At 42.3% G+C, this 72,089-nt stretch overlaps 1 protein-coding gene across 1 annotated transcript; it reads right to left on the reverse strand.

Moving 5' to 3' along the window:
* Window positions 1–4,609: 4,609 nt before the first annotated feature.
* On the reverse strand, window positions 4,610–37,879 carry LOC311020314 (leucine-rich repeat and fibronectin type III domain-containing protein 1-like protein). Its single transcript, XM_084020290.1, has 9 exons — window positions 37,606–37,879; window positions 35,309–35,509; window positions 32,932–33,098; window positions 28,237–28,477; window positions 24,083–24,295; window positions 23,232–23,542; window positions 5,983–6,166; window positions 4,945–5,158; window positions 4,610–4,854 (listed from the first exon to the last, which is right to left on the reverse strand). The coding sequence occupies exons 1-9, from the start codon at window positions 37,864–37,866 to the stop codon at window positions 4,730–4,732; spliced, it is 1,917 nt and encodes a 638-aa protein (XP_083876416.1). The 5' UTR covers window positions 37,867–37,879; the 3' UTR covers window positions 4,610–4,729.
* Between the last annotated feature and the right edge of the window lie 34,210 nt (window positions 37,880–72,089).

Raw genomic sequence — 72,089 nt, forward strand, 5'->3', positions numbered from 1 at the left:
CAGTTTCCCAGCATCCTCCAGCAGCAGACCGTAGGTGTACTGGGTACCTCCCAGTGTGAACGTGCAAATGCATGAATGTGAATGACGCCGTCTTTCTACTTTCCCCGGATACACGGGTAAAAATAAAAGTCACCGCATGGTGTGACCACCAGGTGTCACTGTGACTCCTCTGCTGGCCTCAGTGGAAGCTCTGTGGCAGTCGCTAACAGTTTAGTCATTGTGCCATCCTGCTGCTCGGTGGGAGACCCGGATAATAAAAGCACAGTGAATCAGGCCCTGATGCCTCGTGGCTTTACAGAGCGCACCGTGGTGCTATCTGCCTATGTCTGTCTTTGTCTCTCCACCCTCTCTCTCCCTCTCTGTGGTCATCGCGTAGGTGGGATTAACGTGTATTTTTCTGTGTGGATTGTCTTTGTTGTCTGGTGGAAGATGTAGCTCTCCAAAATGTCAACTTTGTTGAAAACCAACCGTGGTTCAGCTGAATGACGACATGATATATTATATTTCTGATGTAAATATCATTGTTACTATGAATTCAAATGTCATTTGCGGGCCTGGACGCAAACTCTGGTCGGTCACACAAAAGATGCTTCACATCCATTCATCACTGTTCTCCACACTTTTTCTGCCTTGCTTGTAGATAAAATATTCGCTAGATCAACATTTGACCTGCAGGTGGCGCTACGTGAAAAGTCAAAGGTATCATCCTCTGGAGACAATGAATGCGTCCCTTTACGAGTGAGATACTTCCGTTTGAACTTAAAGAAATAGTTCACCCCAGAACAATCTATGTATAGCCTGCTCACCTCTCCAGGCTCTATCATCGCAGGCATTAAAGAGTGGAGCGCCCGGGAATTCAAAGCATATCAGTGCAAAGAGACGAAAGAGTGCAAAAAAGCCTATAAAATGTCCACAAACGTTCTGAAAATTGCAGCACATTGTTATCCAAGTGTCTTTTATCCGATCACGATCTGAACTTACTCAATATACTTTAACAGTTTGAAATGCAACAAAACTAAAAAAAAAACACTTGGTCTGGTTTGGTAATAGACATGAATTGGCTTATAATGACACAAAAATGCAGCAAAAGTACTCAAAAATCCTGTGTTTTTGACTCACTCACGACTCTCACCTCCTCCCTACATGGACTTCGACAGACTTGTTTGAATGCAATTTGCGGTGCGTCAAGAGAAAACATAATCCTTAAAAAATATGTTTACCTCAAAATGTAATTCAAAATGTAGTTTTGTTGTGTGGGAACGTAATTATGAGGACACCAGGCTGCAGTGCTAAACAACGAAACAAAGCAATTCCATATTATCTTCCTGTGAAGAACTTTTTTTTTATGTGTCAACACCTGTTTACTGGCTGTCAATTCAAAGCAAGATCACGTAAACACACATACAACACATCGTGTCCTTCGTTCACTATGAATAGATAGAACATTTTCTGGGACCATAGAGAGCCTCGGGAGGTGAATCCTATATACACATATATACATTTATGTTGCTTTCGGGTGAGCTATTGCTTTAACTGGTGGACTGACATGCCAATACAACTTTGTGTGTGTGCGTGTGTGTGCGTGTAGATATTAAACCTACAACAAATGGTCTCAGGGCCAGCAGGGATTCTGAGATTGCTTCCATCAGAAAAAAACGAAATTGTGATTCTGCATGAGTGTGTGTGTGTGTGTGTGTGTGTGTGTGTGTATGTGAGCAAACATGCATGACAAACTGAGTGTTTTTAGATGAGAGGTGTGTTATTACAGGAAGGAAAGGAGATGAGTAGATAAAAAGAGGAGGTAATATTCTAGAGGAATAGTGTGATCGTGGATGGATGACTGGAGGAAGAAAACAAAGGGGGGAGATGGAGACAAAGGAGGTAAGGAGGAAGGAATTCTTAAATCTTATAATTAAATGAGGGATCGTGGAGGAGGGATAAAAGAGAACAGGGGCAGAGAATGAGTGGAGAGTGAAATTAAAAAGAGAGAAGGGGAGAGAAAGGGGAAAAAGTGAGGATGGTGGAGGACAGAAAACGGCAGAAGGAGAATGAAATACTGAGTCTCTTTTCCCAGTAAGTTACTGGGATAACCTTTCTGGTGCAGCAAGGGATTTTCACTATTCAAACATGCACTTCATTCAGGAGCATTTCCGTATCGAGTCTTTGCACACGTGCCATGCCAATCAATAGATGGTGCAAGGGACATTCCTGCAGATGACGCTAATGCAACGTGGCGGAAGATTTTTCTTGGTCTCAGTTACGTATCCATGACATTTGTCCACAAGAAAGAAAAAAAGACAATGCATGAACATCCATTGTCAATATTATCTGAATAATAATAGGCAGAGCTGGCAACAAACACAGTGATGCTGCAGAGGAAGATCTTGTCTGATCACTGTGAGCCAGAACTAACATTCTGATTATAATGTGTTCTGCGTGCACTTAGACCTGCATGAAACCAGATCAAACCAGAACCAGATCAAACGTCCAGATACAGTATTCCACATGGAAAGACATTCAAGTGTTCTTTTTTGTTTTTTTTTAAAGCAGCTAAACTCCAAATACTGACACACAGAAGAATACATGAACCGGGTTGATGCAGAATCTCATGAGCTCATACAGAAAAGAGCTGGATGTGTCAGCTCACACAGGACATGTGAAACAATGGCACAAATGACCTCTCCTGCCTGTTTAGTTAAACAGGGAAAGCAGCCGACAGCGGGAGCGTCACCCTCCGTCCACTGAACTACACAGAATTCACAGAGATAAAGAGCAAAGAAGCAGCTCATAATCTGTGTGAAGGGGGAGAAAATCCTCCGGAGCTTTGATAGATATCTCGCGATAAACATCACAATTTCAGAGTGAAATTGGTAACAGAAATATCACAAGATGAAGAGAAACGCGCTGGCGGAGGATAACAGACAAACAAAACGACCTTGAACTCAGATATGAATGGAAGGAAGAAGAGAAGGAAGGCATCAAAACAAACAACTAATTAAAATGAAACAAATGACTAAAGGGAGGGAGAGAGACATTGCGAGGGAAAGAACACGTTTGTATTTGGGAGGAAGAGGCAACAGGAGAAAGGAATAATGGGTATGTATATGGTGCTTGTTGTCTTCGTCAAATACACTCCAAGCACAGCCACGTGGGGGTTTATCTTGAGAAGAAATAACCCCGTAAACACTTATTATGTGAAGGGATTATTCCAATAGATGACATCCCCTCATGTTAGCTGATAAACATCTGGCATATCTGAATTTTGGCCGGACTATGAATTAATTCACACTGTCAGTAACTAGGCTGGAGAAAATTGAATCTGGGGCTTTATTCCCAAAGTTACCTCAGCAGTGAGCTTAGCTTACTTGCTCAGCCGTGTATGTAATATATAATAGTAGAATAATGCACATAGAATAATGATGATGATGTTTAATGCAGCAGTCTGTAAGGCAAGGGAAGGCAAGTGAGCATAAAACATATCTGGTGATCCGTTTTCCAGTCTGATCTAAATTGTTTTGTCTCCAGTGTTTAACAATGAAGAATGGGTGAAAAGTGTTGTTGTAATATTCATTTCTGCAAGCGACTGTGTTGCAAAACAAACAACGTGAGTCACATGGGTTATTAGTCCATCAAGTTAACAGCACACACACTTTATCCCTATACCTAACTAAGTGGGTTTGTTGCCTAAACCTTACTTCCTGGGAAGAAGGAAGTTTATTTTGGACCTCTGGACCTGCTATAGATATGAGTCAGAGCCTGACAAATATTCACAGACTAATGTTTAGTTGCTCGATGTCTGTATGATGAGGACTCATTCCTCTGAGGTGTTCCAACTCTCAAAATATCTCCAGGAAACTCTGTGACCCACGACCATCTGTGATGATGAGTGTGTAGTGATATGAGGCAGCAGTGATCATTATGTGTACATGTAATGTATTAAACAGCTCAAACACACATTATATATATATGTCCGTAAGAACACGAAACAACTGGTGATGTTATCTGATTAATGCACACGCGTGTGTGTGTTTGTGTCTGTGTGCCCATAGTGTGATGTATTAGTGAGAGTCAATACCAGCATTGCGTAGCTGCGACACCCAGGTGTGTGAGACCAGGTGTGTGAGACCAGGTGTGTGAGACCATGTGTGCACGCGTGTGTTCATTAAGGCGTGTTTGTAATGGAGGCGCGTTCAGCTGGTGCTCAGCCATGCAGGCTGGATGAACTCTGTCAACCCGGTTTACTAAAGCAGCCCATCCTCACTGTCACCTCCTCTGTCAGCGGCCTTCTGCCTCCTCAGATTTCAATTTCAAACAAACTTCAAATGATACTCTCTCTCCCTGCCTCTCCTCCCGTCTCTCTGGCTGCACTTCTGTGCACCATCTTTAACTGAAGTCATTCCTTGTGGCAGTGGCAGTGTGAGTTATGTGTCTGTGAGCACACCAGAGGCCCCATCAACGGTCCAGACCCCTAGACCTAATCCTGCATATGTTTGGTGTAGAGTTACATCACAAAGTGAATGCGTCTGCCTGATGGAAATAAACAGGGAGAGGAATCCAGTCTGATTACAGCAGCTACTCACCAATGACAGGAGTGTCTCCTCGGCGTAGAGTGGAGTGTGGCTCCAGGCACCAGCAACAAAACAAATTAAAAAAAGGGGGAAGGATGTGGAGTATTGGTTTGGGCTTAGAGATTGGTGAGTTGTGGGTTTGATCGACAGTTTCTTGTGTGTTATTGGGAGATGGCGTCATCGTCATGGGCGGGATTTAAGTCTACTATAGTTGTCCCTCGAAGAGAAGCTGCTCCCATCCCCTCCATCGATGATGACGGTTGGGAGTTTTTATTAGCACCTCCACCTAGGAGAAAAAGAGGTACCGATATTTAGGAGCAGATGACAAAGACGAGTCACATATTCTCTCTTCCTCGTCCATCTCTCTGCCATTTACCCTGCCCTGCGGACGAGGAGGACGGAGGCAGGACGTTGGCTCCGCCTCCGCCTCCTCCGTTGGTCTGGGAGCAGACGTTGGCATGGCGTGCAGCGGCTTTCTGTTTGTAGTGGTTGCTGTGCAGCTTGTACTTCATCAGGAGGATGAAGATGAAGACAAGGACGGAGGCCACGATGATCCCCCCGATGATGATGATCATGGTGCCTCCCAGGAACTGGACAAAAGGTCAGAAACATGCAGAGAATGAGCCTGGTGGGCAGATGCTTTCATTGTGTCTGACATCTCCTCGAGTTGAAACATCAGAAACAAACATGGTTTGCCTGAAAGCGTTACAGCTGGCAAATTACTTGCGTTTGGAATTTTATTCTTGACCTGTAGGGAACAAACTGACATCAACCTTAACAACGAGGCTTTGAAGCCTTCAGAATAGATATACAAATCTACAAGTCCATAAACACTAAATGAGGAAGACTGTGTTATGCAATTGAAGGTTCCATCACAGATACGAAATGGATCTTGAGGTGACATTGTTATAACTAACATTTCTTACATTGCATTTCTAAAGGAATTGACTGCCAATTTTATTTGTCATCTATGAAATCACAACATTTCAAGTGCTTTCATTGAGCTGATCTCATGATGTTCAGCTCACATTTGTCGTGGATGGAAAATTAATAACTAATGTCATTTGGTAACTAAACAGGAAAAAAAGTTTCCATTATTTACTAAAGTTTGTATGGAAAGTATATAGCTGCTCCTTTGAAAATAGAAATTAAAGATTTGGATGGAATGAAAAGCAACAACCACAATGACTGTAAACTGAATACATCAAACATCAGTAAATATCAATTTATTACGGAAACATTTATTTTCCATATATGCAGAATTATACACGTGCTTGTTAGCTCCGAGCACAGAGAAACCGAGTGTAAGGCCCTTTAGAATTGGAATTAGATTAATGAACATTGTCTCCATATTCAAGATAATATTAACCAGATTACATCGTAACTTTGCGTGAAATAAATGTAACGCACTAACCTGGTCTCGTATCGAGTGACAGCGTCCGTATTCCGTCTCCGTGGTGAAGGACACGCAGCCCACCAGCTTGGTGCCAGTCAGGGCGGTGATGCCGTCATCGTAGACGGCCAAAACACACAGCTCGTAGTCCCGCGATGACGCCAGGTCACTCAGCAGGAAGTACTTATGGTTGGCTGGGATCATCCTGAATGAGAGGAAGACAGACAAAGGTATTTGATTCAATGTTGTCCTAAATGAATGATTATTTACAGAACAGAGGTTGTGAAGACTTACGACAAAGGCTGGAGTAGAGAAGCATCACTCATAATTAAAGAGCGTGGAGTTAAGTTCATCATCCATAAACACAAACCAAGCCATCCAAACACAGCGTGTTCACTGGGCTGAAATGTACTATGTATTTAGTGAAGCATGATGCCCCACAGTCCCCTTTAATGGTGCTCATGTTAGTGAGATACATTGAGAGAGACAGTCCAGACTTCAGATTGTTTCCTCTAATTGGAGTCTTTTAGCCCGCACCAAGATTTCTCTGTCAGTTGGGGCGACATTATGTAACAAAACTAATGTTAGGTTTAGGGAACAGAGCAGCTTAGTTAGGTTTAGGAAAACAGTCACAAACATGTGTTGTTGTTGGACCCATCCACCCACCATAGACGGATACAAGCAATTTCTTCCTCATGCAAAAAGTTTAAGAATACCAAAACTCATTTTAAAAATCTATTTCTCACACTATTGTGTGTATTTATTGTTGTGTTAAATGGGTTGCTCAGTCCATTGTTATCAAAGTTATCAGAAAATCCCACAACTTTTCACTGTTATTGGCTGTAGAGAGTTGCATCTGGCTGCCCTGGCGGTCTCAGAGCCAAGCCCCAATTACTCAGCAAGGCAGGAAAGTTCAACTTGGAACCTTGACAACAGCAAAAACAATTTGGTGTTTCGCCAACTTGTTCAATGTATCAATTTCAGTCTTTGGTGCAAGTCCACGTAAAATCATAGGCCTTTATAGACCAGAGGAAAACACTGGCAACACAATAAAAGATACACTTCAATAGAGAAAATTAACTTACATGCGCACTGACACATGCAGTCATGTGTCGAGGTAAACATGTTACCTCAAACTGAAACAAAACAAAAGTAAAAACATCATGGATTGGCTTAATATGACCATGACACTGAAAGGAAAGAAAAACACAACAGAAGAACCGGATTAATGCAGGACACACACCGTGTGTGTGTGTGTGAAAGCCCCGTCTCTGAGCCGTCCACCACCTCACCATTACGACTCACTTGAAACTTATTTGTGATACATAACCAAAAGGAAAACATAACCCACGACTCAGTTTTTACTGTGTGGGATTGTAGATTGTTTTTGTACTTAAAATCCAGGGCTCTCTGTGTAGAAAGGGTTGTTACATTGGTTGGTTTTTATTTTAAAACGACCTCATGTTTAATGGATCCTACCAGTTATCCAGAGTGTGCAGTTGGATTTTATTTTGACATTTTGGTGTGTCACTCAAGTTTCATTTTTTTTCTCTCCACTACTTCAACTGTTATCGTTTGCTCCCTGTATTTTATAATGTTTTTATGATGATTTCATGTTGGTATATTTTATCATTCCATTGTGCAAAATGATGATCTGCCCCTTATCGTTCTGTCTCGGTCCGTCTCTAAGGGAGCAAGTCCTGACAGTCCTCCTAGATTACTGGATTGATGTTGCAGGTCTGCTGATTGTAATGACTTATGTTGCAGTTGTCCCGGACGCAAACAGAAACCCGATGCAATTGTTCTGGCAATGAGAAGAGCAGAGGACGTTTCTGGTAATGCAGAAGATTGAAGCTGTAGTAGAAATTTGAAGTGGAGAGAATATACACACAGAGGGAAGAAAGGCGGAGGAGACGAGGAGAGGGAATGGAGAACAATGATGGAACTTTCCAACTTGAAAATCAAAGGGTACAAAGGTAGAGTGAGTTTAAAGACAGAGGGGAAGCAAGGAAGAAAAAGACGAAGTATGCAGAAAGAGAGGACAGACAAAGAAGAAGAAGACGCTGGGGAGAAATGATACAAAAGGGGTGACAGGGTGAGACAGAAGAGAGAAAAAATGGAGAAGGTGGGGGAGTGAAAACAAAGAAGTGGAGGACGCAGGGAGACAAAGACACAACAGACTCCATATCCCCGTCAGGCTCATCACCTGACACCATAACGCTGCATCATATCTGTTATTATATCGCATCAACTCGCTGACTTAGTGTTGCAGCAACTTTACGTTTCTTTCCTGAATATTTTCAGCAATGATGCTGAGCTGTGAATAGGACTGTATACAATCACTATGTAGCTGATTCTCACTTCCTTGATCTGGAAGTTGATTTATAAACATAATCTCTCACCCAAGTTATATGATATATTTTATTAAAAATATAAATTGATTTTAATCAGTTCATTACACCTCATTTATTGAACCTTGTACACACATTTGATGGTATGAAAATGGTAAAAAGTTTGAATTCTGACTACAGTTATGACAAATCTTGCATAGTGTAATACTCTATATAATATGTCTACAACAACATCTGACCACGACTAGAATAAAACAATTAGCAGTCAGTGTTTGTCAGACGGCCACGGAAGAGGGAATCTTTTACTGCAACCAGTGGTTTTTATTTATGCTGGATATTATATTGTACAATTGGTCAAATATTTGCTCAAATTCAGCCACAGGATTGTCATGTGCAGCAGATTTCCACTTTCACAGTAGGACAAAATGAAATGAGTAAATATTGCAGTGGAGCTCTTCTTTGTTGCTGGTAAATGTAGAGAAGGGAAGCCTAAAGGTTAATCTGGTGACATTCTGATATTATCTGATCTGTTTCTTATCACCAGATTTTATAAAATGAAGAAAACAACAACGAATGTATCTACTGTGTGTATCACAGCCTGATACCTCCCCTGCCCTTGCCATAGAGCTCCATTAAAAAACACATCAACCAGCCTCTCTGTTGCACTGGGGGACATGTTCCTTCATTACCATGAATGTAGACGGTCTCTAACCGCTTTGCTCAACTGCAGGCTGGAGATAATCTCCCTGCTTATGTGGCTCAAACTGAGTGGAAACAATTATAGAGTTTAAAACGCGACACAGCAGAACCGATCAAATTGTTTAGGTTCAGCTCTTCATAAGGGGGCGTTGAAGTCATGTGCTTTTAAGCACAGGCACAGTTGTGTCGTTGCTACGGCTGCTCTGCTGACATGCTAACAGACACACACAGACGGCTTATGCCGCTGCTGTTCATAGTTAAACAAATTAAACTCATTTTAATTAATAATTAAACGAGATCTCCCACAAGTAAACTGCTCCAGAATGTAAGAAAAATACTTTAACTGTGCCGCCCTTAAGATGATCGAGAGCCTCCCTTGATTCCTGAACTAATTTGAGTACCGATAGAGATGGAGGAAGGATGAGGGAACAGCTTGTAAAGAGAACGGAGAAAAATAAAGAACAAAGACAGATTATTCTGGGCTGCAGAGAGAAAAAGGAGATGTTATCGATGGAATGATAATTGAGCGGAGAAACATGGGAGCTGTGAACTAGGCCACCTACTGAAACACCAGTATTACTGCTAACGCTGGACCCACGCCTCCACACGTCACACACACACGCGCGCGCGCACACGCGTGCGCGCGCGCGCACACACACACACACACACACACACACACACACACACACACACACACACACACACACAATAATGATAGTCTGGAGCAGGAAAAGGGCAATAACTGATTCACGAATTGAAGGTTTTTTCATGTACTGGAAAATTGCTTTCTGAAGAAAAACATCTCAAACTACCTAAATAACAAATACCCAAAATGTAATTTCAAGTCTTTTGTGCATTTATGACTGTCTCCAAGTGTCAAAGTAGAGTGCAGTTTCATGGGGTCTTTGAGAGTTTAGATTATTATCAGGACTTAATCATAGATATTTTCAGGAAAAGTTGCCCCCATTATGTGTATGGAAAACGGTGATGTAAGTCCCAACGTGACTGGAGGTGACGTTGGTCACCATCAGAGCCCAGATATATCAATAAAGATAGTTAGTAAAACGTCCTATTGGCATCAAAGAATCAGTCAATGTCTAGTAAGAAGTTCTGACAGGGATTTTAACATCTATTTTGACTACATTTTGAGCTTTTCAACCTCATTTTGTTCTTAGTTTTGGTCTCATAACACATTTCCTGTCTGGTTCCGTTTCAGTGTTTCCAGCATTTGCAGCTGGTTTCATCAAACAAGCTCTGATCAAGCTGCTGTCCACTACCTGCTGAGCAGCAAACAGCAGCCATTAGAAACTCGCGGGTGAACACAGTGGAACATTTAGCAGCGACAGAGACAGATATTTCCCTCGGGAGTAGGTGGAGAACAAACATCCCCATCACCCGACAAGAGCATTGATATACAGAACCCTGAATTACATCTTTTGTTAAGTGATTTGCACAATATATGCACATGGCAACTACTGTCATATATGGTTTGCTAAACATTTGGTGATGGTAAATAATCCATAAATAATTTTAGGCAACTATACCATCCACCAATCATCCACCACCCCGACCTCCTTGTGAGGTCATGCAATAGGGACTTGATTCCTGGTCTAAACCAGAGTTTCAATACAGTGAACATTGGACTTGCATTAATCAGGAAGACAATGACAAAAAATGATACCAAAGAATATTTAGTTTGCATAGAAAAGCTATGCAGTGGTCAACAAAAAACAAATAGCAGTAAAATGTGTGCATCAAATATTACAGAGGGGGACGGAAATGTCTTTAAATTTGGTGATGAGTGCACTACGACTTACTCAAAACACAAGTTTAAGACTTGAGACTTTCTTGTGACTTGGTCTCAAAGACCATTAACTAATGAATGATCATGCCATTGTGTGGAGACATTATTGTTCTGTTGTTAAACTTCTGTGTTTTTCATCATCGGATTAGTCAATGTTAAATAATCCGTAAATGCATACAGATTTAGAGATCGTTTTACACATTAACAACTCTGATCATGAAAACTTGGATTCTGAATACGCATACTCTACATGTTCTCCTGCAGGTGCACGTGTCCTTTATGTGTGTGTGTGTGTACCTGTGGATCTCTCTATGTCCTCTATGTGGGTGTGTGTGTTTCCTATATATGATACAGGTGTCATCCACTGCAGGGCAGTACCTATTTATTAACAGTGAAGTGGAGGTGACGAGACAAGGAATGGAATTATAAAGCCTAGCCTGACCTGCTGGACATATACGTGTGTGTGTGTGTGTGTGAGTGTGTGTGTGTGTACGTACTAAAGAGGGACACCCAGTCTACTATAAAGGTCTGGTCTATAAGAGCAGCAGCGTTCTGGTCCCACTAATGGTTATATGAAGGCTTCAGGCTCTCTCTCTAACACACACACACACACACACACACACACACACACACACACACACACACACACACACACACACACACACACACACACTAAATGTATCTAATGTTGCCTGTGGCCTTGTCGTTGCTGCAGGTAACTCATGTCTCAGCCTGAGGCTTCAAGACAGAACTTTATACAACAATACATCAGCACTGTCAGGGTTGGCTGTACAATTCCACGTGTAGCTCAATGGGTAGAGGAAGGCAAATTATGGCTTCAGAAGAAACAGCTTGGAATTGGTGATGGTCGCAAAACAAAGGATGTACCGGTATGAAAGTTCAGACAGCAATGATTGTGATTGGCAGCTAAACTTCTTTCTAATATCAATCATTCCTTAGAACCGTTTGGGACTAGCCTCTCTGTACAGCCATGCACTTAATTCTGTTGTGTTACACATTTTACCAACCTATAGAATAATCAAACATCCTATGTCTAAATCTGGCCTTTGAGGGGATGTGGAAGCAGGCAGACTTATGATGAAATCCAATGATATGAATAGAAGCAGCTGAAGCGTACGGACAGTGAAGGTTATTTTCTACATTCTATATTCCCCTCGCTTCAGGCACGGAACAAGTTACAGTCCTGCACATCGGAAACAGGAAAGATCCAAGTCAAAATGTGTCCGCATGGCAGTGTGTGTCATTTGTGGTTGTGAATAATGCAATGATCATAATGATAGGAAACATGTTGAATGCCATACAGGATTTAGAGGGAAGCGTGAGATCAAGTGTTGGCTCTCTGTCTGTTCATGGCAGCTCTGTGAATAATACAGAGGCCACAGTCGTAGAAACAGAGCCACTCGGGATTCCATACGAGGCAGGACACTTAATCCAACCCACCACTCAGGATACGATTCATATCCACCACTCCATGTCCACGATCTATATGTAGAGACGGCCGTAAGCTTCCATTATTTAATGTCCATGGTCCTGATCTGAGAGGAGTATAGTTTAACCTCGCTCTGCAACGCAAGCATACTATATATATATATTTTATTTAGAGGAAAGGTCACAGGTTTGATTCCTGCATTGGCTGCACATACGTCCTTTTAAACTGTCATCAAAATGCCGACCATTTATTTTCCATTAGCAGCTTTTAGATTCTATTCATCTGCGTATGGTCTTGAAATCGACTAGCAGACTGTTGAGAATGACGGTGTAATCCATCACAGTGAACAACACTTTCTTTTTGTTTTTACCTGAAGAACTAGAAAATGCCTTGAATGAAAGAAGAATGAAAATTGGTTGAATGGGAATCAGTAAACAAGATATTCTTAATGCAGAAATGTTGAAATCACTTCTTCTTTGCACTAAATTACGTCCAGGTTTCAATAAAATGTTGGGATTGTATTGATTCAATCAAGAAATGGCAGCCCCGTCTCCAAAAATGACGTTCCTAATCCATGAAAAAAACATACTTTTCTTGCAGACAGGGTTGGAAATCATGGCACACAGATGAACATCTTAAATATTACGTGGCATCCAAAAAGCAAAACATGCAGACGTCCTGAAAATGTCCAGTGATTTTCCAATACCAGAACCATAGAGGCATGATGGGAACATGCAAAGAATGGTGCCCAAATACAAAACCCAGGGGGCGAGAGCCGGCCAACAAGCCGAGTGTGTAATTGACAGCAGTGAGTCAGAGCTATACAATTAGTAGTAAACCTGAGGGAAGCACGGGCAGGCTGTAAGCCATCTGAACACACTGAGCCGATAATCCAATCACCCAACACCATGAACCGGTTTAATGACCGAATATGCTTTTACGGAACATGAAACTTGATTCCGGTCAGTTATTGTGAAATCAATCAGAACAACAGCACAGAACATATCTTTTATTCAAGTTTTGTCCTGTTCCTGAAAAGGTGACTTTATGGAGATTCTACAGGACAGTAAAGGTATTAAACTTGGATGAGTCGCTTCACGCCATAGACACAAGGTCAGGGTGAGAGTTTCCCAGCATATCCTCAGTCTCATCGCCTCTCATCCTCTGAATATGAAGAAGGGAGGAAGGAGAGTGAGGAAAAACAAACAAGACAAGATAAATGGAAAGGAGATGGCGAGTAGGAGGGGGAGGCAGATGACGAGGAGGACTAGTACAAGAAGAATGAGCAAGCGTTCAGATGAAGAGACGATAAAAACACATGCAACCTGTCCAGGCTCACGTTCAATACAAGAGCTTATTCTCAACAATATCTGTTTGGTATGAAAGCAAGAGCAGCTAAAGGAAGAGAAAACGAATGTCAGACGAGATAATAAGCAGCAACAACTCTCCTTCAAGACCGATGTTTAAACGGACGTGCAGGATGAGGGAAATAGTTGCATAAAAATGTATGAAAAATGTGGCCTTCTAAGCACATAAATAAATTTGGTCTATGTTGGTTGTAATGTACTGAGCTTTTGGCATCTCTGCTGCTAAGAATCTTTTAATCAGCACAGTACGAGGTGAACTGATTGCTTTCGGTGCTCACTGCATCGAAAAATCAACCACATCCTCAGTCCACAGCGGTGACCGTCATCTGTTTTCCCTCCTACGGCTTTCTACTGAAGCAAAAGTCGAAACCTTGCTATTGAATTGTTTTAATAGTCTGAGGAGCATGAATAAACATGTAATTAAATAAGAGGTGGAAGCAGAAGCTTTGCATTCAAATAGCTCAAAATCTCAGCCTATTGAAGAAATATGTGCACGGCAAGATACGGTCTAATTTGATTTGGTTGTAATGTGGGTGAACTCATCTTTTAAGCCTTGCAGGTCACGTGGTGACAGTCTTAGTAAAGACTCGACGGGGCCCTGTTAGGAAAAACTGGATTGTCGAAAATAACTTTAATGCATGTCTTGCAAACCATATTTTCCTGCACAGCAAAGATGAAGACTTGAATGAGAGAGTATAGCTCAAAGTTTACAGATTTGATTTCAGCTCAACTTTAAATGTCTAGGACTTGAATAGGACTTGCTTGAAATTTGAATGGAAATGGAAACAGAGCGAGAGAGGGAGAGTGACGGTACATAAAATGCAGTGAAAGTGAGTCGGGCAGATAAAAAAATCGACAGCTGGCAGACATGGACACACTGAGTGGGAATGAATGGATGACTTGAAGAGAGACGCTTATTCGACTCGTCATTATAAGACTGAAGTCTGCAGATGTAGATCAAATGTGACCTTTTGTACATTGTACATGCTAACTCACAGGATACAAGTCATAATCCATCTTTCTGGTGAAAAGGACAAATAAAATGCCTACCGTGAGCATAAAACATGCTTGTTAACAACTTCTCTCTAGTCGTAGAGTAACGCAAGGCAAAAATCTGCTTCATGTTTGGGTGCAACGGCATGAGAGAGTTCTCTTTGTGGGGAGCCGGGCAAATCCTGGGACACGCTCACTCTGAATCCTTAGTGTGCCCTGGAAAGCGTTGCAGTTCCGGTGGCCCTCAGTGAGCTCTTGCTGGTCCTTGAAAATCTGGGGGAGACGTGTAAACCTCGCACCCGGACGTATCAATATCTGCAGCAAGACTTCAAGGTGAACGGCTGATAAGGGAAGTTCAAGTTCAGCTGCTCCAAGGACTACCCCAAACCATCCGATCGGTAGTAGCGATGGGAGGTGTGCACAAAGGCCAGGGACTTAATCAATGTGAGCTTACGACCCATGCTCACTGGGAATGCCTATCTCTCTGGGAGTGCAGAACTTTAATTTAATGAGCATTTCCTTGGTGCATGCTACAGTTTCATCAGTAAGTTTCATCAAAACTACGTCACACGTTTGTTTTACTAATTCCACTAACAAAAAAACAGGACTTCCTTGATAATGTGCTACCGCAGTGTCTCTATTGAGTGTTAATTCTCATCTCACGGACCTTTTTCTCTTACTTGTCCATGATTTTTATGTTCATTTAAATATATTTACTTGTTTTTATACATATATATTCAAAAATGTAAATAATTTTCTCTTTCTCTTCTTGGTTTGCACTAAATATTAAATAATAAACATTAAATGTAACATAAGCATTACAGTAGTCTCACCGTACAGCTGTGCCAGTGGGAATCGTTTATAGAGGTATAGCTGGCATAAACTAAAAGTTTCAAGCTAAAATACAATGTTTATCTATCAAATCAAGTTTGGAATAGCATAAACTGTTGACTGACAGCAATTCTTAGAGCCACTAAAAATAGTTCCTAATGTCTTTTGCTGACACAAAAAAAGCATGTGTATTATGTTTTATTTAGCACAAGTGTAAGATGTGACCTTCAGCAGTGACACTGAGAGTTCTGAGTCTGAGCGAGAGAGAAAACCTTCTGATTTGATCGCAGCCTAAAAGCCTGGCTGTCATCTTCTGTACTGGAGGTTTGCTAACTGGAGACCCGGTGGGACAAAGAGAGAAGAGAGGGAGGGAAAAAGATGAGGAAGGGCTGGAGGGATGAGGTGTATACACACAGAGATGATATGATGGAGCAATGGAAGAGAAAGGGAAGGCAGGTGACTTTCTACAAGGTCTGTGCACCAATGGAAAAAATGGAGGATGAGGGAAAAAAGAGAGGTGTAGAAAAAGAGGAAAGCTGATGCCTCATCATCGCAGCAGAATATGATCAGCTGTCATTTTCTGGACCCTTGCTCCCCTTTCCCTCCCTCCCTCCTCCCTGACTTTTCATCCACCCATCTGTGCATAAGCTGAGTCAAAGAAGCCTCTTCTCTTATTCACAGCACCGCATCAAGCCGCCCCTCCTCCATCACTGCCTCCCTTCCTTTTTCTACTCTTCCATTCTGCCTCTCTTTCTTCTTTAATCTCTCCTTCGAGAGCCAAGCGGGATGGTAATTAGAAAGCACACACATGCACATGTACACACACACACACACACACACACACACACACACACACACACTCACACCGTGCTTTATAAAGCCTTGCATGCAGACACATATTCCTGGTCCGGACAGAAGAAGAAAGAGGAGCAGAAGAGAATATTAAAGGAAGGGGAATCAATAGATTCATTTCCGGGTGCTGACAGAGGTTGATCTCTCCATGCACCCATAATCCTTAGTGTGTGTGTGCGAGTGTGTGAGAGAAAAGGAAAGTAAGAGAGAGAGAGAGAGAGAGAGAGAGAGAGAGAGAGAGAGAGAGAGAGAGAGAGAGAGAGAGAGAGAGAGAGAGAGAGAGAGGGTGAAGGGTAAAGCTAGTGAGGTTATTTTTGCCTTGGGGCAGGACTGAGAAGACAGAAGGCATATTGTAAAAATACAACTTCCTCTGCTCCTCCCCTCCCTGCTGCTGCCTCCTCTACAGCTACAGAGCAATGAGGAAATGTCGATCTGTTATCTTGACTCTGCGGTCCACGACTTTTCTGCCAGCGCAGCACGTTTGACTGAAATCCTGAGAGTGCAAGGAAACTGAGATGAAAAGAAAATGAGGAGGAGGTGGTGGGATGGAAACACACATTCTGACTATAACTGTGTCTTTCTCGCCATCGTTCTCCCATACTCCTTTGCCTTAAACGTGTTTCTGGCTCCTTCTTGCTCCCCCTCACCGACCGCGAAATGCACATTTTTCTGGAAGATGATTGGTCGTCTTCAGCCCCCTGCTGTAGTGGAGCCCACACTGCCACTAACTGCACTCTGAACAAAATTACATTTTCAGTCAGAAGTCAGAAGATCAGTTCCTGCGAACATTTACAGTTACGGTCTTGTGCGGTTAGTTTTAGTTGACAGAAGGATTCTGCCTTTGGCCAGATTGTGGTTTGTAAAGTAAACAAACTGCGCTTGTCTTTCCCTCACCTGAACCAGCTGCTCTAACAGCCACACAAAATAACATAGATCATGCTTATATAGGAAAACTATTGAAATACCATGTAAGTGAATGTTTGGAAGATTTGTTCAGTATGAACATTTTGCACAAGAGCTGGAAAGCTAAATTATGTTTCATTAATTGCGTTTGTTCACTTATTATTTTACTAAAAGCTCGTCAACATTGTAATACAGCAGCCTCGTTCTCACCCTCCCTCCCCCGAGCCTTGCCTCGGCTCGTCCAGATGCTCTCCACAAAGTTTTTATGTTCTTACGGCTATTGAAGAGTGATGCAAAATGCTGTATGATTATGAATCACCCGGAGAACCTCATATGGAGAGGACAGAAAAGAGTACTGGCAGCTGTTGAGAAGTGACGCTGCGGGAGAACAAGAAACATTATGCCAAAGAGTAAAATGTTGAAGTGGTGATTCTGCATACTGGTGAGTACCCGCCTCCGAACACTAACCGACTTCAATCTGAAGAGATTTTATCAGAGACATCCTTTCCTTCTCTCCTCATAAAGAGTCTATTGTCCATGTTGAACCAATGGCCTTGATTGTCCGAGAAGAAGTACTACAATTTCAGTACTTATATGAGTACTTAATAATATAACAATAACTTTGAAAACATTAAACTTTGTGTTTTCCTGATACAAACAATCAACTGTTTAACCTGCTGTCAGTTACACAGTTAAAATAAATATTAAAGATACAAAAGCTCAGAGGAGCAGCTTGTCACTGAAAGGAGAATAGTGCTGGTCCACCTTAAAGGTCTGCTCAGAGTTTCTTTATTTTTTTTTATCCTGGAGCCAGTTGCTAATGTTGGGGCTAACTGCTACATTCACAGCTGTTACGCCATCACACACTCTGGTCTCTCTGTCACGCTAACATTACGTCGTTTATTGATAGTTCCATCTTTGTTTTTGTGTTAATGAGTTAAAATAATGAATGCATTAACTCAATAAATTAATTGCGCTAATGCGTACATTTTGTGTACATATATATATATATATATATATATATATATATATATATATTAGTGGTTGGCATAGATACATTTTTTTTATCTAGATTAATCTCACTGTAATATTGGAATTGATCTAGATTAAAATGGCTCATTTGAATTCTGCCGAAGGCATTCATAATATGTGTGTGCGACCTAATTAATGACTAACTAACTAATTCCGCATTGCACAAGGTGCAAACAACCTCAGTCTTGTCGACGTTTCCATTGGGAAGCTTCTTAAAAATACATTTTCCCTGAAGCAAACCTTCATAGCTGCATCCATGTCAGCACGTCACGTTTGATGTGGTAATTTCACAGTAGGCATACACAGGTTCCAAGTCTGACTCGTTCTCGTCCCCTACAGTGCAATTCGGCCAGGTATACATCCGCGCACATCCCGATAAGAGTCTCGCGTTAACGCAGCACGTTTACGCCGATAACGGCCCACAACTAATATATATATATATATATATATAGGAGTGGAGACATCTATTTCATGTGTAATGCATAATTTGTCATGGCATTATTATCCAGCAGCAGTAGCCAGCAAGGAACAACCAGCGGCTTCAGACTGGCTGGGGAAATGCATGAGTAAAAGAGAGGGTTCCTCCCGCCACCCCCCTTCAACAACTTCCATGATGAACCCCAGAGATGCTGCAGCCCAATGGCCGACTGCAGCTGCTCAGTTTGCACACTTAATGCAGTCCAGCAGCACTGGACGCCTCCCAAAGGTGAATGTGAAGCAGGCCGGGGTATAACCCAGGCAAGCTCCACTTTCCCTGGATAAAGGTTAGTAAAAGGCTGCGATGGTTCGGGTGAGCTATTTGTTGGGAGAGCTGACTGCATTCACACTTTTAGAATGGTGTGTGTGTGTTTGTGCGTGCGTGTGTGTGTGTGTGTGTGTGTGTGTGTGTGTGTGTGTGGGGTCTTCAAACAAGAACTGGTGAGATTTGAGTCAAGAAAATAGAACAGCAGCACGTAAGTGGATTTGCAGAAGAGATTATACTCAGAGCAGGTTTTTTTTTTTATCTCTTTGTCGTCCACATGAAAAAAGTGAACAAAATGTCTGTGGGTACCTGTCGACTTGTCATAAATGTGGACACACTCAGTGCAACGCTGCACGGAGACTGCAGAGGAGGTGCAGAGAGCTCCTCATTTCAAAGGCTCTGCTGCAGACATACACTTTGATGTATACTACTGTAAAAACCACACATGACGTGCAGACAACATTTTGACACATACTATGCACCTTATGTCGTTATGTTTATGATGCCAAGAGATTCTCGTACAGGTAGGAGGATATCTAGTCGAGTGTGACAAAATATCATCAAGACTACTCAACATGACGTGACTATGCACACAGGCACGGCCGAAACAAGAGCAGAAAACTTGTTTCAGGAATCAAAATAAGTAAGCAGACAATTCACAGAGACATTAAAGACGCCTGGCATGAAGAGGTAGGTGGTACTGAGTAAAAAATGTGACAGTAATAACAACGATGGATGGTAGGTGTTTCATGTATGTGACGATGAACAGCTCTGACTGTAGAGGATCAGGACCAGACTGCAGAGGCGGGGCAGGGAGGCCAGAGTGGGCGTCGTGGGCCGCCTCTATTACCGCGTGCCGTGGAGAGGCCAATAACTCTGCCGGAGAGCTGCACTTGTGTTACAAAATGTTTTGCTCTTAGAGTCAAAAGTATAAGTACAGTTACTGTGAGCTAAAACGGGAGCTTTCTCCTGAGTCATGGATTATAAGGGCGGTCAGAAAAACCACAGCACAAAGAGCCGACTGTTCATAACGGAAGAGAATGTCTGGTGGTTTCTGTACGATGGACTCGAGACCTTCATCGGATATCTTAATTCAGAAACTGTGTTTTTTTAAAGTGTGAGTTTTTTGGATCATGCACACAGTTGCTATATTGTTGAAATACACTCCTAAGGTAATAATTAACACGACATTCGTTTCAGCGATATTGCTTGGTGCTTTAGTTTTTTCACTCTCTTATCGAGATAACTGATGAGCAGTCAAGTCTAAATCTGCTGAAGGCTCCGCTGGAGCGACTGTGGGGTGTAAACGCCGAGCTCAAGGGTGCAACGCCAGCTGCTTTAAAAGAAGGAGGGAGCGATTCCTTTTCCCTGGTTTTCCCAGCCGACCAGAGAATCACACTGTTGACATTTGAAAAACAAGAAAGCTTCATGTCGGTGCCTTCAGGCAGCCACGGCGGAGCGACTGTAAAAAGAAGAGAGCGGCCCAGCAGTACCTGTTGGAAAGACTGTACAAACCCAGAAATACACAATGAACTAAAGGACTGCAGGGCTCCCTTCCTGCTTGCATCATATTGGCAGAGAACTAATCTGCTCTCATCGCTCCATCTTTAATTCCTAAATATAAATCAGAAATCTGGGTCACACAACATAAATAGATATGAAGGATAAATTAGGTATTTCATTATGACGTTACTGTGCAGTTCATTAACAAGTGAAGCCATACGAGTAAACATGAACAAATTCAACTTCTCTTCTTTCAACTTCTCCGCCGCTGTGTTTTTTTCCCCCAGCATTCCCTGCAGCACCGACCACCGCAGCTCAACATGCTACCCCCGCAACCCCCGCTCAATGAATTAGATGAGTGGCATTTTCAACGCCTTAAACCAGTGGTTCACGCCCCCCCCCCCCCCCCCTCTCTCTATTAAATCCCCCCCCCCCCCCCCCCGTTACTGCATAGGTTTGAAAACCACTGCCTTAAACAGAAACATGTTTGTCTATAATTTTTAGCTGTCAAAAAAACGCACATGACTGACTCAACAAACAGGGCATTAAACATGACGCGGATGAAGACAAATAATGGAAATAACCATTAGTTCACCCTTACGGCTCAATCTGAAATGATCCATTTGGACGCGCTGCACTTGACCATGTCTTCTCTCCAGTCGAGGCTAGAAAATGGTCACTTGAGCTCCTTTGGTTTTTGGTTTAAATGAGAATTGAGTCGTCAACACATTTCAAACTGTCATCTGTCAGCCCTCCAAATTCTTTGTCATAACACTCAATTATGCATCCTGAATGACGTTGCTAGGTTACTGAGTTGGCTGAAGTGGCTGATGGGACCATCCAGTGACCACTCAGTATCATGGGCTGATAGAGGGTCCACACTCAGCCACTTGGCAGCTGGAGCCTGAAACATGCTCTGAAATCCACATCTGGTGATTAGGATGTGCAAATCAGTGGCTGGCTGGAGGATTCGGGGTTTGGAGACGGTCCAAAAGATCCCTTCAGGGAAGTTCCACGGCTCATTTACACTCTCCTCAAAAATGTGATACTTAACAAACACACACAGACACACAGACACACAGACACACGCACACGCACACACACACACACACACACACACACACACACACACAGAGACACGACACACACACACACACACACACATACACACACACACACAGAGACACGACACACACACACACACATACACACACAGAGACACACACACACACACACACACACACACACACACACACACACAGACACACACACACACACACACAGACACACACACTATGGCGTCAGAATCGTTTCATATTACTTGCGCAACTATCAACTGAACGCGTCACACCCGCGTGCTTTGACGCCTGTGCAGCACACAGCGCCTGACGTGTAATGTAGTTTCCTCATTGACTTATAATGGTCACGCGTTCACGCGCACGTTCACGCGTGATGGCTGCTGCACGCCTGTGATCACATTACGCGGAGTAACTACGCGTAACATTCATGCGTTTTTTAGCGAACGCACGCATTAACGCTCGCATGAAGATAATTGAACATTTTTGTCAGGCGCTCACATGTACGCGGAGATCGACGTGCGCAGACTCTGTCACGCGTTATGGCGTCAGAATCGTTTCATATTACTTGCGCAACTATCAACTGAACGCGTCACACCCGCGTGCTTTGACGCCTGTGCAGCACACAGCGCCTGACGTGTAATGTAGTTTTCTCACTGACTTATAATGGTCACGCGTTCACGCGCACGTTCACGCGTGATGGCTGCTGCACGCCTGTGATCACATTACGCGGAGTAACTACGCGTAACATTCATGCGTTTTTTAGCGAACGCACGCATTAACGCTCGCATGAAGATAATTGAACATTTTTGTCAGGCGCTCACATGTACGCGGAAACGACGTGCGCAGACTCTGTCACGCGTAACAAGAAGCGGCGTACATATGAAGCAGCGTGCGCACGTCTGTCTGTCACTGTTTGAAAAATGTTGTTACGCGTTCACACGCACGTGCGGTCGCCGATTCTGATGCTGCGCGGCCGGAATTGATCTGCTGTGCGCAACTACTCCGCGTAACATGAGCGTGTAATGTAGTTGCCTCCCCTGGTTGACTGAAATGAACAGGCCAACTACATTACACGTTCAAGTTATGCGGAGTAGTTGCGCACAGCAGATCAATTCCGGCCGCGCAGCATCAGAATCTGCGACCGCACGTGCGTGTGAACGCGTAACAACATTTGTCAAACAGTGAGAGACAGACGTGCGCACGCTGCTTCATATGTACGCAGCTTCTTGTTACGCGTGACATACAACCTGCGCACGACAACGCACGCACGCACGCACGCATAACAAATAACCATGCGTTCACACACACGCTGCTGCGCATCTTTCTAAGTGTTTTGACATCGATTTACCTTCATACACACAGACACACAGACACACACACACAGACACGACACACACACAACATCTTTTACTTCCCATCCTATAGTCTACTGCAGGTTCATTTCTTTTTCTCCACCCGTCAGATCCCTGAACCCTGATGAGGGTCCCGACTTTACAATCCAGACTCGCGAGCTCAAGACAGACTTTTGTTATTTTGTTAACACAATTGCATTTGGAGTAATTCTCTGATTTATTAAGGAGAGAACCTGTGTGCAGACAAGCTTCTTTTGTCAAAGGACAGAAATCAAATCTATCTAACCCAAGGCAGCCACCCCCATCTCTTACCTGTATATGAGGATATCGTCTGTGGAACTGTTGTACTGGATCTGGTACATGCGGACTCCTGGTATGTGGTTTTGCGGGGGCCATCTGATGGTAGCAGAACCCGACGTGAGTTCCGACACACTGACCCTCTGCTGGTCAGACCGCGACTGCCCGCCGCTGACATTGGACTTGATGGATGTGGGGATGTCGGAAGGCCCCGGATCGGGGTCCAGTTTCGGGTCAAAATGTGGAGAGGGGTTGACGACTAACTCGACAGGAGCGGTGGCCTCCCCAGCTGCATTGGATGCTATACACGTGAACTTTCCAGAATCCTACAAACCATCGGAAAAGAGTACCATGAAGAAACTCTTTAGCTTTTATTTGCTTCTAACACGGCATCATTGTGGGAGTTAAACAACCATTTGAACAAATTTCACATGGACAGAGTGTAAAACAAAGATTTCTGGTGGCAAGCTAACAGCTAATATGCTAGTTTTCCTGCTAAATACAGGCAGTAATCTGCAGTTCCATAATGTACTTCAATCTGGAATCAATATGTAAAACAAAATGTCTACTATTAATCATATCAGTTTCCAATATTGTAAATTAAAAACTGGCAAAAATGATAATAATTCAATATTAACGTATTAAGATGAAAACAGTTCATAATAACAAAATGTTACATTTTAACAATGTACTTCTAATCCTGCAAAAAAGCACTTCTGTCAACATAGCCAATGCTTCGTAAATGTATTGACACAAATATCATCAAGAGCTGCAGAATAAATTGGTTTGGGTATTTTAAACTATATGGTGAAACAGCAATGCATAGAAAGTAGACCAACTCCATGAAAATGAAACCATGTCTCTACCTTGACTGAGGCCTTGAGGATGTCCAGTGAGCCGTTCTCGTAGCAGACGGTTCTGGACGTGTTGCCGATCAGCTTCCCATCAGGACTGACCCAGTGTGTGGAGGGCTCCGGGTCTCCGACGGACTTGCAGCGCAGGCTGACCTCCTGACCCTCCATCACAAACATCTTGGAGGTGTGGCGAGTTATCATCGGCGGCTCGCAAACAAACTCCTCCTGTTACGGGACATCAGACACCAGAGTTCACTCCAAAACTCTTGTCTACACAGCTGCAGTAAAAGTGAAGTGCTACCAAGGGGAGACATGCTGATTTTCAAACACTTCCTGGGATTTAAACTGATTTTGATTGACCAAAAAATCAATTATCCAAGAGAGCATCAATTCAAAAGGAGAGGATCTTTTCTGTGCATAGAGACTTTGGTTGATTTCCAGTGGTTTGTTCTTATAACAACAGAAGGAGTTCAATTGCATGTGAAGATTAAGTGAGTTTCTCAGTCCTCGCAAAATTTAAAACCCACCCACTGGTACCTAAGCCAGAAATAAAGCCAGCCAAAACCCTGGTGGAGTATTATTGCTGGGCCATAGAGGGGCTGCCAAGGCTTACTGGGGCTTACTCATCATTCCTAGCACTCAGTGCCTCTTCAAACCCCTGCTTCTTGGGTTGTTACCAGTAGAGAAGATTGCTGACCTGATGACCGCTGGGCTCCAGCTTCAAACGCAGCACCAGTGCCTTTCAGTCTTGTATTACAGTCTAACCCTCAATTGCTCCTGTGAAGTTCAGGGTAAAGAGCTGTGATTGACTGGGCTGCTCCCTGATGCGATAAGTGCGTGGAAGTGTGAAAGTAAGAGTATGCGAAGAACTGTATGAAGTATTCATATGGTGTAAATATCAGGTGGGGAGGGGGTCAACTTTTCCTGAGAATTGAACCTCTTGGATTGTCGAGCAGATGAGAACCAAGCAGCTTTCATGGCTTTCTAAGCGGCTGATGGCGGACTGCTGATGGATGCAGTGGAGGCCCACTTGTCCTTGCAGCTGGAAAGAGGCTATTAACTCTGTGAGTATTAATATGGCCGGACACTTTGGTGACATGGAGGTCTCTGGATCGACCTCTTTACAAGGCTAATCCTCTTATAGTGATCCTACAACACCTCTCTGAGGGAGGCCCATGACTATTACTGGAGGTGAGGCAAAGGTCTGTACATCATCCTCTCTGAGATGATACCAATTAATCCCATCTTTATCTCACGGTGCACCTCCACTTATCAAAGAGCCCAGAGGGTTCGACTCCTGAAGATCTCCAGGTGAGGTAAAACCCTCTATATCATCCCCTTTAACATCTTGAACTGCACCATTTTTTTCTGTTATCTCTCCGAGTATCAGGATAGCTCTGCTAGCGTATAGAATTAGCTGCTGAAGAACAGCAGGTGAAGAACTGATCTCCCAGCAGCTCCTCGACCTTTAGTCTCACCAGCTTACTGCATTATGCAGCAGCAACACACCCCCGAGCTGCTGTGTGATGGCTGTCGGCGTTGAGAATATGTCAGTAATGGAAGATCAACAGATTAACTTTATTATAATGATACTCCTGCGGCTTTTCTTCAGGTAGCAGTAGCTGCGTTTTATTCTAATGTGATTCACGAAAGGGCTTCACAATTAAACAAATATTAATTGTGATCACAATTTTGGCTCCTGGCAATTAAGTGAACACAACGAAGTACATAGCATCACTTTGAATATCGTGTTTACCAGAGATGTGCTCATACATTTCTTGGGAATAAGCTAATTAGTATGAAAAAAGCATTACAAAAACAAAAGATCGACCGAAGAAATCTTTGACGACTAAAACCAAAATTGAGGAAGAGGGGGCAGCACTAGCGGCGCCAGGATTTTGATTGTGGGTGGGCCACAAGAAAAGTGGATGGGCCAATTAAAATAAGCCAAAAAAAAAAAAAAAAAAAACGGGGTTCCCCTTCATCTCTGTTTCAGCACTGAGGACAGCGACTCAGTAGCCTACCTGTGTGGCTCTTGTGTCGCTGTCCTCAGCTCAGTGCTGAAGCGGACAAAGACCTTGGCAGTAAGCCTGACTTCATTTATCTCTTTTGAACGTTCATACAACAAGACTGAAACGGAATTATATCTTTGGAGGGTCTATTTAATAGCTACCGTCTGTGTCTATCTCATGGATCATGGTCTGTCTGTTCTGTCTGATTTCTCATCTCAAAGCTTGCGCGCCAAAGTCATTCATTTTATTGGATCACTTGCTGGTGACGATGCAGCCTGTGGGCGGGCTTAGTAGTCCACACGGGGTAGAAGCCGCTGATTGGCTGAGAAGCTTTCACTCAAAGCTTTCCTCAGGCTGCTTATTGGATGAACAGCTAGAAAGAAAATCACTCACTAATCAGTAGGCATGAGTCAAAATGGGCGGGCCCAGGCCTAAAATGGGTGGGCCCAGGCCCACCAGGCCCAATAGTAGCGCCGCGCCTGGGGGGCAGCCTCTCTGCAAATCTTAAATCAAGCGCTCCCTAAACTAACAGCAGCCACCAGGAGGCCATCCAGATGTTTTGCCTTCACTTTTGGAGGGCTGTGTTGCCACTGCAGATGGATTTCCAGCCCCCTTTATCCTTTATTCCATTATCTGACCCAAAACTGCACAAATTAAATTTTACGTTTCCAACCAGACTTTGATATCACACGTGTTGCTTGAACGTGACGCAGGTTTTACAGCTGAGCACGGAAATATATGGTCGCCCATAATGTTGGAATAATTTGCAAAAGTCTTGTCTTTTACAATGCCAAACACATGTTATGCATGAATACGTTTTCACCTGGGAAATTGTGACACATAATGTAATCATTGCACCTGGTCAAAAGTGATTGCTGATGCATTTAAATTGGGAATAAACAGAGGATTTTGTGTAGGACTAGTAATATGTTGATCGACCAATCACGTCACGTCTCACACTAGTGAAACACTTGGCCTGTTAGACTTAAATGAACTACCAACTTACATAATTTATTTTTCTAAACCCAGTTTTTTTTTTATGTACTTTCTAGGTTGCCTTCGTAACACGTCTCAAGAGACGTCTGAAAATAACTTTAGTCACATTTGCAGTACTGTTAATGTGCACTGTCTTTATTAAATACACCAATAAATAAATAAAGCCATGCTCATAAAGACTAGATCTGGGTTAATTTGACTCTAAACCAGATCCTGGGGATCTGCTGTGAGATAAACCAGAGCCTCTCATGTCTCCTCTCTGTCGTCTCATTCCACAAGGGATAAAAACATAATGCAGCATCGTGATTCTCACGCATTTGCATATCAAACTCCATGACTCCACACTTTCAGTGAAAGGTTGGCTCCTGTGTGCCACCAACCATCTGCGCTGCTCAACTGTCCTTGACAAAGACAGTGATGCTGCTTCCCCTGGTTGCCTGAAAGTTCAGACACCAACAAACATATTTGGCTGCAGGCTTTTTAGTGGGTTATAACACACAGAATGCAATTTCTATGACCAATACTTTTAAATCATGCATTTGTAAGATGACAGAATTAGCCAGCTAATGATGACTTGGGGCTCCTGTAATCAAGAAATACCATATTTGTGTTATTATTCTCACAATAGAAAACAAGATCAACCTTAGGGCACTTTAGATGACCACTGTTTGCATTTTCAGCATTATTTGTCAAAGCAGGTACACCTCACTGTGTGCTGTGTGCACATAAGAGATAATATAACACAGAACCTTATTAATACCAATATATCCATCCATCCATCCATTGTCTACCGCTTATCCTGTATTCAGGGTCGTGGGGGGGCTGGAGTCGATCCCAGCTATCATTGGGCGAAGGCAGGGTATATATATATATATATATATATATTATCCTTCATTTTTGCCTTATTATTTATATTCATCTTATTTAACATTCTAATCTATTTTTCATAAATTCAATCTGAATGTGAATCTATCGAAGTTTAAATGCCATTTTAAGAGTTTTACGCATATGATATGTTGGGATACTATCTTGAATCACAATTATGTTGGCCAGGATAATTGGCCCATGCTGACTCCCAAAAGAGTACTGAAGTGGTGCAAGTGTGATAATGCACTTGGAGGTGTTGCCCTCAGCATTACTGCAGGAACTGGAACAAACCTCTCTAATGGTCCAGAAGTATTTCCCAGCCAGTTCTCTAGGTGAAGCACAGGTCTCCAGGTCGTCCTCTCTGGTCAGTCTGCGAAGCCACACCAGCTCACAGTTACAGTGCAGAGGGTTCCCACCGAAACTCAACACCAGCGCCGTGAGAGGAGAACCCTTTGTCTTAGCATAGACCGGGATCCGCAGGAACAGCGGGTCCGGAGGAATCTTCTTCAGCTTGTTGGACGTCATGTCCAGTCTGGTGATGGAGACAGAGACACACAAGAACATTTCTTTTCGACATGTATGGAGGGTATGGAAGGGAAACGGCTGACTTGTTGAAATAATCAAAACACTTGTTTTAAAGTTTTCTTGACAGCATGTTTGGTTCAGAAGAAAAAGGAGACTATCAAATCCACTTATTGAATCTATTTTAAATGTATTTAATAGGCTTGACTCTCAATCATTTAAACAAAATAAAGTATGACAAACCAAGGATGGAACGAAAATGGCAAGTAGATTACATTGATGGTAACCCAATACTAGTAGCTCGAATATTTTAAAGATATTTGATGGACTTTGGGCTATTCTATCAATTAAACTGAACTTTGAAGTTACGATACAACCGGCATTTATGCTAGCTAACTTTCCATGAATGTTGCTTTTATCTTTTATCTCCAAACGTGTGGCAACGCTTTGCTAAGGTCCTTAGGGTGATGGCTGTTGATCGATATTGTTGATTAATTTTATATGGGCCTAATTGTCATCTTATGTGTGTTTATTGATCGGGTGGTTTGGCTAAGCTAGCGGTAGCTGTAACGATCAACAGCCATCACCCTAAGGACCTAAGCAAAGCGTTGCCACACATTTGGATAGATTAATTAGAAAGATAAAAGCGACATTCATGGGGAGTTAGCTAGCATAAATGCCGGTCTTTAGCATCGTAATAAACTAGCAAATTTGCCACTTTAAACTAGCAAATTTGCGACTATTTTTCTCAAAATTTGACCACCTCTCTCGGCTCCGTCCCCCCCAATAGTGGCCCTAATACGCCATCGTAAGTTTATGTTGTTTCTGTCAGGACAGAAAAAAAAGGGTGTAGGCACGAACAATATTACAATCAAAACACATCAGTTTGAAAGTCGTGCTGGGCAACACAAAAAAAGGGAGACATCCTCTCCAAGTACACGAATCACTAGATTTCAGTTTTCTGACTCACTACTACCCTGAGACTGTATTGGCTGATCAGAGCTGGATAAAGCCGATAAATACTGTGACTACTGCAGAGTCATTTGTCCTGGAAATGATGGCCGATTGTGACCTTCAGTGAAGACTAAAACCTAATGTTAGTGGGTGTTATTAGGTTTTTCTGTCCAGTAGGAAAGACGGTTGGAGCTAAACAAGTCATAAACATCCACTGAAGGCGTATGGATCTAAAACTGTTTCCATTTTTTTTTTTAATGAAAAGGTCTGAAAACCTCATGTTAAGAATTTCCATCTATTCCTGGCTGCAACCGAGGTTCCAGTGGGGAAGTTCAGTCATGTAAAGATCAATTCAGGTATTTATTTGCTTTTCAGAGATCAGAGTGTCCCAGTCTCCCAGCGACATCACCAATTCAACATGCTGAATCCACCAACAATGGCAGACTAGTGTCAACGGGGCCAGACACATGGGAAATCCTAAAGCCACAGACACTCAGACATCCCGACATTGGCCTAGGGTGTGTCAGGGCATTGGAAGATATCTTGCCCCCTAGTGGCCAATTCAACCAATTACAGTTTTTTTTGTCGATGGCTAAACGACAGGGGTCTCTCTCACTCTTTCTCTCTTTCTCTCCCTCTCTCTCTCTCTCTCTCAACATGCAATTCCAGCAGCTGAATCAAAGACTTCTGAGAATTCTGATGATGTAAGAAACTTCTAAGTGCATTAGAGGGAGATGGGGCAGGAGTGACATTGGGCTCACACTAAAGAGAGAGAGTCACTCACACACCATAACATCACACTAATGTGCTCCAACAGTGGACAAACATTCCAGGGTAATTTTTTGTTATTTCAGCCACTCTGTCTCTCTGGGTATTGAACGGTAATTTGCTGACTCAACCATTAGACCTGATGACCGGTAATAATGTAGGTGATTCAAACATTCACTGTCGTCAGCAACAAACTAAATCTATTTTACCCTTAAGTCTCCTCAGAAATATTAGGTAACAGTGATGACTTAACAAGAAGTTAATAGCTGTTGGGAGCAGCGAGCATGCTGCACTTCACTAAACTCAATAATGGTATTTCATGGGCAGCAGCCTTGTGGTGGGTATTTATTTGTGTGTGTGTGTGTGGGTGAAACATGCACCTGTGCACATGGACAGTGTTTCACCAGCTGGTCCATAAGTTCTGTGTCTCCAGGGCAGAAATAACCCATTACAGCCTTTTTAATAAATGCATGGCTGTGTATGGAGAACTTGGCTGGTTTTCCTTCTCGCACATTAATGACTGTTGGCACTAGGGACGTAAATTGAAATTGATCACTGTTAATGGGCTTTCAGTGTTGTTTTTTTGGCCGGAGAAGACAATTGCACAAATGCAACCACATATAATAGGACCAATCTTTACTGGGAGCGTTTTACGGGCAGAGGCCAGAAACAATAAAGCAAGTGAAACATTGGAAGCAAACAGGGCTTTATGCCTCCTATAATCAGAGAGCTGTCATAGGATAACTGGTACTACTAGTCCCCTGCTGACTCCTGATTCATGACCTTTGACCCCTCCCATTCTGTGCTGTAACAGGTTTCTGGCAGCGTGTTCTGCTTTAGGGTGTCCCAGTGAAGTAAGATCCCCCGTAATGTGAATATTACCCAAAGAAACAGTGCTCTATAAGAAATAGGGTTCAAATAAAATATTTAACATCTGATTGGACTGCAAAAAGTGTCAAACTATGATATTTCTCTTCTAAACTAACCAAGTTGTTTTGTTGCCTAAATCTTATGATGGTATTGCATAAAAATAAACTGTCTCTAGATATTTATGTAGAATTGTTTATTATTAGAAAAAAACAATATAAATTCATGAACACAGTCCTCATTTTCTGCAGGTTGGAGTGAGATTGAGGACAATTCTGGTCCGTGTGTCTGAGGAGTCTGCTTCAATAATAATAATAATAATAATAATAATAATAATAAAGTAACTATAGATTTGAATTTGTATTTTGTGTGTTAATATGTGTAAACACTTCCAGAGCAAAGTTGTGCTCAGCAGAGGAGCAGTCCGAGGTCACAGATCCTCATTCTGTCTCTACAAAGTAACATGTAATATCATCTACTACCGACATGGTGAGGCCCAGCTGCTCCAGTGGAGCTGCGGAGGAGACCTGCTCATACTGGGCATCTCCCAGCTGTGAGCAGCTGATGAACGATGCTTCCGTGAGCCTCAAAAAGCTCAACTCCTATAGAAGTGAGGTCTGACATGGAGGGATTGGTATCCCACCGAAAGCTTTCATTTTCTGTGTAATTGCTTTGAAAATCAATGAAATGAAGAAGCGGCTCATCAGGGGGACAAAATGGGTGAACAAAACTTCATTGGAAATTATTTTAATTCTGATGATTCAGTCAAAAGAAAGAATCCATTTAAGGTACTCCCAGGGGACAGGAGCCCTGTAGCTCTGTGATGAGTCTTTTATTCACTTACTTTTGTCCCTGGAACATTTAGAGTTCATGTGCAGAATCTGTTTCTCTTTTTGAATGAACTTCCAGTAATAATTAAATCAATGTCCATACAGTAGAGTACTTGTTTCTTCAGAGATCTCTGTTCTCTGCTCAGCTCTGGGCTTTTAGGAGTCTCGCTAAAGCACATATTGATGGTGGCCACCACTTACCTTCCTGTATTTAAGGGGTTTAACAGACATTTTAGAAAATGTACATGCTTTTGAAATAGAGGAGGAATATTGTAAAGTGGTATCATAACTTTAAAATCACACACATTTTTACATATAAAGCTTATTACTCAAATGATCGTGGTTTTCATACTTTAAAGGGACAGTTGTGATATTAAGAGATGTGCTTGTATGAGGACATTGTCTACAGTCAGCCCAGTCAGTGGTACTACAGTAGATGGAGTTTAGAGAAATAGACCTGAGAACCAGCAAAGCCATGTACTGCTGTGGACATACTGACTGAATAAAGGAGAAATCTACAGATGCATTTTGTATATCAGTCATAAATGTTCCACTTCTTCACCAGCGACTCTCTCAGTTCCTCCGTCTCGTTGGTGCTGAGCAGGTGGAGTTCAGCAGCTTTATGAGAGCTTGTTTGATGAAGAACTGTGGTTTGGTAAAAGTGCATCACACTGTGCATGTGCTGGAGGACCATGAGTTAAAGGAGGCTATAAACATCCATCAAGCTGTAAACACAGCCACAGCTGTATATTACACTCAACGCCGGTGCAGCGCTGCATGTTTACTGCACTCAGACATACGGGGGAGATAGTCTGTCTTGCTACAACAAGATCATGGTCATAAGGTTTAATCTGAAGGCCAAAGGAAGAAGGAAGACGTTGCACTTGGAAAGCTAACGTTAATGCTTGGCGATCTTCCCCCTGGATCCCTCCCTCCCTTACTCCCTCGCTCCTTCCCTCCCTCCCTCCCACCCTTGCTCCTTCCCTCCCTCCGTTGAACCCATGCAGGCTGCTGATACAGTCAAGTGTGATCACATGATTCTGACCTGGCCAGTTTGTGCAGGTTGGAGAAGATTCCCTCGGGGACGCTCTCTATGAGGTTATGGTCGAGGCTGAGGGTGTTGACGCTGACCAGCAGGGCGATGGTGTCCCAGGGGATTTCCACCAGGTTGTTGTAGCTCAGATCCAAGTCCTCCAGGGTCTCTAAGAAGTCCTGCATGGGGAGGGTAGAGACTGTGAGCATAATCAAAGAGTCAAACATTGACTGGTTTTGCAATATTGTCAGCAAATTGCAACAGTTTCCACAAGAGAGGAGGGAAGAACATGTTTAGAAAAGGAGATGAAAAGAAAAATGGAGGGTTGGATGGAAAGATAAAATTGTAGAGAAGGAAAAAAGAGAAAGAAAGAAAACTAAATCCAGGGGAAAGAGGGAGGACAGGGAACTGCAGGGAGAGACAGAAATGGAGATCAATTACCCCGGTCAATGTTGTGCACTCAAAACATGTTGTTTACTCTAATTGCCTCCATACAACTCTCACAATAAGAGCACCAGCGAAATGCCACGAGTCAGCACACATTACAATGAGCAGAAACACAAAGAGGGAAACAGAGAGAGTTGGGTGGAAGACTAACAGCAAGGGGGGTTGAAGCAGAGCGATAACAGCCTGTTGATCAGCCAAAGTGTTGCTGTCGTGGCTGTAATTGCTCTCATAATTCACACAATCGGGACACTGCCTGAATGTCACAATGCCTCGGCTCTCATTACAGTAATCTGAGCTTTATGCTTTCTGAACAAAGAGAATCTCATTTCATAACGACAAAGGGAACTTTAAAGAGCTGTTAGGAGAAGTTCATTGAGGTCTGTGAGCCGAAAGTCAGTGCTGTCCTCTCCAGAAAGATGACTCTGACTGGGTCATCCTACCAGCACTCCTCATGTCTAAACAACAAAATAAGTAGCCTTGAAATGAGTGTTAAGATGTATCACGTACAAGGTTTCTGATCTGTCAACCCTTTTGCTCAGATGTCTGGTTACGTTTAAGTGCTAAAACTACTTGAAGCTAAATTTAGAGACAGAAGAAAGATGTGTTAATCCAGCGACTGTAGATTGAAGTAAAAACGGGTAAAATAAAATATTTTCTGACACTCTAAGACTTCTTTGATAAACAATGAGAAGAGGAGGGAAGTAGAGATGCACCGATCAACTGGCTGGCAATCACAACCGGCTGGTTTTTAACACACACACACACACACACACACACACACACACACACACACACACACACACACACACACACACACACACACACACACACACACACACACTGTGCTTCATCAGTGTGAGTTTGAAGGAGATGTTTTCAAAGCAGTATGAAATAGATATAAGAGAGGGAATCAATCAAGCAAGAATCAAATCAAAGATTAAAAATCTAAATCAGTTTATAAAAATAACCACTAGATGACAATAACAATGTAACAGGCTAGCATTTAGATTTTTTGATGGTTAACATTTCCTAACCAAAACAGAAAGTCTGTCAGTGGTTTCTTAAAAAAGGAATTTGTAATTAAAAGATCAGAATCTGCCAAGAAAATTGCAATCAGTGCATCTCTACTTGTCGACTACGTGTTATTTTTACATAATAATCTTAGCTGACCAATGAGAGGCAGAAGGGAGAGATGTGTGGATAAAGGAGGGGGAGAGAGATGAGTTTCAGAAGGTCCGGTCCATTATAGGGTTCAGAGTTCACGTCTCTCTGCTTTCCCTTCATGAAAGTCCTGCCGAGGCCTGAGGGGCTCCTGAGGGGACACTTTTAATGAGCACAGACAGGACAGTGTCACTTAATGAAACGGGGAACACAGTTTATTTAAGAGTCCGGGTTATTAAAAAGGTGTCCAGCTGAGCGGAGGCTTGGCTGACTGGTGCTGAACATCAGAGTCAGAGCCAGAAATATGGTCACATAGCATCGACCCCCAGCACCACAACTAGTGCAAAGAGCTCCAATTGACTTTGCTAACTTTTTCAAACTGAGAATCTTGGTCTGTGTCTGAACGCTTGAGTGATGCACGTTATTGGACATGCATGGACGGTGAGAAATCTGCAGTGTTCTCCCTCAATACTGGACTGATTTAAAATATGTTGTCACCATTAGTTACTCTAGATACAAAAACATGGGAAATGAGGGTCCATCACTACTGCCTGCTCCTAATTCATTCATTATTTGATGCAGTGTTAGAGTTAGCAAGTTGTCCTCAATAACCTAGTGGTAGTAGCAGTAGTGTGGTGGTAGATGACAACCCGTTGACACAGCCAAGGCGTCAAATACTGCAGCTTGGTCGGTGCTCCTAGCGTGTCTTTTTGATGCTCCCACCTGCTGCATTGTGGGCAGAGCGACAGGTGTAGTAGAAAGATGGAGATAGCGCCGCTACCTGAAACGCTCCCTCTGATATGCTGTGTAGCTGGTTGTTGGCCAGGATGAGGTGCCGCAGGTTCACAAGGCCCTGGAAGTGGGAGTCGTCCAGCGTGGTGAGGCGGTTGGCATCCAAGTGGAGAGCGTGGAGGTCCTGGAGGTCGGCAAAGGCGTAGGGCCGGATCTGACTGATGGTGTTTCTGCTCAGGGTCAGGTGGATCTGGACGTGCAGAGAAAAACAGGACCAACTTTATTTATCTGCATCTCTGATTCTGAAAGTTTCCAGTTAAGTTTGTCATCCTTTGAAAGCTCTCTCTGTATATTTTATACCAGGAATCATTTAAAAAAGGTCTCACTTCTCTCATTCATTATCCCGGATATTAGAGTGACACTCTTTCTGTCCTCCTTTTCAGGGAGGTCAAAGGTCAGGGTTAGCAGCTGAGCCACCACCCTGTGACAATAGAGCAGGCTAGACACTGTGGGGATTAACCCAGCAGTTAGGTTACAGGATGGCCTTAAAACAGCAAGCCTGCCCGTCACCCTTCATTAATAATATAATTAGTAATTAATAGTAGAGCACAGTGGGTCAGTTGAGACGTGGAATTACAGATAAAATGGTCAAAAATAAGTCTGGGCTTCACTGAGAGGTTGCTATGCTGGGGTGGCGTGTCTGCAGGCTGATGAAAACCTCCACTCTACATGGAATACATAGATGTGTAGATGCGGAAATATTTTCTATTAATGCCCGAATAAGGTCAATCAACACCCACACATTTGTAAAGCTTTTTTGGAGAGTTGCCGTGATCACCAGAGACATCTGTGGCATTCTGTCACGCTCACCGCTGAGTGATTAAAACTTAATTTCCCACGTTGCCCCGCGTGTGAGCAAACATCATCTGTGCTGGTGCGATCACACCGGAGAGGAACCTTATTTTTCAAACACTAAAGGAAGTCTCCAGCTGCGCTGAGAGTCACTATTTGCACTTTGAATATCGACGATTTTGTGCGTTGTGAAGCCTCTCCACCTCCGTTAACATGATTACAGTGGAGTTAATTGGTGAAATCCGTACGACATCATAGATCTCACCTCAGTCAATATGTTGTGTTGGAAGGAGCAGATGTTCCCAATGTGTTCTGCGTTCAGTGTGGAATAAACACTGTTTATTTCTCTTTTAACCACAATTAACCATTACTCATCATCTGTGCTGCTCAGCTCATTCCACAAGTTCATCTGAACTCAAGTGATGCCATTTACTCTCTTCTAAGCACCCACTTTGCTCAGCTTTCCTCAAACACTATTGCTTCAAACAGTGATGTCCTACATATCCCAGAATGCCTTCTGATAGACCTTACATAACATATGTTTCCCTTCTGAAGGTTTTCCTTTCCTGCAGGTGGAGCTAACAGCATATTACCAATGCCAGTACCAGAAATGCTGTAAGCAATCTAAGGTCAGAATGAGTTACACTATAATTGTATTGGGCGAAGCTTAATATTAAAGTTATCGTGATGTATTGATGTAAGATTAAGTGAGAATCTTGAATAAATACAAGAGATGTTTTCACATTGATATCAAATAGATTTTAGAGGCTCTAAGCAGTTTAGAATTCATCACTGAAACTACTAATGACAAGAATGTTTAAATCAAAGCGAATGAGTAAATCAAATACAATATTTTATTTCAGCAAGTCACTGATTGCTTGTTCATCCGTTATACATCTTGGTTTTCTGGACCTTTGTGCTGATTCCCACCACAGATCCATTGGTCCCTCAGCATTGAAGTCTTGGATTGTGGGTTTCTCTAGTGACACCAACATCAGCTTGTGCATCATCTGGACTTTCAAAGATGACCTCCAGTCTGTCTGGATTCTAATTAGCTGGATCTGACCTTATTTTTATATGTTAAAAAGTGGTACTGCAATCACTTTCTAAAGCCTAGGTATCGTCGAACTACCATCAAACCCTGTTAATATCAGGTGATTTTGCTCAATCCTGGACTCAGTTTGATGAGTTATTCTTTCCGACATTATCTGCCGATGATAACTATAGTAAGTTAAAGGCAAAGACAAATGAAAGATGTCTTCTGCTGGGTGCTAAAACCTTTTTCATGCAACAGTTAAGAATCAATCACAGTTAAGAACATTAGCCACATCGTTGAGCTTTTATGTAACTTCTGCTTGTTGACTGCAATAGCTCACTGGCAACTACAGAAACAACAGAACAAAGTTGGATCGCATCCGTATCAGACTGCAGACACGAGTGATTGTGCAACTCAAAGTAAAAAATGCAAAGGCGTTGAGAGAAGTGAGCTCTGACCAGGCTGGACATGTTGGCGAAGTCGCGGTGCCTCAGCGTTGTGATGAAGTTGTCCATCAGCCTGAGCTCGGCCGTCTGGCGGTCGATGTTGGGCGGGACGAAGAGGAGGCCCGTCTTGGCACAGAGCACCGTGTAGGACGGCAGCAGGTTCTGGCATGTGCACCGCTTCGGACACAGCATGGAGGAGCTGCAGGGGGCGAGGGAGGACAGGAGGACGAAGACGAGGAGGAGGGGGCAGACCAGCGAGGAGATGGCATCCATGGCTATGTTCCTGCTGCAACAGAGAAAGAGAAGTGACAGCAGAAGTCAGTTCAAGTCGCTCTCAAACCGGATGTTAAAAATCCTGCAGGGGGGCGAATATCACTTTAACAACGTAATGCTTCACAGTAACAGTTGTGTCTTAATTTAAAGATTTTGTTGTTCGGTAAAGATCGTCATCTTATGAATCTATGAAGATTATTTGGCACAGTGACATAGCATGTGAGATAACAGCTGCAAATGCAACGTTAATGTATATCAGGAATATGACTTAGAAATCCATCCTTTATGCTTTCACTAACTTTGCACAAGGAGGCCAGAATTTGAAGGGGAAAAACTATCATAATAAATACTCCATGAGAGAGGGGAGGACAGATAAAGAAAGGGAGCAGGAGGGGAGGCAGAGAGAGAAAAAGAGGGAGGAGGATGGGGATACATTTAAGTGAAAGAGTTTGTTGGTGCAGCCTGTTTTTTTTTTCTTCTGCTGACTAAGCTGTCCTGGGAAGTGAAGAGAAAGTAAACATTAGGCTACTTATATGATCAATTAAGCTCCCTGCAGTCATGATTACAACGTTAGGAGAACATTACAGAACACAAATTGTCCTTTCCATGATTATCTGCCTCACTTCATAAATTTCATAGATGTTTTTGTACATAAAAATGAGAATCCAGTCGAGGCAATAAAGGAATAAATTTACATTGATATTGATTTCTCTCCATTCAGTTTGTATGTTCGCGTCAGTGGAGCGTTGAATAAATTCACAGGAGGAGTGACACATGCAAGAGGAAGGCATGCCAACACACGCACGCACACACACACAAACACACACACACACACAAACACACACACACACACACATTCATGCAGGCGTTCATACTCCAATGTGTACACACACTCTCTAGAAAGTTCCCCCGAGTTAGATGCAGATTGACTGGAGGAAGGTCGATTGCAAATAACAGCGGAAAGAGACATGCTCTTTTATTTACGGTGCTGAAATATTCAAGCTGTTCCTCAACTGCAGAGCAAAATACCGAGCAGGAAGTGTGCACATGTCCTCATAGCGGGGTAGAGTGCAGGATGCGGGCTAAATGTGAGGCAGCGACAGAGAGATGCAAAGGAATGAGATAAATTCAGTGGAAATGATGGAGAATTCAAAGCCCCACTGAGACGACACTCAAAGGTCAATGACTAATTGAAGAGTGTGCACAGGACGGGAATGTGAGGACTTGCAAGCAATAATGAGACAACGGAAATGTAATAATTTGTCACTTGAGTGAGTGTTTCAAGTTCAGTCCAGGTGAATCCAAAGTTGTATTGGCGATCAACGTGAGGTTGCAGAAGTCACGAGGACGTCTGACTAACAGATGACATGTGTTTAGTTAAACACACAGAGTATCACTTCCTGGTATTAGGTTAGGTTATTAGGTTGTTAAACAACCACCTTTGCTGATTGAAATCTGTGTGATGACATCATTTTCACAGACGAGGTCATGGGATCGAGTTATGAGGTAGGAACACATTTTCACATCGAAGTACACTGGTACGATGTGTCATTTAGTTTAATTTAGTTTCAATTCATCAGTTATGATGCCACACTGAGTGGAGCCAGAAGTTAATGCCACATATTTCTATTTCACCTGTCATGCTCTCAGATATGTCTGCTCGCTTGTGTGATAATTGATTTGCAGTGTCATCACCATCCATTTCTATACAACCAGTGTGTTTATAATGAAACGGTTTAATAGAGCACCGTGGTAGAAGAAGTACTCAGATCTTTAGGATACAGGTGTAAAAACACTGTTAGAAGAAATGTAGTCAAGACATAGTTTAATACCAAATTTAATGTCAGCTTCGTCACTTTTTACCCTGAACAAACTGGCATTCAAACAGCAGGCATTTTAACAAATCAATCAATCAGTGCTTTCATTTTCATTTAAATACATTTATTTTTAAGTTATTTTTTGGTACTTACGCTTTTTTACCAGTTCTATCAGATAAAACTTTTAGTGTTTTTCCCTGTTTTGCAGATGACTTTTAGTATTTCTGGTGACCTTTTAAACATAATTGTTTCTATTCAGTTGTTGTTGGGCTTGGAGCATTTCATTTGCATCAAGCCAGTGATTAATGGTGACATTTCATTATCCTGGTCATTGAATTGTGATGTTGGATTGTACCCCTGAACCCTCCATGTTCACGGTGGGATCTTGATCACTGCAGATCGGTTTGTGGGATTTAATCGCCTTGAGGAGTTGATTTGGATCCATATAATTGTTAAATAGGAAGTATTTCTGTCAGACGGATCTTTAGAAAACCCTGCTGGTGTAAGACGGAGGTGACCACTCAAATCCACCATGGACACACTGTCAATGCAGTGATGCCTTTTTAAGGTTATCTTGAGATTATTCTGCAGTAGAATTTAGGTGCAATGTGATGCTGGGCCTCAAAGGAACGAAGCTGCTCAGAGAGCAGATTTAATTTGTTTAGTCAGGTCAGCTCAACGTGAGGGAAATGGAAAGCAGCTCTTCTCTGCCTGCGTCGCCCTCTCCTCTGTCTTTAATCACTCTCTAGTTGACTTAAAGCACTTTTCATTTCATTTCAATTGCATTGCCCCTTTCCTCCATCCCTCCACTCATCTCTCCACCTGCATCCTCCCATCATCCGTCCATCCACCCACCCTCTCATCGTCTCTTCCTCTGTCTAAACCGCTGCCTCTATCCATTTCTCTGTATCTGTTCCTCCATCTCTGTTTTTATCTCTCTCTCTGACACATCGCAGTCTCCCAGTCATTCTGCCCCTTCATGTTCTAAAGGTGCGTTTGTGGAAGTCCCAGGTAAGCTGGGTAATCAAACGCCCTTCTGTCTAAGTTCATAACATTTCCCAGAGGTGCTCAGTGAAATTCACTGAGCTGTATTCACTGTGAATAGCAATACACTTTGGTTGGTTTACTACAGGGGCATGAACACAAAATACATTGTTTTATTTGAGATTTACTTGCAATAAAAGGATCAAAAGGATGCTGAAGTTATTACATAATGATGAAACGTTGTAAAAAGTCAGAAGTCATGGTTTGTTTCCGCAAGACGACAGGCAAACAACTTTTAAAATGCTTGGAGTTTGGATCAATTAGAGGTGGGCTATGCTAACACTGTAGCTGCAGTTAAAATAACATAACACCATCACCAAAACAATAGTGCCGATCACAAATGTGGAGATTGGGACTAAGAATGGCGACATGTTTGTTCTTCTTGTGCTAGAAGCCAATGCTACAAGAAATGGAGACAAGCCTGGTTCCCAGGTTGTTGCTGCAGGCTCTCGTCGGTCCAGCTTCAATGCTGAGTGGTGATAAAACCAGTTTCAATTCCTAAGGCACTGACAGGGGGACAGGAGGATGTTTACTGCTTATAGACAGAGACAACAAATCTTATCACCATTGTCTGTCACACACACACACACACACACACACACACACACACGCACACACACACACACACACACACACACACACGCACACACACACACACACACACACACACACACACACACACACACACACACACACACAGGTGTGAAGTGTTGGCTAATTATTTTAGCTAATAGGCTGAGATAAACAACAACAGCAAGGAGCTAGGGGGGAGAAAGGAGGTGAAATTAGCAGAGGAAAAGAAGAGGGAAGGAGGAAGAAAAGGTAAAGGGGATTCAGAAAAGGAGCGGCAAAACAGGCCAACAAGTCAAACGGAGGTAGAGGAGGATGAAGGGAGGAGCAGTTTGATGGGAGGAGGTGTGAGGAGCAGAGACAAGAGAGGTAGAAAGAAGACAAATTATTTTACAGAAGTTGCATATTCCATCCAGCTGGTGGGGATGTTGTGCTACATCTTTAGAAATGTGCACACACACAAAAAAACATGCAAACACACATGTGCGCACACACACACACACACACACAGCGAGAAAAGCGAGGCCACTGTGCTAAAGCGAGCTGTTGGCTGCTGGAACCGAAACAGAGTGACCCCCAGAGAGAAATGGGATATGACAGGGGTAGGAACACTTTTTATTTATCACACTGTAAATATTCTCATCTCATTTCCTCTCTGTCTCAATGAGCTGCACTGCTGCTGCATTAATCCACACAATACCCTCTACGATTCTCTCATCACATGCTGCTGTGGCTTGCACATGTCACAGTACACGGAATAAAACGAAAGTTATGAATGCAACAACGGTTCTATGCATCCTGGCAGTGCCTAACACTGTATATCTTCTACCTTACGCATGCGCAGGTATTGATATAAGACGCGTGTGACCTCGGGATGACACCGGCACAGGTATAACTTCCGGTGTCATCCGGCAGATCATTCCTCAAGAATCTTCTCGCGGTTCACAAGATTCCGAATGACTGAGAATTCTGGCGGCCATCCAGGATTCATAGAACCGTAGTTACATTAAGTAGCTTTCGTTCTATTTCATCCTTACTGACCACCAGAGGCAGTGCTTCACACTGGATGGCTTATATCCACAGAGTCACAGGGAATCCTGCGTACCCACCTCATAAGGACGTGGCAGAAGACCTCGGCCGAATGACTACGCCTAATGGACGGGAGGTGGCGACATTCGCTCAGTGATTTTTTGAGAATGTCGTGGAGACACTCCTGGTAGAGTGGCTTTTTAGCCCGGATGGTAGGGACTGGCCATTCGCCTCGTATGCACAGGCAACGACCTCCACAATCCAGTGGAACAGGCACTACTTTGAAAGAGCACAGTCTTTCTTTCACCGTAACTACAACTGCATAGGCTAAAGACACAATTAGATGCACATTTTTGTTGGTTGATGTGAATGATGCAACATTAGCATTCACTTATTCAAGCACGTTGAAATCTCAGCGTTGAGATTCTCATCCTGTCGTCACTGAATCAGTGATGGAGACATACTGTAGTGGTTTGTGGTCACTCAGAGTTCTACGATAGAACCTCACATTAGTACAGAGATCGAACAAAACTATGTGTATAAACCAGAGACTGTCTTTGGTACAAACAACAAGGCCCCTCAACCAGACTCCATTCAGAAAACAAGCATTTTAAAAATTGTTTGCTTGTCGTCTAACAGACATATCTAACAAAACATGACTTCAGACTTTTTACAAATTGTCGTCATTATGTAGTCATTTCGGCATCCTTTTTATCTGTTTATTACAATTATTCATAACAGAATAGTTTATTTTGAATTCTGTAGTGAGCTAAATGTGTCTTGCTATTCACAGTGAATACATCTCAGTAAAATCCACGAGAACCTCTGGGTGATGTTATGAACTCGCATGTCACTTGATTACCCGGTATATCTGGGAATTCACAACAGGTACAAAGCAGCAATAGTGGTAATTTCAGCCATGATGGATGAAACATTGTTGGTGTCTAACCAAGGAAACGCAAATAAACACAAATGATCCTGGGGTCAAAATCATGTAAGTAATGCAAAGCCAAAATTTGCTTCATGTTTGATTTGAACACACTGAAAGAGCTGATTTGGCTGAGAGAATGAACTATACTGGCTGTGTTCATCTGGCTGATTTTCTATGTTTTAGAACAACAATGAAGCTCCACGGCACAGACAAAGAAGACAAATCAGGCTTTGATTCACACAACACTCATTAGTAGATACATTTATGTTCGTCTCCTCACTAAAATAGTGGTTAATAATACATTCTCTCAATGCTAACTTGCTTGACTTAATCGTATTTGAATATAAATATCAGCTTTAATTTAGAATGATCAAAGTCAATAACAGTCAGTCTTACAGAAGTTAATTTGCAGGAACGTTCTTCTCTCCATTTCTCTTAATAAATATGCATCTCCTCAAATATAATCCTGACAGGCAAATCTCCAAATTATCACAAAATCACTGCAACTCATTCATTAAACACTGATTTTTTTAAACTGGGTTGCATGGTATCAACAAAGTGGTACTTACTGACAAGAAGGAGATGCTATTGCATGTGAAGGAAGATGTAAAAGATAAAGACTGAAACAAGTCAAGTGTAACAGGATCTATGAACAACAAGGATAAGATCAAATTAAATGCTTTTTATTCATTCCCTTTTTGTCTTAAATCTCCTCACACTAATAGTATTAGATGCATTCTTGTGATATGGAATTCTATTACAGGAGCTCATAAAAACTATGGATGCCTTATGTCCTCTCAGGTTTTAATGCTGCCCTTAGTGAATAGAACTAAAAGTTCAGCGTGGCTTAATTAGAGCATAGAATGTGGTTTCACAATGTGCTGAAGCTTCCCTGTGAAGCTCCATACGCCAGACAATATTTCGACTGATCATGGACATCTTACAGCAGGCGCTATGAAACTGAGCCGCCTGCCTGCCTGCCTGCCTGCCTGTCTGTCTGTCAGGCTTGCTGCCTGTCTGTCTGTCTCACAGTGCTTCTCTGCCACACCAGCTTCCTGTTGATGCTTCTTGAATGATTTCAAATGGGATTAAAATCAAGAATGACTGACATCCACACAGAGCCAGCTACTGAGGAGGAAGTCTGAGCAGCATTCATTCATATTAATACGGACTTGTGTTGCCATTCATACCGATGACAGGCTGCGGACAGCAGGAGGACATCAGGATGCTGGATGCATGTGATGCTTTTATATAATCTAATGAGGTTGATTAACACACATGTGGAAGACGAGTCTGGCCAGTACGAGTTAATGCTTGACACCGACTACTTTGCACAGGTGCAAAACCAGAGGATTACACAATTGGACATAATGCGCTGGTTCACAGGTGATAATCTGACTTGGCACGCATTTTTTTCGCCCCAACCTGCCGCTCAACTGCTCAGTATCTCATCTGGACATGCTGTCAGTTTGCGTAATTCGTCCCCATTTTTACACTGTCCTGGAGCTTTCATATTTGGTAATCGTCTCAGATGCTTGGGATGCTGAAAGCCTGGCGTCATCCTTCTCCTAATAACACACAGGAAGAAAACGTCTCTGACAAGCTAACCGTTAGCTAATTTGCCCGGAGAACCACTCCACTTTAAATTTGATGATTTTTACCAGAGGTTTGGTTTCGAACAATATCCTGCAGCGGGTGGGCACTCAGGTGTTTAAACTAATTAATTTCTTCCAAAGGCAGATTTTTAAAATCTGTGCAGTAGAAGATAAACCACATCATTCATACTGTTTAAAATGAATGCTGACTTCTGCCAACTATCAGCACGACAGTAAGATAACTGATAATCAGCCAAACAAACTGCAGCAGAGCCACAGCCAATCAGTCTGTCATGACATAAATGTAATTAATGATTGAATCAAAACACCAATTTAAAAACTATTCTTTCCACTGACATTAAATGGTGGAATAATGACAAAATATTTGTACAGCATACAGAATAATATTATTTTCTAAATTACCCCAAAAATCACACTTTGTTCTGCTGCAGACATTCCTCTCTTTAAGTGATCATGCTGTTTATTCAGGGCCAATGATTGCAAAGTATATAAGCAAACATGATTGATGTAATTATAAACAAAGCTTTTGATTTGTTGACCGAAGGAAGTGAATCACATAATGAGGCAGGCCGACAAAGTCTTATTAATGTTTCTTGACCGAAAAAAAGCACATAAACACCTTTAACAATAAGAGCTGAAAACAAGAGTCCATGTCTCGATTCATGATATGCATCTAAATAAATCTGAAGTCATGAGTCATTTAGAATCTGCTGCTTCGATAGCTCCAATACCAATCAACGATTTTCCTACACAGGCAGTCATTATTCATGTCAGATGATGCAGGTATTAGCAAATGGAACGCAAATAATAAAGACATTAGATAATTGGTGAACACATATGCATTTGTAAAGCTAAACCCTGTAATGTGAGGGATGTTCATCAAGAATGTGTGCTGTTTTTCAAACAGAGAAGAACCACATCATCTGCTGTCAGCCGCCGAGCAGCTCCATGGGAAGACTCAGGGTTTAATAATAGATTGAAAGCATGTATTTGAAGTTGTAGTCCAACAAAGCAACCGTCTCCACCGGTAACTAGAAAGCACTCAGAAAGGCACAAACGATTCTCCTCAGTTTCAGGCCGCAGAGTTAAATTCCTCATCTGCCCTGATTGGATCTTCTGCTGATACAGTAAGCAAACTTCCCAACTGCAATACTGTTCTTACATGAATGCAGCAGCACTTATAGATACACATTAATGTCAAATGACAGAGATCTCCCCAGCGATGCTGCAACAACATGTTTACGCAACTAATAGTTTACAGCCGACAGAAGAAGAAACCTTTTAAAGTGTGCGTCTTTATCAACACAGCAGAGAAGCAGGCAGGGGGAAAAAAGCCATTTCAATTAGCATCATTCACTGTAATTTGTACCAATGGCATGTTAGAGGATTTCGCATTCCGTGGGAAGACTGTATGTCATGAAAATTGTCACGTATATTGAAATGTCATTTCATTGCGACAGTCATCACTGTTACGCTGATTACAAGGCACGCTGGGTAAAGCTGGCAGCTCCTTGCTTCAACTGTGAGCTGTAATCAATATCACTCATGCCATTTCAACCAACAGGAGCATCTCACATATTTTAAACCCTCTCAGTGTCACCAATCGCTATGTTTATTATTGTTTCCTAAATGTTTTGCCGCTGCAATTATTGGATATTTAATTTGATGCCAGGACATTGAGGAAAGAATGCCATCACCATCCGCATCATACCAGACATTTCACAGAAATCAATCCAGAGCTGTCACAAGGTTCTTCTCTCCATCAGCCGTTAACAGCTTCACGTTTCTGACCACGAGCAGCTTCTTTAGATTGAAACCTGCATTCTGTCGCGACTCAATAGTACAACATTTGCTGCCAAGAATCGAGTCTCAGACAAAACACACTTGTTTTTGAGGAATGGTTTGGCATCAAGCTGCTCAAGTCAATGTCGGCAGGAGATATTGACCATCGGCAGGGTCTATGTGTTGGGATATTATAATTTAACCACGATTCAGTAAGACATAAATAATCCAAATTAAGAGTGAGTCAATAGGTGTTGAACTTTATCTCATTTTGGTATAATGCTTCGTTTGTTTAAATGTCCTCCAACAATACCCTTTGGTTTGGTCTTTGAGTACTATGACATTTGCATGATTTACAGTCTCAAAAAATCTAAATTGACTTTGTTTACTGGCGGTTCTGTCACTGTGCGGGCAGGATTTGCTGGTTGCCTGTTTCACTGTATATTTTCTTTCCGTTGTCAATTGATGACATGAGCGAGATAGTTCTGACTCTGTTGATAGACCAGATTCATCTGCGTGAAGTGTAGAATCACAGGTTAGTTGTTGAGGTTCAGGCCAAGTGGAACATGTCTGTTGGTTTCTTTCCTCCAGTGGAAACATGCTGTACAAGCCTCGTTTCAGCTGGACCCGATTGTGCACTCTGATGGAGGCAGCACTTGATCCTGTAGAGCGCCCTATCTGGGTGAAGAGGGGAATCACCGATGGGTTTCTCGCTGCTCAGTAAACAGTGATTCCATTTGGAACAAGTCTGTTATTTCAGTCCCTCCGGTGCAATCATGCTGGACTGGTATTGTTTCTGCTGTGTCCAGATGCACAATTTGCCTGTGGGTGGAACTTCTTAGTGGACCTGGGTTGAGTTGTATATCCCCACTTAGTAGCAGCAGGACCAGTAGAGTGCAAGCATGCCATTTGCTTCTCTTGGTGATTTGTTTGCTGTCTTTTCCATTGTTATATTCTTTCTGCCAGAAGATGGAATAAGTAACTATCCATGTCCAAAATAAGTCAGTCTTGGTGTGTTATTCAAAGTAGATGATTGGTTACTTGCCAAACAAAGGCCTTGGACAGGTGAAGCAATAAGAAGCCACAGGCAAAGTGACAATGTCCAAACATATCCATTTTCTCTGTACCTGGTATTGGGGTCTTTATTTGAATCCTTGCATTTCTTTGAGTTAGAGCATTTTTATTGAAAAACAGGTGTGGAGCCTAAAGGCGGGTCCACACCGGACCGAAAATCGGCGTCTTTGAGAGAGTTGGCGTCCGTGACATGAGTCTCCTTGGTGTGGTCGCTCGAATCGGCCCACGTCGGCGTTCATTTCAGCCGATTCAAATGTGTAATCCGCCATTCGAGTCGGCCATATTAAGTAGCCCGACTTCATTTACCGACGCGAGTCGGGCAGTCGGTACGGTGTGGACCCGCCTTAACAAACCACACCCACCCTCGGCGGCCATGTTTTTCCCCTTTTTCCTCTGTGAAGAGAGAGATAGTCCGCACAGGGAGGTGGACGGTCAAACAAACTGTTGTTTGTGTCCCGTGTGAAACTAAAAGTCAAGTTGACATACATTGAACTCAACATTTTCTTGTGATTATCAATAATATGGTTGATGTTTTCTTCTCTCTCTGGGGGAATTCAGCCTACCTAGACAACCCGGCAACGCTACTCCACAGCTGCCTCTACATGGACCTGGGAGCGTGACACCATTGTAACGGTTGAGGTCCTGGTGTGCAGGGTTTTGGATGTGCTTCACACACACAGCAGCGGGGGTGATAAAACTGCTGCTGCTCTGCTGCCGAGACACGTTGACGCATTGAAACGAGGGTGATGCATCTTCACGTGGGTGTTTAGACGTTTGTTTCATGCCATCACTGTGTGTTGTTGCGAGTACATAGTGATTTAGTTTGCGCATTGTAAATGATAATGGCAGGTTATTATTGTGGCGTTGAGTCTGGCAACAAAATCAATTCTAAACTCAATGTTCACTTACTTATCTATTATCGTTGTTTCAACAGCCTACCTGAACGTCTCAATGCATTCCCCATTATGAACATATGGTTTGTATTTTGTTTCATTAGATCAAAATCTGCATAATACGTAGAATTAATCATCGCTGTCATCTACTTTATTGTGTCCTAATCATTAAACTGGAGATCCCCCCTCGGGTATCTATTTATACTTAATTACTAATTACTTACACTCTATTATGAGCTTAAATTAACCACGTGCTGTGAATTGTAAAGCATTGTCACTGAACACATGTTTCATAGACATTTTCAGCTGTTACAGGTGTCATTCAGGTATGTGAAGGCAGCATTACCAAACAAGCGTCAGTGAACTGAAGGGCTAGAATAAATGTTTTTTTAATTAATTCAAATGCTCTAAAAGGTCCTGATTTGTTCCTCCTGTAACCATTTAAAACCATCATTGTCTCTGAGATTTGACACTGATTTCAGGCACAGAATGCTGCTCACACTGGGCCCATCACTGTTGCTGTTCTTTTCTCTGCGGTGGTGTATCTGAGCGTTGCCATTCATATTAATGCCACTGCAGCCGGTATCAATCACTGTCCAGCAGCTCCGCTCCTTGTGAACGCAGCTCACCAGCAGCGTGGAAACTGCCTCAAAGGCTGCGAAGATCAAAGTCAAACAAGAATCAGCGTTGCCTTCCATAAAAAAAATCAGTTAATAAGTCTTTGATCACGCACATTGCACTTCTCCAAATCAATGATTTTTGGCTTTTGTCCAGAAAGCTCATTGTGTTTGCTCCCGTTTGATCACAGGATTGCAGCCAATCAGTGATTCGGTGTGTGTGCGTGCGTGTGTGCCTGCATACATTGGAGGTGCGAATGATATTATGATGAAAGTTTACTGTTTGGCTTGGCTGTAAAAACTCTCGACAGCTCTGATCAACGTCGATTTTCTCTTTATATTTCCAGGAGAGACTTAAAAACACAGGCAGCATTACCTCACTCACATTCTCACGTTTTTTTGTTCACATTGCAATGTGCATTGTGTTGCAGCCATGGCTTTTATGCAGATAAATGTTCTATATAAATACTATATGACATTCAAAAATAATAATCATGGAGTAAATTCAACAGCAGAAAAATATGTTGTAGTAACCTCCATCCATTTCAATATTCAGTAAAACACGGCCAAAAATATTATCATTGCTACAGCAGCATCTGAACATCCAAGATAGATGTTCCCCTTCCCAGCATGCCCTTCAGGACCCCCTGTGGTGACATCATCACCCCATTACAGATTCCCAGCTCATCTACTGACGAACTGCTGCACCACTACTGCTGCCAGTCACACTCGCAATCAAACAGAGGTTCAGGCACACGGCAGGGGTCTCGCTCTCGCTCTCTCTCTCTCTCTCACAGACACACACACACACACATACCTGTGCCAATTGTAACCACAGGGATCTCTTGTCTGCCCTTGGTTTGCCTTGTAAACTAACAACTCGTTTGAAAGATTTCAGATTGTTGCTGAGGTGACTAGAGGGGGTTGTGGAAATTGTGTGCTTCCAACAGGGTGTGGGTGTGTGCCATGGCTGGGTGAAGGCAATCAGAGTCATCAGTCAGATCGCTTCATCTCATCTCTGTCTCAGTGTTACTCTGGAGCAGAGGCCAGGTCACATGACAGCAAGAGGCTGCTGATGTACAACATTTAAACTGTACAAGTCTTAAAGCATTGTGGTGGCGGTGTGTGTGTGTGCGTGTGTGTCTAATTATGTGACAGAGTTTGTTTTTGTAATCTGAGCCTATTAATCATATCCCTGAATGTCACTGGTGTGTGTGTGTGTGTGTGTGTGTTTGTGTGTGTGCGCGTGTACATGTATAAATTTACAATCCAATCATGTGTGTGTTTGGGAATACTGGATTTAAATAATTTTACAAGTTAAATCTGAGCGTTACTGCTGTTTATACAGAATTCTGTGTGTGTGTGTGTGTGTGTGTGTGTGGGGGGGGGGGTTGTCTTTTAGAGTCAATCTTGAATAACTTTACATAATGCATGAATGAAGACAGCACAGTGGAGACGAAGCCGACACTTGAAGCACCAATCAGCTTTCTGCAGATAATGTGTCTTCTCCTGGCTCATGCTAATGTGAATGTGACTGTGTGTTTTTGTGTCATTCTGAAATACTTCATGTCTGAGTATAAGTTGGTGTGCTGAAACTATTTAATTTTTTCTAACCTGGTCTGTTCTAACAGGCCAACGCTCGCCCTGCCTCTACTTTTGCTTTGTGTACAAGCTCCACCTTCGACCTGTCGTCAAAATCAACACTGACAGTAACGGACAGTTATCAATATCCCTCCCCGTAACATACAGTGACAGCTCTCGTTGTATATCAGGCCAATTAAGATCCTCCAATGACTAGAGTTCACTCACTCACTGTATGTTAGAAAGAGGTGACAGGCAACAAAGAACACACTTATTAATGACAAAAGAAACAGCTATATGTGCCTTGTAGCTCTCTCTCTCTCTCTCTCTTTATTATCAAGAAAAGCGAAGACACCAAACTAAGTGACTATCTTTCTTTCATCTGTCTATCTGTCTATCAAGCCCCTTTGCTCCATTTCAGTACCACGGTCAGCGCTGTAAATGTAGGTATTTTCCCTCATGTCGTGTTGCTGTCGTTGCTAAATGCTACGAGCCTGATAGTGGCAGGATAAAACCTCCTTGAACATGGCATCGTAGTAATATGTTGTGTTGCCAATTGACTCAAACACCGTCAGCATCATTTATGAAATAAGACATATTTTAGGAATGAAACTCTTGATATGTGATTATATCAAGAAGATAATATCCAAGTGTGTGTTTGTGTGCTGCGGGATTTGAATTTGTTCTTTGATTTTCCTACTTGAAAATGAAAAACTAAATTCTGAATAACTGAACATAGAACAATGTAATTCATACCAACAGGGCATTACCATCCATCCATCCATCCTACCTCTTATCCTATATTCAGGGTCACGGGGGGGCTGGAGCCGATCCCAGCTATCATTGGGCAAAGGCAGGGTTCACCCTGGACAGGTCGCCAGTCCATTGCCAATTTAGAGTCATCAGTTAGCTATAAGCTTATTAATAAAGTTAGCTGACTACTACAGATAAACTTTGTTTTTGAGAAAATAATATTTCTATATTTTCTATGTAAGTATTCATGACAAAAACAACAGTAATTGCATTAAAAACCACCCCCCGTGTGTAAAGGCCTTAACAAGTTCCTAAAGGCTCGGTTGTGTTTCCGCGTAGTGATCACGCAATGGCCACGCAATGGCCACGCAATGGCCACGCAGTTGCTTGGAGACCGTGATGGTTCTGCGTTGGGTTTACGTGTCGAAATGCAATTCAATGCCACACCGGTAGATGGCGCTATGTTTTTTGTAAAGACTGACCGACCGACCGAGACTCTTGATGTATATCGTCGTGAACCTTGTTATAGCCTATTTTTTTACATTCCGGCTTTAAACATCCACGATTTTTCAGAACTTTCAGGCGTTTTATTTCTTTTTGCAAAAGCGACAAGGTGCAAACAATAAAACAAGGTGCAAACAATAAAAGTAGCCTATTAAAAGTTTACATGGCGGTGTTAATGAGTGGAAACCGGAAAAGCGGTCTCCAGCGGATGTAGTTAGCGGACCAATCACAGCCAATGCCGCTGCTTTGGCGTTGCGTCGCCTTGACGCACGTCTAGGATTTTTTGGGAGGTGCACGTCAGGCCCTTGCGGTGGACGTAAGGGGGGTCCGCAAGGACGTAAGGGGTCCGTAAGCCCCCTTGCGTTGTGTCAACGCGGAAGCATAACTTGGGCTTTAGTCATTTCAAGTGTTACAGCTACTCAGTTTATGCTTTTTGTGTTTCATTCCTTGCTGTGGCAACAGACCCTCAAAGCAGCTGCTCCTGAAGAGTCTGCATCGGGCCGATTACAGGGAGAAAGAATGAGTCAAACAAACACATGACTTTCACTCAGGAGAACACTGTTAGTGTCCCCATGAAACCAAAAGTCTACTGTTGACTTATTTACCTTGAATAACAAATGTCCTTATTTCAACTTAAACCGTGAAACCTAACCAAGTTGTTACGTTGAATTAAACAACCTTAACCAAAGTGTTTAAAAGCGCAACCATGCATCTGTTTTGTATGTGACGAGTTGGTAATGAAAACGGACCATTAAATGACACGCAGAGCTTAAAGTCAGTAGACATGACACACTTAATGTCCTAAGAATGGTGTGTTATTTAAATGCCTTTACATGACATCACGAATAAAGGTGTTGTGACACTAGCCACGTTTTTATAGGGATAGCATGCTCTTGAACATAACGCTTGTTGAACCAGACAGTCAGAGTGGAAAGTTCTATTGAAGTTACAACACCTGCACACACAAACACGTTTACCAACACACATGGAAGCATGTACTGCATGCACACACACAACACAGATAAGCATGCTTATGCATGCGTTTGCCACAAACCCAAGCAGCCGTTAGTTGTTGACAAGAGGATTATCATGTCAATAAGAAACAGGAAGGAGGAGGAGGAGGAGGATGGCAGTGAGAGGTAGGAGAACAGGAGGATAAAGAGAACGAGCTGACAGAGAAAAGGAAAACGGAGCATCTTTGTTGATAACACTAACAGCAGCGTCTCACTGCGGCGGCGGCTGCTGCTTTGTATTGTTCGACTCGCTCTGATTGGCAGCTGGCGATGCATTAACGTAAGCTGGCAAGGTGCTCAGTGCCACCGCTGCAGATTGTGGAAGTGGCTCCACATGATACTGGCAGAGATGTGGCCTCCCACGCTACATGAGAGAGGATGCGTGTGACGAACGGATGCAGCAGCTGACAAGAATGTCAGGATCGGATGATTCTGCAAAGCCAGCCATTGTCTGAAAGGTAAATTTACTTCCTATGAGAATATTTGCACAAGTTCCAAAGCAAAAACTGCATTTTGAGTTACATTTCAAGGGGAGCATATTTTGTTGTGTCTACGTTGACTTGAATTTGTTTTAAATGTGTGTGGAAGTCTACATCGGGAGGAGGTCTGGGTGGAGGACGGGTCAGAAACACAGGGCTTCCATCAGAGGCCTGCACTATGAAGCAGGATTTGGGGTTAGTGAGGTAACTTCAGGGTTAACTCTGGGTTTTCAGTCCTATGACGGTGGTTCACTTCTTGGTACATCGCCATGGTAACTTATGCTGCAGAGCTATCCTGCTCCGGAGCAGGTTATGTTCCAGATAAGAGATCAACGTGTATAAAAGATGGAGCTCGCTCAGCGAAAAGAAAAAAATCATGAGAGGGTCTCTTAGGAGACCTCGAGTGTTCAGAGACCGGCAAAACCCTTCGTCTTTCCCAGACGATGTTTTATATGAGAGATACAGATTCTCATCGGAGGAACCGACTTATCTGTGTCAGCTCCTCGAGCCGTATGTTGCCGGGGCGACACGTCGGAGTTGAGCACTTGCAGTGCCGCAGACTGTATGCATTGCACTGCATTACTTTGCCACAGGTTATGTTTTTATATCTATTTTACATTTTTTAGACCGCCGGGATTGCAGCTGAAAGAATTAGGCTGATATTGTCATACACCACGGCATAAGAAAGAATACATTGGAGAAAAACATTTTGTTATTTTAAAAATGATTTTTTTTGGCCCTTTTTGAGAGAGGACAGTGTGAGAAGGGCCACAGGGCCGATTCAAACCCGGGGACCCGGAATTTTGCCTCAGTACACAAGGCCTCAACTCTACCACTGATCTATCACCCACAACTCATCAATGCAATGGAATACACAAATGTATTTATAGTCACATCTACTCGTGCCCTTATGATGGGGCAGTGATATTATAAGACTATTAACTTACACATTCACACAGATTTTTTGCCGGCTGTGCTTCTTCGTATTTCTGTAAGATTATGGTTTGCGCTTTGTGCGTGAAATAACTGCAAACCTCCACTCTTTTATGTGCACACGCTCACAGCTGGATTGACTTACAAGTGCTATTGTTGTGTTTTTGTTTTCAATTGAATAGTCAATGTAATAACCATGTTTTCCACAAAACCCAACATAGTACTTTTGTTGTCTAAAGCTAATTATGTACGTTTGTTGGGTGTTTTATTTTGTTCGTTAACCACCTGTTTCAAACAGTTATTGAAAGTGCATTTGAGTTGTACATGGAATTTTGTAGGCGATTTCATGAAGAATTTAATTAAGAATTGTGATTATGACAAAAAACATTTAGTTAAGATGTGTTAAAGCAACTAAAACTTTATCAGCAGTTTGGTTCTATCTGGTGATCACCTGATTTCATTTGTTATCTTCTCCCTTTGCTGTAAACCTCAGCTGCATGTTGTCTGTTTAAGTGCTACTTTCCACTGATGAAAACAATCCTTATCTACAGAAATGGAAACCAGTCCCTGGAGTACATAGTAGTAAAATAATAGTTTATGCCTAAATGTTAAGAAAAAAACATCTTTGCTCACCTGCAACTATGTATCTTGACCTTTGCTAAACATGCAGAAGCACATTCACCTGTTCTGATGTCCATTCAGTAGAATTACTTCACCACAGCTGCCCAATATCAAAAACAAATGTAGCTATTTGTTTCCAACTCCAGAACCTGTTTCTTTATTTACAGTTTTTGCATGCAGGGAAATCAATAGTTTCGGGACACTGGACTTAAACAATTTGGGGCATTTTATTATTATATTTATATAATAAATATAATAAAATAATATATTATATTATTTTATTATTTCTTTTTAGAAATAAACAAATTAAGATGTTCAATAATGGAGTCTGTGGTCAAGATTAAAGGATGGAGGTATAATTACAATCAGAGATAGTTCTTTACTCCCTGCTGGGGCTAAAACACGATCCAAACCGGATGATAATTAGTCTTAGTTTTAGAGAACAACACTTGGTTACAGTGGTTGAACAATCAAAACAAGAAAAAAAGCCAAGATGGATGCATGAGCATCAACCCAATACCTGCTCCTCATCGCCTCCTTGTCCGATGAAGATAAAGTCAAAATGAAGCAAGACTTTCTGAAAAGATGAACCGTTAAATTGAGATTTGGCTGCATCTTTACACTTGCTTCTGACTCTTTTACTCCAGGAAGAAGATTCCCAGACAAATCTCACTCTGACCTCTGGCTGGTGTCTTTGTCATAACTGGCTTCATCTGGGAACGGTACCAGCTATGGGCACAATCATGAGCTCTGGGCAACAACTCATTCACCAACTGTTTGGTTTTCCAAAATATTGTTTGTATTTTCTGATGAGTCCAGCTGGAACAGAATCACCAGCCCATCTTACAATAATCTGACTCTCACCGGAAACTCAACAAACATGAACTTCCTATTATATGTTGGTCCATAAGAACTGGTTTGACATGTAGATGTCAGAGTTAAAACTGGGCTAAAGGGAAATTACCTAAGGTTTCCAGTAAATGACATCCTTCTATCTAACACTAATACCGTACAGTCTCAGGCGGCAGCCCTGCAATAAATCCTACCGTTCTTATGAAGCTTACCTCCATGTAGACCCCAGCAGGTTTCCAATTACTACTATTGCTGCTTTGTATGTTGGGGGGACAGTACCATATATAGGCTGGCAAACCACCTTGTCTGAGTTCATAACGTCACCCTGAGGTGCTCGCTGAATTTCATTCAACTGTATTCACTGTGAATAGCAAGTCACCGTGTTTACTACAGCTGTATGAATCCCACCAAAAAACATTTTGTTTGATTTAATTGCAATACATGGATAGAAGTTATGCCAAAATAACTACACAATGAGGGGAATTTGTAAAAAAGTCACAAGTCATGGTTTGTGAGTTTTGTCCCAAAAAAACGATAAGGAATCAACTTTTACAATGCTGGTTTTCCGAATGGAGCTCGGACCGATGGGAGGCTATATGCTAACACTGTAGCTGCTCCATTTACACTTAAAATAACTCTCTACACAATGTCTTATCCACATTTCTGCCTCAGTGACAGCAGGAGGAGGATCTCGATGCTGATAGACTTTCACATCACACAAATTGTTTGCTTGAGTTGAAATTAGTCGACTTGTGCGAATAAGCAAATGAGGGCAATTTTGTGCATTTCCCCCATTTGCGTCAGAGCTTGGAAGAGAGACAGTGTTCCTTCATGTTGAAAGGGGCCAGCTGAGATGGATCATAAATCTGATCAGGATCCACCTAGAACATGCTGGAGGGATTATATATCTGTGCTGGCCTGGGAACGCCTCAGGTTTCCCCAGGAAGAGCTGGGAAACGTTGCTGGAGAGAAAGACTTAGAAACTAACCTGCTATGCCTGCTGCCCCCGGTGGTTGTAATCTAGACCAGAGGCTGAATTTCACTTCACACACAAAACAAGACACAGAGCACCAAAAGAGTCCTGGTCAACATAAATTGAGAATGTTAAAAAGAAAAGTAAGCAAATAAACGTGAAGAATTCAAACACTGAGGAAACAGACGAAAGATGAAAGCTTCAGCGCTGATTAAATGGAAGTTAAATCGACAGCATTTTTCCATCAAATTACATCTGTTGACCTTCAAATCAACAAGTCAGAACAAATCCTTCTTTCTCTGTAACACATTAAAGAACAATGTGGATCAAACATAAACTGGACCATGATTATTCCAGCTTTATGAAACAATAAGCACAAGAGTATTTCTCCTTCAAACCACAAATCCTTGTTTTGTGTTCTTTCTTTCCTTGGTTTGGGAGTTTCACATCTCACAAACATTGCTAACTAAACTGCTCAACAACACTGGACGTACGGAGAGTTATCATGCAAATGAGAGCGTTCACATTCATATAAACATGTGTGTCTCCTGAGTGAGCTCTGATCCACAGGAGAGACGCAGGATGACGAGGGAGTGAGTAGATGATGTTAGATAAATCCCATAGAGGAGGAGAGCGATGGGAGGGGATGAGAGAGAGAGAGAGAGAGAGAGAGAGAGAGAGAGAGAGAGAGAGAGAGAGAGAGAGAGAGAAATAGCAGCAGGGAACACTTCTGCAGTACATCCTGTACAGCACAAGGCTACAGAGAGAGTTGAGAGAGAGTCAGATAAACAAATTGGGAGAGGCTGAACACAGATACGTTGCGTAGACTTATTCTGTGTGTATCGGATGCTTGATTCCAGTTTTTATGCATGTATATGATTTGCTTATAACTTTCATCAATGTAAAACCTCAGTCTGCTTTCTTTTAATGGCTCCCATTGGTCAATTTCTAGACCATAGCTTTAATCTACTTTATTTCTCCAAGATAATCCACTCAGTAGACTTAACATAATAAAATCAAAACAACTGAAATCTGGAAATCTGTCCAACATTATGTAATCTGATGTTGCAAAAATGCTCCCTTTGCCCTCATTCAGATATGGCTGGTTTGGTTCCACATGGAGGAGAGAGACAGAGAAAAACATGTTGAGTAGGGAGAAAAACACAAGTAAAGGCCTGCCACAGACTCCAGTGCCAAGAAAAGGAGAGACAGAAAGACAACAGGTGGAGGTAGTGGCTTCTAGTTCCTGTCCTCCCTTGCAGAGCAGCTGGAGGTCAGGGCCTCGGAGGGCTTGTTGCTCCTAACAGGCCGACTCTGCCAGCCCTAATCAGCCTGAACAACCCGGCCGCTCGGTCAAGATCCACGCAGGAGGCCACCCTGACACAGCTGTCGCCAGAAAATGAGTCCAGGGCGACACTGTGGAAATAAAGAAACCACAGCGACCAGTGGCAGAGACTCTCATGGTGTCACGGTGCACCGAGCTGATAAATGGCCTCAAGGCTGCTTCCTTTGAGCCTTCAGACCTTCAGGCTGAACCAACAACAGAGCCGGCAGTCACCGAATGTCAGCAATCCTGTTCCGAAACACCGCATCATTTAGTTGCTAGTATAATGAATGATTTCAATCCTAACATGTCCATGACAACAAACACATTTAAATCATTTGAGAGGCTGTTAAAGGTCCATTAGACTGGAGATCTACTTTAGGGTTCAGCCTTTAATTATTGCAGTTGCACAGATGCAGTTTTTCATTGCAGTGGACGTTTGTTACGGACTATTTTTATTTATCCCCTTTGAATTAGCACATTGGTTGTCAACATAGGTGGGATAACTCTTCAAGCCAGTTTTATCATCTGACTGATTGTGTTGTATGCCCTCCACTCTAATTATGAATTATTATTAAGGTATTGATACTAGTGCTGATGGAATAGTGAATAATTAAGTGAAAGAAGTAGGATGGATGATGGCTAAACCTGAGAAAATACATGGAGGTTCAGCACTTCAGAACCTCCACTTCAGTCGATCCTCCATTGTCAATAGTATTGTTGCATATTGTTAACAGTTAACAGACTCAGATGAGTGTGTCGCCAGAGAGTGGAGATGGCGTTGGTTAATCTTTACATAAACAGTTGTTAATGTATAGCTGCATATTAAACCTGATGAAGGATTTATTAAACGTGTGTGTGGGTGGACGCTTGTAATGATTATGAAGGCAAATGCCAGCTTACATAACAAACACATTTGCGTGTGTGTGTGTGTATAATTAACATTCTGAATGAGCCTTGTTGCTCAGCCCTCCCACTCCCACGGTGCTACATTGTCCAACTGCATGAATGTCATCAAGCACAACGTCCAACGAGTTCAACCGCACTCTTCAGCAGTAGATTAACTTTTGGAGCGTTTCCCCTCTGCTAGTTAAAGACATTTCAACTATAGTCTCCTTACAAACAAACTTTCAACATAGGTATACTTAGTTTTTGAGTTTCCTTGAGGGATGGATTGTGGTTTGGGTTAAAATAAGAACACTTAACATAACATAACTGTGCTTGTGACTGGTGTTAGGAAAAAGATACATAACAAAACTAAGGCCAATAATGTTGACTTATTAAAGAGAGAGACAGTCCACACTTTGGAGGTGGACGGGTCAAATAAACACAGAATGTTTGTCCGGTCCCATGATAAACCATGAGGTTGACATTCAGTCACATCAGTCATGGTAAAGTAAATTGATCATAGTCACATGACTCGTTAAGACACTCACTGGTAACGTGACTCGTGGTGGTTTTGTTGCATAAACCGAACTTCCTTTGAAGACAGAAGTTTATTTTGAAAATACACTATGCATGTAATGAGCTAATATTGACACACCGTCATGGAGACGTGCAAAAGTGATGCTAGAGGGGTAAAGCATCATAGTGTGAAGCTTCAGAGCTCTGACCAAGCTACTTTATTTCACACCTTCTGACCACTGATGAGTAAAATATTACCAAAGGTGGACGGCTCAATTAGCAAAATATCTCTTAATAAAGTTGTATATTAATTCCTGGAAAAAAGTGTCACATTTTCAATAAAGTCAGCCGTCAACTCCATGCTGTTATTGGCTTCAATTATATCAGTGGATGGATGTCTGCACATCAACAACATGAGACAGTTTTATCATTAATAAAGACGGTTTCATTTATAGTGAAGAAAAGGAACTTTTTAAATTAGTCCAATATTATATTTCTGCTGCTCTGCCTTAAATTGAAGATTCATGATAATCTGATTTGATACACTTTGAAAGGTCAGTGGCTGACGCGGATGAACTTCAAATATCATGCATTTTGAGTGCAGTGGTAAGGTATAAAGTCTGAACCGAGTGCAATGCTCAAGGCAACGCTGCCGAGAGGTTCACATCAGAGAGTCATTGAAAGCACTCAACACTGTGGTGCACGGCCCACGTAGCATTAGCAGCATGTTAGCAGAGCATGAAGGGAACGAAGGGAATGACTCCCTACTGGATCTAAAACTCTGAGTCTCTACGAAAGACTTCACTCCCGGCTTCTTGGCTTGGATGAAAATTAATATTTGTAAAATACTAAAATCCATCCGCTACTGTCACTGGTTTACATTTTGCAACTGGGAGTATTTTTGCAGCCTGACATAAATAGATTTTAATATGCATCGCATGCCTTGTTTAAATGCTTTGGCACCATGTTGCAAAAACAAACTTGGCTGAGGTAAACAAAATGACACCGATTCATTTGAATGCGATACACTCTGAGAAGACTTGTACAAATGCTCCACGTTTATCAGCCTCTGTGTTGCCGCTGGAAAAAACTTTCTACTAGATCAACGGATAAAAAAATGCAAACTGAAGGCCAGTCACATCCACTTTAGCTCCACTCTGACAATGACAGATCAGTGCTGCTGTTCCCATGGTGCCCGTCTGCCGAACGGGTTATTACTTTTCACTAATGCTACATCTGCTCCAAGCAACATGAATTTTGCAGGAATTATAAACGGCACCCGTTGACAATGAACAACTCCTTAATGGAAGCTCTACTGCAGTTTGTTTACTCAATCGTTTGCCAATTCATAGCTGCAAAGGTTTCCTTCATGGGTCAAACACATTGTGTGCTTTGTACATGCAGATACAATCATGGCAGTCTAGTTCTGATTTTGGAAATGACAATTTTAATGAAATAAACTGCTGCTTCTGTGAAAAAAGAAAAGAAAATAGAGGCATTTATTTTCCATATCTACTCACTGAGGGTCACAGTTGGATGGGTTCTTTCCCAGCATGCATAGGGGGAAACCATGGACAATATTTTGCAATGTCAACAACATTCCTAATGATATGATGTCATTAGAGTGCATTCAGAGAATAACACCTTGTACTGTCAACCCGTGTTATTGGTCACACATATCCAGGTAATATGATTCCAGTGTTGGTCCATTTCGCCCTCAAATGACTGACGTTTACCGAAAAAGTCCAATAAAAGGGGCTGACGCACGCATTAAAGAATCATCGAGCTGCAAACAGTCTCTGACAGTGATTGCAGTCTGAGATTGTGCAAAATGGGTTGATGGCTTTGCTGGGAAAATTCAACTTTTTTATTTCAGACCCAAAACACAGCAGGACAACAGAGTTCCTGTTGGCCGACCAGGCGGATCTGCAGGTCGAAGTCGGACAGAAGTGAACTCTGATCAGGTCACTGGTGCAGGGACGTTAAGCCAAGACTTCATACTGGCTGGAATGGAACTGAATGAAAGACAAAGTGAATATTTTCAGAGAATGATGGAGAATACCAAGGAAGTGATGTCAGTTCAATTCTGAGGGTTTGAGAGCTTAAGGTGGACATGCGTGGTCTTTCTCAAAGTTCACCAAGTTCAAATAGATTCAGAGAAGTTTAGACTTGTCAGGTGAACCTTGCCAAAGGAACATTCCTTTCTATGCAGTATAAGAGAGGTTTTATATGAGCTGGTGACCTGAAATGTGCTCGATGTCACTGGGTGTGAAAGAGCGAGTTAAACAAAGTGACCTTTGCAGCTGCAGCAGTAGTTAATGCCAGAGTGTGAAGGATCACAGCAGTGAGATTGTTGTTACATTTAGGCTGAGAATGAGTGTTTTTATGGAGAAACTTTTGTGTTATCATCGAAGATAATGATTCCCTCACCGCATGATCCGACAGGCAAGCCCATTTTAAATAGAGAAACTGACATCCGCCTCGAAGAATTTCATTTATGTTTGTTCCGATCCAGAGAATTCAGTGTCACATTGTCTAAATGCTGTTTCACTGCCTCTCCAGCCCACCATGAAAAGGATTATGTGGGAAACACAGAGAGATAAATACACACAGCAGCGTCTCCCTTTATCCACCTCCCATTTATTCACCTTTAACTCTCTCACTTTTTGATGTCTCAGTCTGTTTCTGAGACCTTTCGCCCTGCTGAGATCATTCAGAGGGAAATGGTGTGATTGATACTCACAACAGAAAAGACCGGTTGTCTCTTCCAGTGACCCAAGCTAATAATTTTATCTGGTTTAGTGGGCCGAGGTCTAAACCCGGGCTTGTGAGACTCCCTGCAGAAGGAGGAAATACTAGAGTAACTGAGAACGTTGTCATCTTATACATCAGACAACAGAACAGTCTTGCAGCATTTCGTGAAATAGGAATGGAATTGAATCTACTGATTTGTTTACAAGGACACACATTTTCCATTTATTTTGTGTCCTTTATCTGGACTTTTAAACTAGTATGATTCAAATGGAAGTATCGTTTGAGCCTGCAAAACGTTTTTCTGTCTGTCAGGACAAACCTATCCTCTCACAAACACATCGGTTCAGATGAACACTTTGTAGCTTTTGTCTAACACTGGTCCCGTGGTTGAAAGACCTGTCTTGTTGGACCCATCCACATCCCCAACCTCCACCGTAATCTTTGTGAATATGTGTCAGGAGCTCTGGAAGTTGCATAGCCACATGGTTGTGTTTAATTTGAGTGTCTACCACAAAAAAAGGATCCTGAATAATCTTCCATTGGCATCGTTTTCAACCTGAGACACAAAAAATGGACAATGACTGTCCCTATACACGAAACCAACAGATTGCATTTAGTGACTATTGCACAACCTGCTGTGAGACTGGGTTGTAGGTAAAGGCTATGTAGGTGTTCACTGGGGTCCACGGAAAACAGGAGGCCTCTGTGTCCTTCAAACACCTGGGTTTCAAGAGCCTTCTAAAGCGTTACAGAGCGCATCATATCATAATGTGGCAAGTTCATTTTCCTCTGGTAGAAGGAGTTGTCAGGCCTCCCTGGCCGCTGAAGAGAAGCAGAGGGAGGGTCACCTCCTTAGTTAAACTGCTTCAAGTGCATCACTAGTTGACAGTGGAGGGCAAAGAGTTGGAGAAAGAACTTTTGATGTAGATGTCTTCTTTGATGGAGACTATAAATCATCCCAAGGGACAACTTAAGATTCCTCTTATGAAAGCTCATCATAAATGCCCTAAAATAACAAAGTGCATCAGCCAGTTGTCTGCAGAATGTCAGATCTGTAAACTTGCCAGTGGTCACACACTGTTTTCACTTGTCAGTCCAGCGTTTCACTTCAAATACTGTCTGGACATTTATTGGATGGACTGTCACCAAACAGAGACATCTGTGGTCCAACGAAGAGGAATTATGACTTTGATGATCCTCTGATTTTTAGTTCCAACATTAGATTGTCTACGTAACTAATGACCTAATTACTTAGAACAATAATAGATGAGCATTTATTGTTTGCCGTTTAGACTGCTTGCTCTTGGGAATGTGAACTTATTGGTTCTGTGTTGTGCATTCTCTATTGTTTGTTTCAAACTTGCATTTCCTTTCAAGCTAATGCACTAAGTGAATTTGTGTTCCTTCTGGTTAAACAGTTACACCCTGTATATGTCTAGAGCTTTTATTGTGAAAGGAGTGGACCTGGTCTGCACAGCATTTGTCAGGGTTGAAATGAGTAATAATAAGTGTGCCATCTTGGTTCAGATTACAGAGTCTCTGTGTTGTTGTACACTCTGTATGTTTTGAATACGCCCGTACAACACGACGTGATTGGTTGATGCTTTCATTCGTTGGAAGCTCAGAAAAAAACAGCTTCCTTCATCACGCTTAATATTCATTTTCTCAGTGAAAGTACTGATGACAAATACAACAGCTTAAAGACATGTGCACAATAAATATTCCTACCAGTGTGTGGAGGCATTTAGGCTGCTTCATGCTATTTTATTATGAGAGTCATAACAGTCATGTATGTCCAGATTTGTATAGAGTTTTGCTTAGCTTTGGGCTAATGAAGTTTATTTTCAGTTTAAAAAAGTGTATGGCCTCTCAAGGCAGCTGAAATGTCAACAGCTTTCCTTTTTTTCTGGATACATCTGGTATATATATTTATAGAGTAAATAACGGCCTTTCCTTCAAGATATTGGACAAACTTGACAGAAGCATTTCAGCTGAGCCGAGCTGAGGTTTATCCAACTATTCATTCAGAAATATTCACTCAATTCATTCAAATATTCACCTTTCCATCTCCATGTCCACATATTAAATGGCCATCCATCCATTCATCTGGGTAATCATTCAGGTAAATTGCCATCTATCTCCACTCAACCACAAAACCTATCCATTAGTTCAAATGTCTGTCTATCCATCCACCTGTCCATCTATCCGTCTGCTGCTGCGGACATTTGTATGGGACAACGAGACAAGGTCTGACACCGAGGGTTTGTTGTGTTTTTATGTGTGATACTTAGTGAATAATGGGTACAAAGAAAGGTGGGTAATGGTCTTAGATGGCTGTGTTGTTTGTTTTGACCATAAATCAGTATTTTCCACCTTCCTCTTTCAGCTCTGTGTCAATAAAAAACATCCTCTCAGTCTCCTCGTTTCTCCGTCTTCTTCTCTTGTATTCCCATCATGCCAGCTGCCCTTCCTAACCTTTGCTGTGCTCATGTTTCCAGAAGGACTTCAGAGGCTTAACCTCTCAGCCACCACATTACTGGGATCTCAGAAGAGCAGGAAGAAAGAGAGTATATCCTGTCCACAGAGGTGCAGGATATACAGTATATATACACACCCCAAAAGTAAAATACAGATATGTTAAAATCAGATTAAATGACAATTCTAACAAAGATCCAGTCAAACAACAACAAAAAACTACAAGTAAGTGGTGCAGAAGTGACACAAGAGGGGAACGTAGAGCATCACGGTTTGAAGTTTAGGAGCTCTGACCAACTGCATTATTTGACGCATTGGCGTGAGTGCGTGTTTACAAAGGGCAGGCACCGTCGCTGCATCCTGTGCTTAGCGCCTCCACACATGAGCGTATTCTAGTCCTGCTCAATGTGTTAAGTGTCCTCAGATGACTTCTGTTGTGATGTGACACGATAAATAAACTTGAATTGTAATTGGTTTAAAGAAATACAAACTATACCAGTATACACAGGGCTGTACAGACAGGTCTCACTACACAACACTAGGTAACTGGTAACTTCTGCTTGAGACTCAGACTGAATCTAACTACTGGATAGATGGATGGCGTTTTGGGCATCAGGGAGGGCATCTTAAAGACTTCGGTGATCCCCTGATGTCACCAGCAGGCCTAAATTGTCCCCCTATCAGTTGAAGTAGTACAATGTGGTGCAAACATACACTGGTGACTTGATTATGGTAAAAATCCTAATAGAGGTCACAATTATTAACACGATTACTGAATGATTTTGGAAACATTTTTAAAGATGTCAGAAACAGACTCCATGAGGGCCCGACCTCCCCTAGTAGGACCTGGTCTCACAGTCCAGCACCATGCAGCCCCCTTGGCAAAAGCCGGACAACACCAGAATTGGCAGGTCCACCATTGGCGCCCCGTTCTCTTCACAGATGAGAGCAGGTTCACACTGAGACCATGTGACAGGCGTGAAAGAGTCTGGAGACGCTGTGTTGAATGTGATGCCGCCTCTAACATCATCCAGCATCATGTTCACCTGACCTTAATCAAATTGAGCACATTTGGGATGTGATGTAGCCCTGATCCAGGTCTGGGAGGCGATCCCCCCCAAGACATCCTCCGACTCAGTAATGGAATTCACACACACACGTTGGATCAGCTGATGATTTTGGTTTCTATTAACGGTTGTGAACGTCATTTTGTTCTCAACAAATTATACAACGTACATCAGCAAAGGTGAATAACTGTATAATTTGTTCATTGAGATCTGATATGTCATTTAATTTTGAAGAACATGCAGCTACAATTTAGCTTCTGGTATGACACATGAAGGTAGTCACAGTGGAAATAATCCTGATCATTGATTGCAAATGATTAAATGAGGAGACAAAGAACTTTTTTGAAATTGTGTCGCTTTCATGTTGGTTTGTCCTATTAATATTCACACTGTCAAACTACCACGGTTCAACACTTAAAATAAATGATATACCACTGACAAGACAGCTGACAAACCCTTTCTTTGAACTTAAACACTCTTTAGGTTTTGGCCAACTCGTCATTTGCGAGTGTCAGTCAATTTTGTATCATCTGAGATTTTTGGAAAGGATTTTCATCTTTTTAAATAATGAGAGATAAGCAGAAATGAGGGGAAGGAGCTGATACCGTGGAACTCCTGAGCAGCTGTTTGTGTGTGTGTGTGTGCGCGCATGCATGGGTTAGTAGATATTTTCAGGTAAGAAGTAGATGGAGCCAGTAGTAGTAGTGGTGCAGACCATAATGAAGTCAGCTTTAGGTTCGGAGGGAACCAGCTCTGGCTGGGTATTTAATGTGGTTTGAGGTGATCCTGAGGGTTTGTGACAGAGACATAAAGAGACAGACAGCCCAGATGAACCGGAGCTAACACTCAACTCAGTCAGTTTGTTTCAGCCTGTTTGGACAACCAGAGGGGGAGGCGGAGCGGAAACCCTGCTGACCCCACTCTGATTTTTATTTGAGAGTTAAAAACAAAAAGCCCACATACAAATTCAAAACACAGGCTGCATGCATTTGCTGGGCAAATTTTACTTGACACGACGACACAGAATTGAGATGAAGACACGTTTGGATCTTTGATGCAGGTTTCTGAAGGCGGGGAATTCACATCTACAACAGGACTTCAGCACGATGTCCAGCCAACCTCATCCATAGCTGTTTGTCTTATGATGCATTTTGATTTCAAATATGTCAATGTTTTTCAAAAGAACTAGAATTATGCACATATTGTAGGACAGGCCAAATCAACTGGCACTTTTAAATTCAATTTAAAATCTGAAGAAAAAAACCCAAATATACAACATTTTCTTTGTTTTCACATTGGTTTTCATAGCAGCTTAAATCAAACTCATGGAGACCACTGCATGCGGCTGTTTCTTGACTTCATCCAAATATTTAGGTGGTGTATGATTGCAGGAAATTTGTTATATATTTTTTCAGTATCGCTCATACTTGCTCCCACATTTTAAATCATAACCAGGCGCCCAGGTTAAGGAGCATAGATCTTTATTATACTATGAAGATAAATATGTATAATATCTGAAGTGTATGGCATAAATGTACCCAAAAAACACAAATGGGCAACAAGATGTTAATTAATAAGGTCACAAAGGCATCAAGTGGGTCAATATCCCCTCCGAGAATAATAGGTCAGGAAAATGTCCGGCCCCTGGTCCTTTAGCTTCCTGAAGATGTGGCCCCCCAATGAAATGGTTGAACAGCTCTGCTGTAGAGAAATAAATGTATAAGGCGCATATCTGTAAACCACCATCTTCGCTTTAAGCCTATTGACCTAATTATGACAACTACACACACACACACACACACACACAAATTAACATATAGCCAGTACTTCATAATAGGAAACCTCATCATGTCAAATCCTTATGCATCACGTTGATTTCACATCTAACAGACACACATTTGTCCACATAGACCTCATCAATGACATGCAGATGAAACATGACTATCTCAACATAAATAACACATTTTTTATGCATTCTTTGTAAATTATGGTTATTTCCATGCATGTGGCTGCCTCCACTCAAACCCCCTGATGCCACTGATTTGCAATTAAGCTGACATTGAGATTCATAGCTGCTGATAATTAGCACTCATTACTGTATGTTGATGATTAAAGAGATCAGCATTGTTATCCAGTCTCATTCCATAAATATAGCATCAATATAGGATGTAATTATCATTATTAAGGAGAAAAGGAAATGAAGTGGGGTCTTGTGTCTCTTAGCTTTGATGCATCATTGTACAGCCGCTCATGACTGAGCTCGTTTTAACTCATTACATGTATAATGATGGTTTCATATTCTTTAAGATAATCAAACGTTTATTATGTAAAATCTTAATGTGTTAACTGGAGCTGTCAGATAAATGTAGTAGAAGAACAAAGTACAGAAATACCCAAGGGAAGTAAACGTACTCTTCCAATTAGGGAACATTTAATGGACTATGTTTAAATCTGTAAGTTTCATATTATTCAAACTTTTTTACACGTTCTAATGTGACATAAAAGTTAAATCCATAAAGTGTTATTTTGCTTTATCTAAAGCTAAGTGCATTACTGTAAGCCGGCAGCTCTGTGGCACTGTGAAACGATGCTGAGGGAGTTTGGATGTTTTTGAGTTTGGGGGTGTTTCGAGGTAAAGTGAGCAACGAGCTGTTTCAAAATTAGCTTTTTTTATTTTTTTATTTTTTGGAGTAAGGTCTGTTTAGGTGCATTTAAGATCAGAGTGACAAAAACATTTCTCTCCCTCTGGCGCTGTGGTTTCCACCTCACTGATCTGTCCCCGCTTCTCTCCTCCTCCATCGCTCTTTCTTAATTTCATTTTCATTTCTACTTTCTCTCCCTGTCTCTTCTACTACATTGGCTCTGTTCTCACCTTAACATCTCTACTTCTTCAGTGAAGCAGGAAACAGTCTCTGTGTGTGTGTGTGTGTGTGTGTGTGTGTGTGTGTGTGTGTGTGTGTGTGTGCGTGTGTGTTTGTTTGTTTGCCCGGACGGCTGTGTGATCTCTGCTTCGTCTGCCTAAATTTGGAGCGTATGAACGTAGTCATGCATGTCTGTGTTTTTAGGCAGCCAGCCTGTTTTTTGGAAAAATGCCAGAGGATGTGTGTCTGCATGGACCATTGCTTGTGTGTGTGTGGGTCTTTAGTTTGTGTGTGCTGTGTTTTGCCCAGTGGGTAAGTGGTGCCCAGACTGGCACTAACCCTTAAGGTAAACTGTAATGCCTAGTGGACACACACACACACACACACACTGTGTATATGTGGGAGAGAGAGAAACAGCACAACACATTAAGGTGCCTTTCAGTGATAAGCTCAAGACAATGTGTGTGTGTGTGTGTGTGTGTGTGTGTGTGTGTGTGTGTGTGTGTGTGTGTGTGTGTGTGTGTGTGTGTGTGTAACTGAGACAATGAGCAGCTTGGGGGCCAACAGTGTGGGTTTCATTGGTAACTAGAGATGCAGAATGAAACAGACCTTTAAAACTTTCTACAGTTTCTACAGTTGATTCACGTGTTGCATCTACAACACCAGCTGTGTTCATCCTTTTATCCAAAGTGCTCGGGAGGTTGCGCCTGCTGTTACTATGCAACCAAAAGCCGCACGCTGCCATAGCAGTAATACAATTGCTGTTTAGCAATAAGCCTCACTGACCAAATTAAAGTAAGTCAAAACAAAGATGTCCAAATATCCAGATCTGTAAATTCCTCATAGAAGCTTTACTCCCTGATTGGTTGTCTGCAGTTTGGACCTTTTCCCCGGATGTTACATCCTAGGACGTAAAGGGGAAATATTACGACTGCTGTCGTATTGTTATGAGATGTACAGGTGTGTGTGTGTGTGTGTGTGTGTGCTCTTGTGTTCCCTCTCTCAATGCAGCGCCTGCTGACTGGACTCCTCCTCCTCTGAGCGCTGATTGGTTGCCGGATCAGGCGGAGATTATAAGAGACCGAGATGGCGTCGGAGAAAGGGGGAGAGATGGAGAAAGGGGGAGAGATAGAGGCAGAGGGAGACGAAGTCCGCACGCTCCCCATAAATCCACTCAGCCACACCAGAGCATCCTTGTATTTTCTGTGTTTTAGGGGTGGACTGCCATTTCTGTTAATTCGTTTTCTCCTGTGTTTGGCCAGTCAGCGAGGTTAGCTTTTGCCTTTGAGTTCTGTTTTGTTTCCCGACAGGTCAGCTGGTTTCCGGAGGTAGATTTCTTTTGTTTGTTATGTTGGCCTGAGTCCATCCCGAGTTATCGTTAAATCACTGTTCTGTTGGCATAATAAATTGTTCATTCAACGTCTTTGAGTTTGCATCCTGGTGGCTGCTTGGGGTTTTTGGGGAGAATGGGGGCTTATTCATGTTGCGTCCCAGTCACCCCTGGATGGGTCGTAACAGAAATAAGCTAAGTAGTCTGTGGGACAGCTTGTAAAGCTCTGTGTAGCCCCGCACTAAAATGATACACTTCTCCTCCATGTATCAACCGTAGACTAACAATGTTCCTCTTCACATCAGGTATGAATCTCAGATACTTCGGTTTAAAATTACCTTTCTATGGATTTTGAGGTCACAATGCGGCCTGACTAGGTTTAGCTTGTTTTAACCAAGCTGACTGCTGGAAATACCTTTTCTGCTTTTGAAGCAGTTGTTGATCACTTGCGTATCGTAAGAGGATGGAAGTCAAATGGAGGGAGGAACATCATTTACGTGAATCCACTGAATGAGCACAAATGTGAGCAGCAATCTATCTGCAACTCTAGACACGACGGCACGCCATGATTCATGAGCACAGACGAGGTTGGTGGTGGTGGAGTGAGTGAGGAGGAAACCACTAGTGTAATCAATGTTTGAGCTGCGTGAGGAACCACTTTGACTACGAGGGAGCAGTTTGTCTTGGAGCTCTTTCTGCTTGTCGTGCAGCTTCGCCTCAGTTTGTCTTCCTCACACGTTTGAACTCGTATGCTGACCTGAAGTGTCAGCTTAACTTCATCCTATCCATCTTTCAACAAGCCATTTGCAAAAAAAAATTACATTAATAATCAATATAAAATATAAATAACCCAAAGAGTAACTTCATAAAAAAAGAATAACTGATCTACATCCTTCATTAGAGACAGAGAAAACCAACACTATCCCAAAAAGGAAGCTATTAGAGGTTATTGCAACAAGCTAAGTAGTACACTACACATTACTACACATTGTGTAGTACTCCCACACTACTACACATTCACTACTGTACCCTGTAGTGAATGTGTGTGTGTGTGTGTGTGTGTGTGTGTGTGTGTGTGTGTGTGTGTGTGTGTACATCCTGGTCTTTTGTGATCAACATTGTAAATATGAGTAAGAGGGACAGCTGTGTTTGAACAGCCAGGCCCTGTAGCTCTCTCTCTCTCTCTCTCTCTCTCTCTCTCTCTCTCTCTCTCTCTCTCTCTCTCTCTCACACACACACACACACACACACACACACACACACACACACACACACACACACACACACACACACACACACACACACACACACACACACAGCTTTACTTGTATCTGTAGAACTCCAACCTGGCAGAGCGAGAGAATAGAGCTGGCAGGACAAGGTGAAATAGAGGACACACACACACGTCATGACTATGCCCTCACACAGGTCCGTGCACCCTAACCTATATTGATACACAGAAACGCTTGATACACACATCCACAGTCCATTTCCACTTCATTTAAAATCCCTCTATTACTTTAAATCAAATCATCCGGTGACTCTTCGTTCGTTAAGACTCCACCTCGTTATCTCTAACGAGGCCTCAGCGACCTCGCTGACCTCTCACACTTCAGTGCACTCTGGGTCAATGCAGGGTTACATTTCACAGGGTGGTCAGCTCATTGATCATCAGGCAGCAGGTAAAATCCAAAGGATCGAAATTCATCACAGGTACGTTCCTTCAAACAAGTCAGAGGTCACCGGCAGGAGAGCACTTTTATCTGGCCTCTCTCTCTCTCTCAGGTCACCTTGAAACTGTGTCTCCTACATACAACTACACTGCACACAAGTATGTGGAAAACAGATTTTCTTAAACAGAAACACATGGTTTATTATCCATTGAAAAAAAATAAAAAAATAAACTATAATATTAATTTGTTCGGT

This window comes from Eutrigla gurnardus, assembly GCF_963514095.1.
Source record: "Eutrigla gurnardus genome assembly, chromosome: 10".
In the NCBI taxonomy this organism is placed as follows: Eukaryota; Metazoa; Chordata; class Actinopteri; order Perciformes; family Triglidae; genus Eutrigla; species Eutrigla gurnardus.

Bases quoted from the DNA above. Each gene is read 5' to 3' on its own strand.
- LOC311020314 (XM_084020290.1), bottom strand. From the start codon at position 37,866: ATGGATGCCATCTCCTCGCTGGTCTGCCCCCTCCTCCTCGTCTTCGTC. The intron at 6,167-23,231 runs GTAAGAGATGGG...CCTCTCATTCAG, and splicing joins GACGATATCCTCATATACAG to GATGATCCCAGCCAACCATA. The intron at 4,855-4,944 runs GTAAATGGCAGA...TTTTTCTCCTAG, and splicing joins CTCCTCGTCCGCAGGGCAGG to GTGGAGGTGCTAATAAAAAC.